The sequence below is a fragment of the Ipomoea triloba genome, chromosome 3 (assembly GCF_003576645.1).
Source record: "Ipomoea triloba cultivar NCNSP0323 chromosome 3, ASM357664v1".
NCBI classification, from domain to species: Eukaryota; Viridiplantae; Streptophyta; class Magnoliopsida; order Solanales; family Convolvulaceae; genus Ipomoea; species Ipomoea triloba.
The window spans coordinates 9,765,819-9,835,271 of NC_044918.1; the positions used below are offsets into that span (position 1 = coordinate 9,765,819).

Here is a 69,453-nt window from a genome sequence, read left to right on the forward strand (position 1 = left end):
TTTTACCTACAAAACAATTAGCCAAGCGTGGAACGGGGTCTAATGACAATAACAAGCATTCTAAAGCAAATTAGGACTAAAACATTCATAAGGGCCATGAATTATGCACTTAATGATCCACAAATAACCTTATAAAAGTGGTATCTTTTGCACTTATCAAACTTTCCACACTTTAAACCTTGCTTGTCCTCAAGCAAGCTATCCTTAAACAAGCAAAACATAAGTGCAAAGGATGCCACAAACTTTGCTATGCAAGAAAGCTTAAGACAAAAGAACGATGCACATATTTGAAATCAATACACTCTTTATGCTATCATGAAAATGTGCCTTCAAACGAACACTTAGATTCTCAACAACGAATATCCCACGAAACAAAGCCCTTAGGCTAAAACAATTCATTTCAATTAACTCTTTTTCATACGGTTTCAAGCATGCAATCCAAAAAGTAGGTTCACCAATCATTTAGAGCGGGCCACTAGCCGAGCTAACTAGTGGGAACGATGTGCACAAGCCAACCCTATACGACCACCCTTGTAACCTCAAGCCCCCTAAATACTAGTGTGAAAAAGGCTAACACGGGTCACTACTACCCCTCAGGACCAACCATCGGGCCACCCGATCTCACATGGAGCTCCATGCTTTTTCGAGAACAGTGCAATGGGCGCTCGGTCCTAACGGGATAGATCTCTCCTTTTCCCATTCCCCAAGATAACCTCATCGGGCTACCCGACTTCACATGGATCTCCATGCTTTTTCGGAGACGGTGCAATGGGTGCCCGAATCTTGGCGGAAAGGCTCTCTTAAATTTTCTCATCTCCCAAGACCTCGTATCAGGATAACCGACTTCACGTGGATATCCACGCTTTTTCGAAGACGGTGCAATGGTTGCCCCAAATGTCCTAGCAAGACTGTTCATCTTTTTCATTTTCTAAGGTGGCCACATTGGACTCTTTTGGGGTTTTGGCCTCATTGGGCTCTTTTAAACAAAATAAAGCAAAGCATCACCTTCACAACCCCACACTTCACCTTCGGGAGAGCAAAAACAAAGAAAATTAGGTTCATTTCCGGGCTTAGTAAACATTATATTACTAGGGTTGATAGGTGCACACTCCCACTTCGTTACCTCCTTGACCATGGTCCGAACTAGATGAAGGGTGAACATAACACAAGCATACAAAAATCAACAATTTTAAAAGTGTACAAGGGTTTTATTTCAAGGGATATTCTAAATTGAGAATCAAACATTCCTTCAAAGCACGCATTTTCTAAGATAGATTAAACAATGTATTCATTTCAAACATATACAAAATTCTACGCTAAGCATCACTTTTGTAAATCAAAGTTTTTAAGCACAAAGGTGCTTCCCTTTCCACACTTTAAAACGAACATCGTCCTCGATGTTCACATTATGCACAAGGTGGGAAAGTCATAAGGTCATATGCAAAGCCACGCCCTTTTCCACACTTTAAAAGTGTGCTATGGGCTTCAAGGATCATACAAAAATGCTTTTATGAATGATTCAAAACATGCAATGCAATGTCATCATCTCCTGGTTTCCACACTTTAAAAGGAAAACATATAGGTAATGAAAATAGGTAAGGGAGATAAAGAGACTCCCCTTAGCTCACTTTGAGTGCATTGCCTTTAATCATGGTGGGAAAGACATAACCTCTTAGCTTTGAGCCATTTATCACTTTCCCTACACCATCAACAAACACATTGCAATACTACAAACCATATTAGAGAATTTATCTTCCATTAATGCAAAACTTTATTGAAAGCAAAAGTAAACAACAAAAACAAAATGCATAAAAATGTAAGATAACCTCGGGTTGCCTCCCAAGAAGCGCTCCGTTTAACGTCCGTAGCCCGACGCCACTTTCGAGCCCTCATTCCAACATACTTGGACGGGGACAAGTCCTTTTGCCCCATCCACTCTTTCTTCAAGATATGCCCTCAAATGCCGGGCATTGACAAACTCCTTTAATTCAGTACATAGCATACTCTCTTCGAAAGATTGGCAACTATCTATGTCCATGAGTATGCTATTCTCTTCCAACTTACCTCTTTTTTCATTTTTCTTCTTTTCACCAAACTCCTTTTCATCATTTCTCACTTTCTCCTCAACTTCCTCCCTAACACTCTCATTTCTTGTCTTTTTCTTGACCTCAACATCTTCTTTTACATTCTCTTTTTCAACCCTTTCTACCATTATTTCTTGTTTCTCATTCTCCCTCTCTTCTTTCTCAATCTTCTCCTTTCCTTCAACACTCTCTATCTCCATAAGCATACTCTCCTTCTCTTCTTCTTTTTCACTACTCAACAAAACATCCCGTTCACATCCATCCATTCCCTCCTCAACTTCTCCAAGAAATTCATGAACATACATAGCATCATCAATACAATCATCAAAGAAATTCACGAACTCAACATCATTCAATTCACACACATTCGCATCATCATGCACATCATCATCACCACATACCATCTCATGCAATTTATCATCATTCTCATTAATCAAAGCATTATCATCAAATGTGAAAGATTCAAGGTCATCATTATCTTTTAAAGAAACGAAAGAATTGTTTTCACAAGGATTGGAAGAATTGCTATCATAAAAATTAGAGAAATTATCCACACACGACTCTATTGAATTATTCTCCATGGAATTGAAAGAATTATTTTCACAAGTATCAAAACAATTTTCATCATCATCATCGGAGAAGTCAAATGAATCATTATCATTAAAATCACAAGGGGTGAGAAAAATGACCTCATTAGTAATCCAAAACTCATTTCCACAAATAAATGCCCTATCATGAAGATCATAAGTAGCATTCTTACAAGCATTGGATGAATTATCACAAATATCATCATCACGTCTAGCATTAATATTACCCACATTCTCCAAAGGATTGGCATGCACATTATCAACAACACAATCCACATTACCAACAACATTTTCAATATGAGCATCCCCACAATTATGATCAAAAGAATCATCATATGGCTCATCACAAAAATTATCATGCTCTTTAACACCAATTTCATCACTAGGCATCTCAACACAAGCATTATCAACATCTTCAATTATGCAATTATTTTCACTAGTCATATCTACCACTTTTTCAACTACATCATCAACACAATCAATATTAGCATTATAAAAATGAATAGGCACACCAATATCACCACAATCATTATTCTCATCACACATGTCGGCCCAAGATTTAGAAATTTTATCACCAAGAGTAGTGCTAACACTAATAGGGTCAAGTGTCTTACCATGAGTATCTTCTTCTTCATTTCCACATTTGGCCACTTAAGCCAGTTGATCTTCCAAGTTTCGAATTGATGCTTGCGTCTCTTGCCCTAGGGAGGAGATTCTTTGTCTACGTTCTTGCCTCCACTCTTCCCTCATATTGGCCATGTCTTGTTTAAATTCTTCCATTATTGCCAATATCTTGTTCTTCGTGTCTTCCGTGATTTCCTCCTCATATGGTTGCATCATGTACTCCTCATTCTCATAGTGGTTGGAGTAGTATGGATAGTCTTGATGATCTTGAGAATATGAGTGGTATTGGGGATTTTGAGTGTATGAAGGGCAGTGTTCATCTCGAGTGTATGGGACATATTTCTCATTTTGAGGGGATTATGAGTAGTGAATTTGTTCGGAGTAAGAGTTATGAGGGTAGACATTTTGTGAATAGAGATTTTGTGGTGGAGCATGATGATATCCTTCTTGGGATATGTATTCCTCATAGTCTCCTTCATGTTGATTTTGATAGTGGTCTTGAGGTTCATCATAATGGCTTTGGTTTCTTTTCGGACGGTAATAATCATCATATGCCATCCGTTGATCATCATAGCGAGCCCAAGGTGGTGGTGGACTTCTTGGTTGATATTGTGCTCTAAAGTCCTCATTATCTTCATAACCATAGGGGTTAGAAAATTGATCATTATAGCCTCCCCTTGGTTGCCTATATCCTCCTTGGTCTTCATAGTAATCCTCTTGTTGATATCTTGCTTGAGAATACATCATAGAGGATCAACCTATCAACACAAAGATAAGAGAGTGTTTTGCAACTAAAAGTAGTTGCAAGTGAGAGTAGTAGCAAATGAAATGACAAAAAGAATAAAATGTACACAAAGTAAATTTAAAAAAATAGAAAGTAAATGGGGGGTTAGACTCTCTAACTTAAACACTTGCTCATGTCAATCCAAAGGCACTTACTACTCAAAAACCGATGCCATCCCCGGCAACGGCGCCATTTGAAGAGTGTAGTTATCAAATACTTTAAAGTGTGAGGGTGTTTGGCAAAGGTGAGACATTCATCCTTCAAAAGGCCCCAACTTGGAACCTAAAACATTAGATGGCATATTTGCTAGATATGTTGAAAATAGTGCTACATACAGATTTATGTAGTTATACACATAACTCATACTTTATAGCGTTTGTAGTGAACACATTCAGTCGCTATACACATAACCTTATAGAGAGGGAAAAGGGGGGAATCGCACGTGCAAAGCTGCTGCCTGCTCGCCCAGCTCGTTGTGGAAAATTTTTATTTGTCACTTATTTATTTTCTCCCCTATTTTTTTTGGAACTGTCTGAATTGGTTTCTTCCCTATCCGCCAGTCTTGAGACGTGGCATTATTCAAGATCCACTCCCTCTAAAATTTCTCTAGTTGTGTGGTTTGAATGGGAAGTTTGTTAAAGCTTCACACTATAAATTTATTCTCCCAGATCGAGCATAAACACACAGTGATTCAGAGCTTCTTTCTTCTTCACCCTCTACATTTTTCCAGTATGAGCATAATATAAATCTGTGTAGCCTGTCGTAAGTGTTGGGCACCATTACCAGAAATTTTACGCTTTTAAAATAGTGTTCAACGTAACATGGCATAGAATTTGTTTACTATTTTTTAATTTGTTCGCATCTCTGTTCACATTCCAGCCTCAACTTCTAGCTTCGCGCAGACATTTTGGCACGCCATATATTCTCAACAAGCATCCGAGCCCGTCCGAGATAATCTGCCACCGACTTATCACCATGTTGGAGAGCCTAGAGCAGCCCGAGTAGTCGGAGAGAGCGAGCCCACATCGATGAACCTAGAGTCTGCTCAATGGACTGCCACACCTGCCTAGACGTAGACCGTCCAATAGCGAGATACATGACCTCCTTAGAAAGAGAAGATATCAACATGAAGAGGAAATCTTGATCTTGTTGTATCCACGCCGTAATAGAAATAACCGAGACAGTGGTAGGATTACCAATGTAACTAGATACATTTAGAGTATAAGACACAGACAAATTTCTAGTAGTGGTAGGGCATTGAAGAGAACCATCCACGTAGCCTAGTAAGTTTTATCCTCGCATGAAAGGAACCATCTAAGTTTGTCAGTCAAAAGGGATAGTTGAGAGCAGTGAGTTTAATCGAGACAAAATGGTGAGCGGTGGATAAGGAATTAGGTACCACTGTAGGAACCTGACCGACAACGTCGGAAACAATTAGCTAGCTCAGAGGAGACTAGCAGAACTATATTGCAAATCCGTAGACACCATGGGAAGGAAAAACCTGAGCTAAACTGATACCGGAGGATGATAATAGAATTCTAGAATATTATTCACAAAAGGACTATATACGATATAAATACCAACACTTTAAAGAATCCTATTATATTACTAGTATACAATAGAGTCCTAACTCCTAATACATATGACTTTGATAGTTTAGGATCAATAATCAATTTACAATGTACGTACATTGTTGTAATTCAAGAAAAACCATCATACAAACTTTTTGCAGTTGAATTGAGATCAACGCAAAAACAAGAAGATTACAATACGAAATTACTTTACACAATTAGATCTATCTACCATCATGCATAAAATAACCCTTCACCATCTTCATCAAATGCACCTCTCAATCACATGACTTTGGACAAGAAAGAAAAAGAAGGTGGTGAGAAAGATAACAAAACGTCAAAATATGAATAAATCCTACAATGAAATTATGATATCTATGTTAAGTGTTTTTTTATGTATTAAATTATGCCTACATATTGACGCTGAATATGTTATCCGATTTTCTGTTATGTATTTTACCTTTAATGTACAAAAACCTTATTAGCAAATTTCAACTTACTATTATGTATTTAACAATAAATTCATGAATGGGCGGTGCAATAACTTTTGGGACAAAATTTTTCTTTATAATTTACTGATTATATAACATTGAGCAATATACTACTCACATAGTGTGTATTATAGCTAGTTTATATTGTTATAAAATTGCTATAATTGAAATGTAATATTGAGTTTGTTATGATATTTCAACGTAAAATACTTATTATATTATTATTATTATAAAATAGAATAAAAAAATTCCTTTAATGAGTGTATTCGAACTAAGTTCAAATAGCTCAAAGCCTCAAACTTGAGTAGAGTCGAGCTCAAATAGCTTGAACTTGAGTAGTCAAGCTCGAGCTTTGACATTATATTTTGAATCGAGTCGAGCTTCATGTTTGGACTATTCAGACTTAGCTTGGCACGTTTACATCCATAAGCTCAGCCACTTGTCTAAAATGTTGTATTTTGGATATTTCGTATTTCATCGTAGGATTTTTTGACTATTGCATTTTTTTACTTGATCATCAAAACCAATCAGATTTTATCTTTCGACTATTAAAAATATGTTACTGTTGGTTCTCATGTTATTGAAAATGTGTTAGTTTTAATTTTGTTTATGAGGATTAAATGTAACATGCTTTGATTATCAAATCTGGTCAATTTGAACTCATGGATTAAAAGCAAAAAACATAATAATAATCATGAGACTAAAATTTGAATTAACTCTTTCACCAAATTCTATATATAGTTCTTTCATATGAAAGTATTTCGAATGACATAGACTTAATATAAAATAATTTTGAAAATAAAGGATTAAATATGTCCAAACCATAAGTCATAAACTAGATATGAAATTATCATTATATATAATCAAGAAAAATAATTATCTTCTAATACATTGATTTCTTTTGAATTGAAGCCTAATATCGAATTTTATCTAAGGGGTTCTTTCGACACGTCTGATCAATTCGAACTTAATATTTTATTTAAAATAGGGAAAATGGCATATTTAGTCCCTCAGTTATAGGGGTAGTGTAGACTCAGTTCCTGAGTTATGGCCGTATCCAAGTTTAGTCCCTGAGTTATTCGCAAAGTGGCGAGTTTAGTCCCTGACCATTAAATTTGACGAAAAAATTAAAAAATATTCAAAATTTGAGGGGTAAAATAGGAAATTCACATTTTATTCTTCTTCTTATATCAAAACCACTTTTACAATATTATTTTTCACTTCTTAGCCTAATTATTTTCAAGATTCTTCAATTTTAAAATCATTTTAATAACTTTCAAATGACTTGTTAGGAACCTGGCTCTCGTATAACATACTTAAGACTTAATTACCACAAACAAAGAAACACATGATCATTGTATTTAGGTGTATGAAACACACTATCCTAAAAAGTTTTTATTTTCAAAAAAAAAAAGTTTTTATTTTTTTACTAAGCAACAAATGTAATAAAATTAAAACTTTTGAGATTTTTTACAAACTATCCTATCTCAAAAGTTTAAATTTTATTACATTTGTTGCTTAGTAAAAAAATAAAAACTTGTTAGGATAGTGTGTTTCATACACCTAAATACAATGATCATGCATTTCTTTCTTTGTGCTAAGTCTTAAGTGTGTTATACGAGAGCCAGGTTCCTAACAAGTCATTTGAAAGTTATTAAAATGATTTTAAAATTGAAGAATCTTGAAAATAATTAGGCTAAGAAGTGAAAAATAATATTTTAAAAGTGATTTTGATACAAGAAGAAGAATAAAATGTGAATTTCCTATTTTTACCCCTCAAATTTTGAATATTTTTTAATTTTTTCGTCAAATTTAATGGCCAGGGACTAAACTCGCCGCTTTGCGAATAACTCAGGGACTAAACTCGGATACGGCCATAACTCAGGGACTAAGTTTACACTACCCCTATAACTCAGGGACTAAATATGCCATTTTCCCTTTAAAATATTCTAAAATTAGTTATGAATATATATATATATATATATATATATATATATATATATATATATATATATATATGATTTAAGAGATGACAATATACATAAAAACAAGTCAATATATAATAACACCAAGTCTAAAACTAGGTTTACGGTTAGAATTACATAATAAGGATGAGAGAGAGGGAGAGAGAGAGAAACTAAACCAAAATTTCACAAGAATTATCATAAAGAAGACGACGCTAAGGAGGAAGGTTGTAAAGCCCATTCATGAGCCCCGATAGGTAGTGTGGGATACATTTCATGGGTGTAGTAAAGCACACATGGACTTTCATGGTTGTGCACTCCTTCATACGTTGCAATTACGTAACTTGAATCTTCTCTGTCCCTTTCCACCCTCTTCTTAACGCCGCATCCTCCACTAGAACATTTGTAATAGTTCCTATTGAAAATGTATGTCGCAATATAATTTCTATCAATATGGGTTGAATTTTGAAATTTTGTTTCAGTGAATAAAGAAATAACTTAAAATTACTAATTTTTACTATCTATATATAGTTTTATATAAAGGAGAATCACACTTTTGGTTCTTTAATTATCCTCAAGTTACAAATGTAATCACAATCATTAAATTGTGGTAATCTAATCCTACAATTGTTCGCATAATTACAAATTTAGTCATTCATTTAAAGTACTATACAAATGTAATCACTCTTCTTAGATTTTTTTTTTTTTTTTTTTTTTTTAGATTAGATTATGTTGGAGAATTTACATAAAGTTCCCTAAAGATCTCGGCAATAGGGTATCAGAAGATATTCCAGGAAGGTCTTAAGAATGAGATATCATAATATCTTAATTGGAAGTCATATATAGACTTTGACCATTGGCCAATACTCCAATAGACCAGGAGGTCCTTTGTTAAAGGTCTACTATGAACTAATTAAGGTCTCATGATGCATATTATATTTATTAATATATAATAAATTCTTGATCAAAGTTTTTACAATATTTAGTCTATGAATAATTTAAATATTAAATTTAAATTATTACCTATTTTTAGAGCTGGTATCTATAGTATTAACTCCCAAAAATTTTGAGATATTTTCATAACTGTTCTTTCCATTGATTGTTGAATTATTTCGTTGCAACTCAAGTAATTTGTCAACTTCTTGTATCTCACAATAAGTTTTACTTGAGACTCAGGTTGTTTATATAGTGTGATTAGAAACTTGTAGGAAATTAAGTATATATGTAAGATTAGTAGTTTGATTCTTTATTGTTTTTCCTGTGTTTTTCCTAACAGATTATATTAGATATAAAATACCAAGGTATTTGGCAAAAGATTAATATTTTTAATTTTTGATGTGGTAATCTTAAAAAAGAAAATATCTCTATTTTTGTTGACACTCTTTTTTAGTACTACACTGTAATAGTGTGGATAATACTCAAAAAATACTTTAATAACACGTATAGCGTTACTCTTAGTTTTAATTAGAAAATTGTGGAAGCACTATCCATAAACTATATATAGTATTTTAAAGAGTTTATTATTGAAACGGTCCCTCGACTACTACGAAATTACTAATTTGGTCCTTGATAATTTTTCGTGCACAATTAAGTCCATCGACTTTGAAAATTTTAACTAATTTGATCCTCCATTTATTTTGCCGTTAAACATCCGTTAAATCGGGACCAAATTGGTAATTTTGCTATAGTCAAGGAACCATTTCAATAAAAATTTAATTACCGATTTGGTACCTTGACTATAGAAAAATTATCAATTTGGTCCCGATTTAACGGATATTTAATGGTAAAATAAATGGAAGACTAAATTGGTTAAATTTTTCAAAGTCAAGGGACTTAATTGGACACAAAAAATTGTCGAGAATCAAATTGATAATTTTGCAATAGTTGAGAGACCATTTCAGTAATAAATTCTATTTTAAACGCACATATATGAAATACTTTAGCATGCATGACAAGATAGGGCATCAATCATTAGTTTGATCGAATAAATCGTGAAAAACGTTTGTCAGTGGAATGCTAATGAAAATTATATTGAAAAGCTCATGAGAGCCTTGGGGTTGGGGTAATACTACACGCATCCACTAAGCTGTCTAAGCTAGCTATTTGATGTTCACCTAATTTTGATATTTAATTTCTTTCTATATCTTTCTTAGAAGGGTACAGTTAGAGACATATCTTTATTCTGGCCCTCAACTTTCTCCCACACTCCCAATTCTTATTGTAGCCTGTAGGCTCCACCAAGGATGAAAAAAAATCTCTAATCCCCATCTTGGTAAAGCGAGAATTCCCTAACCATACAAAATGTTTATATTTTAAATATTTTTTTACTTATTTAAAAAAAATAATCATGTATTTGCGATAACCTATTTTCTTTACCTTCAAACACCAACTACATGAAGTTAATGTTCTTACATGTACCACTTACATACACATTTGAAAATTTTGCTATAACACTCAATGTGAGATGATCAAAATTAAAAGTATTGTTTCTACAATACAATAGGTTTTAATATATATATATAGGGGCGCGCTCTAATGAGAACGGGTGTCCAGGAGAGAAATAAGAACGATCCACAACCGTCCACGTGTCCAGATCAACGAATCATATATAATTTTAAAAAATGACGCGGTGACATTTTCGTAAATAACTCGAACTTTGGTGCAAGTAAATGTGTTATAAGTGCAAGTGATTGGTGCATATTTGCAAGTAAAAAGTGCAAGTAAAATCACTTGTTAACATTCGTGCACCTAGGTGCAACTAATTATACCATTAGGTGCAACTAGTTATAACGTTAGGTGCACTTAGTATTGATGCTCAATGTAAATTTTACTTGCACATGTAATACATGCATTTTACATGCACTTGTGCACCTATCACTCACAAGTCCAAATAATTTACCTTGTTAACATTCATGCACCTTAGTTCTCTCCTGGGCGCACCGTTCTCATTTGAACACAATCTTATATATATCCAAACCCCTTCCATGTCCTAATTCCCTAAAATCTATCCTCATTCCCGTATTTATAGAGGGAGAAAATCAGGTCCCTGACCTCAAGATAATTGGATACAATTGATATTTTTACTCTTTAAAAAAAAATCCAAAGATAATTGCAATGTACAAAGATTATTTGCCTGTGGCCATCATCAACTTAATATATTGGTAGGGCCACCACCTGATTGCAACCTAGCTTGGGAGTCACAATCCATATATACACACAACTTTATATATTAACTAATATATGCTAGGGTGAATATATGAATAAGAATATATTTCAATATCTATCTCTCCACCGAAGCGTATATATATTATATTATGAATTCCCACTCATATAATTATATACAAACATTATCTTTGTTAATACACATTATTTATAATATTATCATATCCTTCAAAATGTATAATAATACTTTAAGATGATTATTATAATAACAAAACAATTTAGTATAAACACGATAAATAATATTTCTCAAAAGAAAAAAATTAACGTAATAAAGTGAGATGGGGCTCCATATATGATATAATAATATAGGTGGTATCCCACGGCTAAGAATGTGTAGGTACTAGTTAGTGTATGTAGGGCAAAGCCAAAGGCTGCTAAGACCTAAGAGGTATTAGAACACTGAACGATCTCCGATCCATCATTTATCACCTCCATTATTAGAGNTGATTTAAGAGATGACAATATACATAAAAACAAGTCAATATATAATAACACCAAGTCTAAAACTAGGTTTACGGTTAGAATTACATAATAAGGATGAGAGAGAGGGAGAGAGAGAGAAACTAAACCAAAATTTCACAAGAATTATCATAAAGAAGACGACGCTAAGGAGGAAGGTTGTAAAGCCCATTCATGAGCCCCGATAGGTAGTGTGGGATACATTTCATGGGTGTAGTAAAGCACACATGGACTTTCATGGTTGTGCACTCCTTCATACGTTGCAATTACGTAACTTGAATCTTCTCTGTCCCTTTCCACCCTCTTCTTAACGCCGCATCCTCCACTAGAACATTTGTAATAGTTCCTATTGAAAATGTATGTCGCAATATAATTTCTATCAATATGGGTTGAATTTTGAAATTTTGTTTCAGTGAATAAAGAAATAACTTAAAATTACTAATTTTTACTATCTATATATAGTTTTATATAAAGGAGAATCACACTTTTGGTTCTTTAATTATCCTCAAGTTACAAATGTAATCACAATCATTAAATTGTGGTAATCTAATCCTACAATTGTTCGCATAATTACAAATTTAGTCATTCATTTAAAGTACTATACAAATGTAATCACTCTTCTTAGATTTTTTTTTTTTTTTTTTTTTTTATAGATTAGATTATGTTGGAGAATTTACATAAAGTTCCCTAAAGATCTCGGCAATAGGGTATCAGAAGATATTCCAGGAAGGTCTTAAGAATGAGATATCATAATATCTTAATTGGAAGTCATATATAGACTTTGACCATTGGCCAATACTCCAATAGACCAGGAGGTCCTTTGTTAAAGGTCTACTATGAACTAATTAAGGTCTCATGATGCATATTATATTTATTAATATATAATAAATTCTTGATCAAAGTTTTTACAATATTTAGTCTATGAATAATTTAAATATTAAATTTAAATTATTACCTATTTTTAGAGCTGGTATCTATAGTATTAACTCCCAAAAATTTTGAGATATTTTCATAACTGTTCTTTCCATTGATTGTTGAATTATTTCGTTGCAACTCAAGTAATTTGTCAACTTCTTGTATCTCACAATAAGTTTTACTTGAGACTCAGGTTGTTTATATAGTGTGATTAGAAACTTGTAGGAAATTAAGTATATATGTAAGATTAGTAGTTTGATTCTTTATTGTTTTTCCTGTGTTTTTCCTAACAGATTATATTAGATATAAAATACCAAGGTATTTGGCAAAAGATTAATATTTTTAATTTTTGATGTGGTAATCTTAAAAAAGAAAATATCTCTATTTTTGTTGACACTCTTTTTTAGTACTACACTGTAATAGTGTGGATAATACTCAAAAAATACTTTAATAACACGTATAGCGTTACTCTTAGTTTTAATTAGAAAATTGTGGAAGCACTATCCATAAACTATATATAGTATTTTAAAGAGTTTATTATTGAAACGGTCCCTCGACTACTACGAAATTACTAATTTGGTCCTTGATAATTTTTCGTGCACAATTAAGTCCATCGACTTTGAAAATTTTAACTAATTTGATCCTCCATTTATTTTGCCGTTAAACATCCGTTAAATCGGGACCAAATTGGTAATTTTGCTATAGTCAAGGAACCATTTCAATAAAAATTTAATTACCGATTTGGTACCTTGACTATAGAAAAATTATCAATTTGGTCCCGATTTAACGGATATTTAATGGTAAAATAAATGGAAGACTAAATTGGTTAAATTTTTCAAAGTCAAGGGACTTAATTGGACACAAAAAATTGTCGAGAATCAAATTGATAATTTTGCAATAGTTGAGAGACCATTTCAGTAATAAATTCTATTTTAAACGCACATATATGAAATACTTTAGCATGCATGACAAGATAGGGCATCAATCATTAGTTTGATCGAATAAATCGTGAAAAACGTTTGTCAGTGGAATGCTAATGAAAATTATATTGAAAAGCTCATGAGAGCCTTGGGGTTGGGGTAATACTACACGCATCCACTAAGCTGTCTAAGCTAGCTATTTGATGTTCACCTAATTTTGATATTTAATTTCTTTCTATATCTTTCTTAGAAGGGTACAGTTAGAGACATATCTTTATTCTGGCCCTCAACTTTCTCCCACACTCCCAATTCTTATTGTAGCCTGTAGGCTCCACCAAGGATGAAAAAAAATCTCTAATCCCCATCTTGGTAAAGCGAGAATTCCCTAACCATACAAAATGTTTATATTTTAAATATTTTTTTACTTATTTAAAAAAAATAATCATGTATTTGCGATAACCTATTTTCTTTACCTTCAAACACCAACTACATGAAGTTAATGTTCTTACATGTACCACTTACATACACATTTGAAAATTTTGCTATAACACTCAATGTGAGATGATCAAAATTAAAAGTATTGTTTCTACAATACAATAGGTTTTAATATATATATATAGGGGCGCGCTCTAATGAGAACGGGTGTCCAGGAGAGAAATAAGAACGATCCACAACCGTCCACGTGTCCAGATCAACGAATCATATATAATTTTAAAAAATGACGCGGTGACATTTTCGTAAATAACTCGAACTTTGGTGCAAGTAAATGTGTTATAAGTGCAAGTGATTGGTGCATATTTGCAAGTAAAAAGTGCAAGTAAAATCACTTGTTAACATTCGTGCACCTAGGTGCAACTAATTATACCATTAGGTGCAACTAGTTATAACGTTAGGTGCACTTAGTATTGATGCTCAATGTAAATTTTACTTGCACATGTAATACATGCATTTTACATGCACTTGTGCACCTATCACTCACAAGTCCAAATAATTTACCTTGTTAACATTCATGCACCTTAGTTCTCTCCTGGGCGCACCGTTCTCATTTGAACACAATCTTATATATATCCAAACCCCTTCCATGTCCTAATTCCCTAAAATCTATCCTCATTCCCGTATTTATAGAGGGAGAAAATCAGGTCCCTGACCTCAAGATAATTGGATACAATTGATATTTTTACTCTTTAAAAAAAAATCCAAAGATAATTGCAATGTACAAAGATTATTTGCCTGTGGCCATCATCAACTTAATATATTGGTAGGGCCACCACCTGATTGCAACCTAGCTTGGGAGTCACAATCCATATATACACACAACTTTATATATTAACTAATATATGCTAGGGTGAATATATGAATAAGAATATATTTCAATATCTATCTCTCCACCGAAGCGTATATATATTATATTATGAATTCCCACTCATATAATTATATACAAACATTATCTTTGTTAATACACATTATTTATAATATTATCATATCCTTCAAAATGTATAATAATACTTTAAGATGATTATTATAATAACAAAACAATTTAGTATAAACACGATAAATAATATTTCTCAAAAGAAAAAAATTAACGTAATAAAGTGAGATGGGGCTCCATATATGATATAATAATATAGGTGGTATCCCACGGCTAAGAATGTGTAGGTACTAGTTAGTGTATGTAGGGCAAAGCCAAAGGCTGCTAAGACCTAAGAGGTATTAGAACACTGAACGATCTCCGATCCATCATTTATCACCTCCATTATTAGAGTTCGTATTTTCTCCTCCCAAGAGGTTAAATTCTCAATCCTAAAGATCCTCACAGTCTCACACCCTGACATGATGTGGGAGGAGATAAAATCATGATAATTCAATAGTTCATGCACAAAAGGGATCTGTCTACATTGAGTATAATCCTTACACTGCTACTGTCAAATTTTGAACTTTAGTCTCTTCTTTCAAATATTGTCAATGAATCACTGAGCTAAATCTGTTAAATTTTCCTGTTATTAGATGGTCAATGAGGCCGACCAGGCATCTATATATAATTACACGCTTTTAAATTTCTTTGTTTTGTTTTGTTTTGTTTTTTTTTTTTTTTTTTGCATTATAACTTTCAATAATAGTCATTAATTATTTTTGAATTTTGATTAATTTATGTATAATTAAATCATTAACCAACTATAATCGTTTAGAAGAAATTTGTAGCATTTGTAGCATTATCTATTAGCTTAGTCCGGCCATTTATAAGACTCAAACTCGAAAGCTTATTTTGGAAGAGTATGCATTTCTTCCCGTAAGCAACAATATAATCTACTCTAGGGCAAACATATTATATAAGAAATTCTATAAGTAGCAGTTCTGAATTTTCTCATAAATCAAATAATATAAAGAATATAAATGAAAAGTATATATATATATATATATATATATATATATATATATATATATATATATATATATATATATATATATATATATATATATATCTATATATATATATATATATATATATATATATCAGTGTTGCAAAAATCCCGCATAGGCGCCGATTAATCCACGCCTAGGCGCTAGGCGCTGGTCGACCGCCTAGCGTATCACATTAAATGGTGGTCTAGGCGGCTGGCCGGCTAGGCGACCGCCTAGGCCATCAAAGCACCGCCTAGGCCGCTTAGGCGTTGACCGCCTAGGCATCGACTAGACCGACTAGGCACCGACTAGGCCTTCTAGTCAGTCGATTAACTATTGTTCTTTTTTTTTTAATGGGTTATTTCACTCAAAACAACATCGTTTTGAGCGAAATAATCCTAAATTGTACAAACTTTAGATTTTTTTAGGTTAATATTTAATATTTTAGTATTAACTAATAAAGTATTATATAATTTATAATTATTAGTCTTTAAAAAATTAAAAATACTTAAACAAATTTTTAAAAAATAAAAAATAAAATGAAAAAATACACGGACGCCTAAGCGCCCATTAATCCCCGGCTAGGCGTCCTAGGCGCTAGGCGCTCGGGGAGCGCCTAGCGATATTTTCAACCATGATATATATATATATATATATATATATATATATATATATATATATATATATATATTATTTGTGTGGTATATATTCGTGAGATGTCTAATATACTCTTTTTTTGGAATATTAGATTGGTGCATATATGTGTGTGTGTGTGAAAAAAAAAAGTAGAAATTAAAGGTGATTAAATGATACTCCCTCCGTCCGGAATTGGATGTCTCATTTGTTTTTCGCACGCTTTTTAAGAAATTAAAGTAAATGTGATGTGTTTTCCAATTATGCCCCCAACTTTTTCACTTTTAGAAATAAAAGCAATAAAGAAAGCAAAAGTCATAAGGGTAGATTGGGAAAAATAGAATGATGGTGATACTCAATTTTGGAAAGAGGACAACATTTTGGGACAAACTAAAAAGGAAAGTAAGACAGGTAAAATGAGACAGAGGGAGTATATTATACCTGGGATTCGGACTGGTCTTAACCATCTTCTTGCCGTACTTTCTCCATTTGAATCCATCATCCAGAGTTTCTAGTTCAGTTTTAATTCTAAATGCAATCCTAGACTTTGTCCGCTCCATTTTCTTCTTCGTCCTATTTTTGTATTCTCTGCATACATTCAAATATCTTTATTTTTTTTAAACCACTACCATTTTAAATAATTATATACTACCCAAAAAAAATTACTCCCTCTGTCACATTTTACCTGTCCTATCTACTATTCATTGGTCAAACTAACTCTTTCTTCTTTACTTATTTTTTTTAGTAATCTTTTATTATTTTTAAATTTAATTTTTTGTGTTTAATAGTACTCTTAATGTAGTTTCTAAATATATAAATTTTATACATTAATGCTAAACTTAATATTATGAAAAATTGGATTAAAAATTACTTCAATCAAATCTCGTTAAACGAACCAGACAACGGACGGAGGTAGTAATTAATATGACAAAAAATAAATAAATAGCACTTGCATGTTACTGGAGGTTGGAATCGGGTTGGAAGATCCACTGCCGACAGATTCCGTCGGCACCATAGTTTGTTGCTCCGCCGGCGGCGGGATATTTTCCGGTAGGAGATAATCGGACAGATAGTATTCCGGCGCATCGACGAATAATACTCCGGCGTCGTAAATACTTGTTCCGCCGTTATCAGGGTTTTGAAATTGAGAATTCTCCATTATATTTCTAGAGCGAGCACACCAGAATAGTGCGTCGATATGATTATACTTATCTCCCGGGACTGTACGTACGGGTATGGGTCTCTATTTATCGTTAATTGTTACGCCTTTAATTTTCTGCTGTTTTTGTCGTCTTTTTAATTGCTATTCTTTTTTTTTTTTTTTTTTTTTTTAATTACAGGCTTCGTAGATGCTTTCCTGGAGCACACGACGAAGTTGCTTTCGTCCTTGGAGCTACGTGGCATATCCTTGTCCGACGTCACCAGTGAGGTCATACCTATGACGTTAGCTTCCCATTCCTGCGAATATATATAGGGACCACGGCGTCGTTCATGTATGTATGGTATGTGATGTATGGGGAGAAATCATTCAATGCCCAAGGCATTATTAATTCGTCTAATATATAAAAATTTACTTCTAATAGAAACTAGTATTTTCACACGTGCAATACATAGAACTAATTTGTTATAATATTTTAAAAATATTTAGATCAATATAAAATTATATAAATTATAACATCAAATATTATATAGTGCACTTGAAAAGATGATTTGGATTGATTAGATTTTGTGATGTTATCATCGTTTGAATTCGACCAAATAATTGTTGAATTAATTGTTAATGTGGAGATGTAAGCATCCGGTGTTGAAACTTTGGAGATTTTATATATCGATTTGTATAACTTTGGCAAATGTGCTCTTTGAAAAAAAAATAATAAAAATAAAAAGAGCATAATATCACTAGTTCAAATTATACATTATTGAAAATCTCTTTGTAACAGAATCTTGTCCATGCTCATCTAGAGCTAACACCTTCAGGCCATCAGGATAGATGACTCGCGAAAAAGTCACGTATAATTGATTGTGATTAAACATAAGTTTTTTCAGCAATAATCCAACACAGACAAAGAAAAAGAGAAACACAATCTAATGGTGAGGAAATAGGAAATTAATTTTTTGGTTCGATCTTAGGCTTTTTCATACCCTTTGAAGATGATGAACAATCTACATTTGTTCTCTTAAAAGATTGTTGTATGTTCGGAAGGGGTCTAATCAACCAAGATGACTTCTGGGGGTGACGAAGATGTAGCTTCCAGTGGTGGTATACGCTAGATGAAACTAATTATTAAAAACAGTAAGGTGGAAAAAAATATTATTGAAGGAGGAAGAAACATGTTTAATGAGGACTTATTTGTTCTAAATTGTCATTGAACTCAGTTTCATCAGCAAGTTTCCTAATCACTGTTTCTTCATCACCTTTAATTTATTGAGTAGTTTGGCTTGATGTGTCTGCACAATATATAGCTTCGTCTTTTTTTTTTTTTTCACTCTAAGCACGGTAAAAGCAACGTTTCCACTATATTTAAATTGGCCCTTCCGTGTGACAATCCTAAACATCATTGTCTTTTCAATCAAGCTCTCAATTTCATTGGGCATGCAACCATCCTAGGTAGTCAACCAAAATAGATAAAAAAAAATATTATACAGGGATAATATTAATACATTCAAAACCGAATAGTTGATTGCTAAGATATATGGATTCACGTACTTCAGAATACTTTTCCTTCAACTCGCTAATAGTAACTTCTAATAGCGTCGAGCAAACATTATCCCAAAGTAGAAGATGGCCATCCTGGTCGTCATCCAGGACAATAATCACCACTTTGTACTTAATTATTCCGCCTAGCTAGTGTTTATTATCGCATGTCTTACAGCACATTTTGTGTGCATAGTCTTGAAGCTTCTTTCCACACCCTTACTGTTATAGGCACTAAAGTACCATTCGCCTTTTATGTCTAGAATTTCTCCAAAGTACCCAAAATTCACCCACCTAAACATTAATTACACAATACGTGAGAAGTATAATTAATGGTGGCTTTTCAAATGATTTCATTAGAAACTCTAAACCTGTGATTTTTACCCTCTTGTTATAAATATCCTTCAAAGAAGTGATTGTGACATTTTCACATGATAAAGCTTCCAATGATCCAGATCCAATAATTCTTGAACTTGAACTTATACTCCATATTGGAGTCAAGAACTTAGGCATACTGATCTAAACGACGAATTACCCGTAATCTTCAAACGTGTTTGAAATAAAATATAATACAGAGTGACAAAAAGTGAAATGTCAGGATACCTCTCCTTGAAATTGGGGAAATCAGGGCATTCATAGTTTAACAGAATCTTTGTTGCAAGTAGGAAACTAGATATCCTAACCTCACTATCTAATATGATAAACAATTTTAAATAGTTATAATCGAATCAAATAAATTTATGTCTGCCACTAGGTAGGTAATTACTTACCATCATTCATCCTGGTTGTACACAACTGTAGTATAATGATCAGTGGATCTGCCAAATCAGCATTATAGTAAGGCAACACAGAATCCACGTGTTCGTCCCACAAGGTAATTGTGAGCCGAGTCCCCTTGAGTGAAAATAACAATGAACGTGATGAGGCCTCAGTTTATACTTAAACAAATCAAAAGAACATCTAAACAAATACATACCGAGAATCTTCAATGACAAAATCAATCAACCTTTGGCGGGATTTGAATTAACTTAGATAACTTTTGGCTCAGTAATAGAAACTACAAGACCAATCAAATCTGCTAAAACCAAACAACAGATTTAAAATTATCAGTCATGAATATACTATTAGAAATATAGTATAAAAATGAAATGAAAACACATCTAGTAAAGAACAAAATTTTAAGAAGAATTTACCAATTAGCTTATTGCTATACACTCCTCCGATAGTCTTCAACAATCCAAAATCCTTGAGTTTGAACATGTGTTTGGAAAGATTAGATTCATCTTCACCCATAACGATAATCAAAGTGTTGTGGATCGCTTTCATAATGTACTTATGGTCACACAACTTAAACGTCATGCGACACGTTTGCACAATAAAATTGTGAATATTGTAGATTTTCCCTTCCTTCAAGAGTTTGTTGAATTTTCTAACATAAACTCTTGGGGATTTGTAAATGGATGCAAGTTCCACGAGGAAGATAATGTCATTGTAGAATAGTGCATGTAAATAGAAATTAGTGACCATGAAATTTAAAAATCAAGCCAGCAAACATAATGCATTTTAAAATGAACAATAACTGTATGACAAAAAGGAAAAAAAGTTCATAAAGATTGTGTTTTTAGTACACCACTAATTGAAAAATTCACTGATGTGTGCTGATGATATCCAGAATTATAAAATATTAAAAACAATTTAGAGTTTACTTTCTTTTTATAGATGCACCTACCACATATCTATAAGAAGTCAGTGACTAAGTACATGTTATCATATCTATAAGTATACAAATAACAATAGACCACTAGAAAAGAAATCAACCTTCTTATCTAAACAGAACTACATGTTGTACAAAATGAAATTTTCTTATGAAATTTAAAACCCAAGCCAACAAACATATTGCATTTTAAAATGAGCTGTAACTATATATTGGCAAGAACCTGTTACTGCCAATATACCACAACAACCTTAGAATCTATTCTTGAAATGTGGATGTATTATTTATTGTTATTTACTGTTAAATGTTTCATTTAATTTTTTTCCATGTATTGTATTTTCCTCTAAGATATAGTAATTCTTATGCACGACATATTCGGTAAGATTTTAATGACCACTTTCTTGGTTAATGTTCCTTTTTATAAAAATAATAAAAGGCAAAATCTCAAATATTAATACCAAATATTATGATGAAAGTGTTTTTTATGCATTACTTCACTTACTATATATTGGTCAAAATAACCTTTTTTAACATCAACTAAATTCCATTCCTATGCACAAGTTTGTCTTTTATAATCATACTAGTTTTTTCTACGCGCTTTGTGCGAAGACTTGTGCCCAATATTTAAACCTAATTAGTAAATCATTTTGAAATAGATATAATGTTTTTTTTTAGTTGTCGAAGTTTCATAGATATTCGAGTAAAATTTTTGTTGTGTATGTATTTGAAATTAATACAAGAAATTCAAATTCATTGTGATGAATATATTCCACTGTAATTTTAATGGTTCTCAACGTTGTATTACAATATTTTTGTCTTTGAAAGTGAATAAAATTTGTTTAAATATAGTCTTCTTTTCTTTTCTTTTTTTTTTTTTTGAGAAAAAATATAGTCTTCTTCTAATTAGAGATATATCCTTTATAAATTCATATTCATATATGGATATACATAATACTTGATTTCAACTATCTCAATTCAACAACTTTCATAGATTGATATCCAAAAATCTTGTCTCAATTCAACTGCAAATGCATTATGTTGCTGCTCATTTATAATATTAATACTTTTAAATTAAATAATAGTGTGTGTGTATATATATATATATATATATATATATATGTAAAGATAGAGAATTATAGAAATGATAAATTATTAAATATAACTATGGTAATATTTAATTAAAATATAAATGAATTCAAACTTACCATTGAAGAATGTAAGAAAAAATATTGTGTATGCATGTGCATGGTAATTATAATGTGAAAAGATAACAAAAGTTATAACGGTAGGGATATTTCTGTCCAAAAAATTATGTAGTACAACTTTTATAGCATAAGGTACAACAAAAATTAACGGAAAAAACGGACATAAACCAGGGGTATAACCTGGATTGAGACTTATTATGTTTTTAGATATGATGGATGTTGTTAGAATTATGTTAAATTCCTCTACTATTATCATTTATAGTTGGATGATTTGATATGCTTGTTTTAAATTTGTAATAGTTTTTTGTTTTTATTGTACCCCTACCTATAATAAAAAAAAAAAAAAAAAAAAAAAGCAAAAACTGTACGATCATTCAAAGTTTTGTCTATTTTTTTTGTTTATTCATTGAAAATTTTTAATTAATTAATATATCAAGATATGCGTATACACTTGGCATTCACACAAGAACATGTTGAAAAATTTAAGTGTATGCTCAATAAGGGTTCTTTATATGCGATTAAAAACTTCATTGTCTCCAACAATTCTATGTCATTCAAAACCACCCAACACAAATACATGTTCAGTTCCATGCGGGTATAAAAGTGATTGATCACGCAAATAATAGTTTCCCAAACAACATCTATAAATTCAAAGATTTTGCCCAACTTAAATTAGAAGAGATCATTTCTTCGGAGTTATTTGGTAATATTTTTTTAAGTATATATGTTAATTTCATCTTTTATCGTATGTTGTCACATTTACTCATTCACAATTATGTATTTATTAAAATAGATTTGATTGACTTTATTGTGTCTATGCAATCACCCTGCACTGCATTAGTTAATGGCCGAGAGAAAAGATTCATGGAGATTGTTATTCAAGATCATGAGTAAATCATGTTTAAATTCTATTTTTCATATTATATAGTTGTATTAATTTTCTATCTTATTACTTCTTAAAACAACTATGCTTTATTGTACTCTATACAGGGATAAATCTTTAAGGTGTACTTTTTGGGACTAATATGTTGATTTATTGCTCTCACTTGTGAACCACTCATACCCTGAAACTGTTGTTTTGATAATACAAATATGTCGTGCAAAGATATATAATGATAAGTATCAAAATTTATCTTGACTTGTTATGCTTTCTAAATATATTACGGAGTACATGATTTTTTATTTAAGACTTAAAACAACATCCTATGTCATTAACCTTTGTTATCTTAATGATTAGGTGATGTTTCAATTACTAATACATTTGGTGCTACTAAGCTTGTGATGGATAATAGCTATCAACAAATTCATGATTTCAAATTATTGTACGTATTTTTTTTTTCAAACATTAACTATTACTAAATTTGAATATTTAACAATATTTATAGTTTTGTAAATAATTTCTAAAATCTTAAATTTCATTATAAGTTTGGAAGTGAATCCTACACCAAAGGTTTCACTTAGTACATCAACAATAGCAGATGAGATAAACAATGAGACACTGAATATCCGCATCATTAGTCAATTGTACGATACTCTTGAGGTGTGTACTTTTATCTTGGTGTCATTAGTCAATTGTATGATGTTGTGGTAATTTCCCTTCTCATATATTATTGTACGTTGTCTAATAAACTATTTTTATATTTTATTCTTTTAACTTGGTAAATATTAGACAAAAAAATTATACACACTTATTGTTTTTTCTAAAGTAATTATCTTCTGGTGGTGAGGTCATCACACAAGTAAATAAACAACCCAAAAATTATGTTAAAATTGATATTATTGAATCTAGATTTTCCAACCACAACGTTAAACATACCTTGGATGATTCATTTTTATCAAATGTGGGGAAGAATGTCAAATTTATTGCAAAGTTCGAGAAACCTTGAAATTGCATAAGGTTTTGAGTTATTTGGTGGACTACTTTTGGAACTTTGATGAAATAGTTTTTAAGTTGTATTAAAAGAAGTTTGAATTTATTTTTGACGACTATTGTTTTTTGGTCAAGTATTTGTGGATTTTTGTTGAAGAAGTTTTTGAATAACGTTGAATGATGTTTGTATTCTTTTACATCCTACACCCTGCAAACTATTTCTTCTTTTTTTTTTTACACTGTTCACACACTATTTTCTGCACTATGGTGATTATGTGGTTCCTACAATGATTGTTTGTATAGCGAGCGATCATGATTGGTGTAATCTTTTTTTGCAAGTTTATAGGTTGTAACCAAAAACTTATACCAACAGATGATTTGCATAGATGTAATGAATGTAATATAGAGTTGGCAGGAGGATGTTTGTAGGTATAGGATGAAATTAAGGGGGGGAGGGGTTTTAATGTGAAATGTAATGCACCATTCCTAATTTTGGACAGGAATGTACTGAATTGTTGGGTTTGACAACATCACAAGTAAAATGTTAGACAATTAGTACTTTATTTGTTGTTAAATGTTTAAATAATATTCTTGCAGACATACTGATAAACGAATATATGATTTCTACTTAGGTGCTTTACGGATTTTTATTTCAGTTGTGTATGAATTCATAGGTAATAGGACAACAAGTATTTTGGGAAAGGTTGACAACTATAGACACTACAAAACATGATAGCTGTAATTGTATAGAGCACAATTGTTAAGGTTTTTTGTATGTTTTTATGTAGATTTTGTATATAGGAATGAATTAAATGTATTTTTTTAAAAAAAAAGTGTTAATAAATAAATTAGTTTATCCAATTATTCCAAGCTAAACAGTTTTCATCCGATTACTATATTATTTGCAAAATCATTATCTTATTCTAAGAACTCTAACTATAACACGTTAAAAAAATTACCTCAGTGGAGGCAATTGTTGACTCTTTGTGCTTTAGTAGGTTGAGAAAGAAGCTATGAACAGATACTACATTGTAATCGAGTCAGTAGTACTAAAAAAAAAGGTAGAATTATAACTCTTAACACATTATATAGCCCAACTGTTAGGCAAAAATAGTAAAATACACAACAAATAAAACATGTCCACAAATCAAACATTCATGAAATAAGGTTAATCTATACACTTAAAAGAAAGCAGAGCTAATATATACATACCTGCTTTAGAAATATCTTATAATCATAAAGTACTAAGGTCTTAGATATTTTACTCCAGTAAGTCTGAAATAGAGCACTAAAAATCTATAATTTTGGATAATTTACTTCATTAGTGATGTAAAATACGAATAAAAATTTACAATAACAATATATAATATACTACCAATGTTGTCTATAAAAAGATTTTCAATAATGTGTAATTCAAAACAGTTATATTATGTTTTCTTTTTATACAAAGATGACAAAATTGTTATATATCTACATAGAAAATATATCATTCGTACAAATAATTTCTATAACTGAGTTGCTAGACAACGAGATAATTAATTAGCCCAATTAATACAAATCATAAACATTGATATATAAAATGTCTAAAGTTTCAGCATCGGATTCATATATATACACGTTGGCTATTAATTGGGCAATTATTTGCTCAAATTCAAGCAATGATAGCATCAGAAAACATAATTGATCAAACTCAATTATTCAATTGCACTATATAATATCCGATGTTATAATTTACATAATTGTATATCGATCTAAATATTCTTAACATATTATAGCAAATCCGTTCCGTGCAAAGCACAAGCGTAAATACTAGCGCGCATATGTGTGTGTGTGTGGGGGGCACTTTTAATTCTATATTGATAAGTATACTTTGTGTATATACTTTAGAAAAATATTCATTAATTATTAAAAAGAGAATATAATTTAAAAAGTAAATTATTAATTAGATTGCCTATTATAATGTCTTACTAATTGATTCTTATGCTACTATAATTTGTACATTTGAAGACTTTTTATTATCAAGTTAAATATCTATTAATTTTATTAGTAATAATTAAAATATTTCTTAGTCACATCCGTAGTACTAAAAATATTATTTTAGATTTTTTTTTATAAATAAGATACAATATTATTAAATCCAAATAATTAAAAATAATGTGCCCACAGAATAAAAGATTTTATAATTGACTTAAAAATTAACTATTAATTTTATTGCTTAATACAAATTGACCATTATTAAACATTACTAGTTTTCACGCGCATTGCGCGAATGAGATAATGCCAATGTTTATTATAAGTATTTCAAAGTATATCAATGCAAAATTATATAGGAGATGTTCATGCATATGTAATTAAATGTTGAATTTGTTTATTTAAATCGGTAATTCAAAGTTTATGAATGCAAGATAATATATGAAAAAATGATTATAATTTCCACTAAAATAAATATTTACAATTTTGTAAAAACGCTAATCTAAATACTTAGTCTAAAAATGATAGTATAAATAAATACTAGTTTTTCATTTGAATTTCTCTAAACTTTTTTAATTCTCTTTCGAGTAGCATTCTTATTGCCTTTATCTTCAGTACTTGTTTCTTCTTTTTTTTTTTAATTTATTTATTGGTATTTGGTAATGTGTCATATGCAATTGAGTTATTGTGGTAGTATGAAGGGCAACGTCATGCAATGAGATTATGATGCAAGAAGTTGTGGATTTGTCTCGTTGTGTTTGTATATATTACTGAGATCTTAGTTGTAGTATAATCTCTTAGTCTTGCAAGCGCCTATTGATATTTAAGTGGTAGTTTTTCCCCATACATGTTTCATGTGCTGTGAGATGTGTGCCGTACATTCTCATATGAAAGTATTGAACAAAATATTAATATTTATTATATTTGTAGAAGGTTAATAAGTAGTTCATTTTGTTCTAGTTTCATAACTTGTTTACTTGATAGTAACAACAATAGCTTTGCAGGTAGTCCAAATACTGATGCTGCAATATGTCTAGTTTCATCAACAGTTTCTACATCCATTTTGCACATGTTTATTTTGAAGTTCATATTTTTGAAATTAGTATGAATGAGTATAGTACTTGATTTTTTGTGTGTGTGTATGTGTGTGTGTGTGTTTTTTTTTTTAATTCTTTTTAATTTGATAATAATCTTGGAGTATTCACTGTTGCCTTTTCATCACAATGTATACAGTTAAATAGTTTGCCACTTCGTACATAAACATTTTTAAACATTGGCTATATACCAATTATTTTTGTTATCAAGATTGATTCCAACAATGTTGTAGTCTTAGCATCTTTTCAATGCATCAAGTGTGTCACAATGTTCTATTGCCCTACATTGACATTTTTAATAATGAGTTTTAAATCAATTTATTGGGTTATTAGAATGTCTTCTTTGTCAACAAATCCTCCATATAAGTGTTTAATATGATTGGCTTCAAACTGTTTTTTTTTTTTTTTAAATTTCATGTTATTAACATATATAATACTTGGTAATAAATATATAACATTATTTTTTAGTATAACTTTGATATTTAATTACAAGATAGTGTAAAAAAAACAATGAACAATGTAGTAAGTATATTTAATTAATAAATTTGAAGGTACGGAATCATTGTATTGTAGAAAATATAGACAATATAACTAATGAAATTATATCTCTTTTTAGATTTTTTGATAATGAATATTTTTTTTTTGAATAAAGACATTGTAGACATCAAATTATAAATTAAAGAAATGCATATGTATTTTTTTTTTGTTATAACTACTAATTTATTTAATTTAATAAAAGTAATAGAGTGAATTACTTACTTTTGAATAATATACTCTAACATATTATGCCAACTTTGATTGGGATGAGGTTTGAACCTGAGACCTTACTTATAGAAATTAATGGGTAAGTTAAAAGTTAACGGAATAATATTAAGTTATTAACAGAAAATGTAATATTTAACGGAAAACTTAACGGATAATACTCCATAATAATTAAGGATAAATTAAGAGATCTACCCATTATAGGCTTAACTTACTTTGGCTCTTATTAGTATAGTAGATTTATGGTAATTATTGTGTCCCGTGTAATACTAAAATTATTAGATATGATTTTTATAATTAAGGTATAATTTAATTAAATCAAAATTATTAAAAATAATGTGTCCACAGTACAAAATAAATTATACTTTCCTTAGTAATTAATTATTAATAATTACCTAATTTAAATTTACAATTATTAATAATTATTTATGTGAATTATTAGGCATTAAGAAAGAGATAAAAAAGAATAAGAAGTTGAAAGCATACAAAAGATATGCCATTCAATATCTTAGGTAAAGGCAAATTAATATAAAATTTAATAATTACTTCGAAATCAAATATAGAATATATTATAGGAAACATTGATTTCATCCATATGAACCCCGATCTTCTTAAATTTGTGCTCATTTGCCTTCTTTTGCTTCATCCACACGAATCCCGTTTTTCAGTTTCGCCCCCACTTCCACGTACTCGACATGTGGATTTCCTCCTACAACTACATGGATTTCTCCTTGCACACCGCCAGATCGGTGAAGACCTTGGCGTTCTCGCGGTGGTTTACGGCAGCTTCCTACTATGGTAATTAATTATTACCATAAAGTGATATTGTAATATGATTTAGACAATTATATTATTATTAAAATAAATATAGAAAAATAAAGGAGAAATAATTTAAAAAGTAAATATAGTGTCAACTATTATATAATAATGCATATTACATGTCAATTTATAAAGTTGTAATATGATTTCTTACTGGGCAATGAAAGAAGTGAATGAGAGAGTCACCAACATGGGAAGAGGGGGGAGAGTGCAAAATGAAGAATGTATTTATAGGTAGAGAAGGTGAGAATTATAAATTTGTATAATTTTTCAAAAGAAAAGTGTAACTAATTTTTTTAAGTCTTTAAATAATTTTCAGTCAATTAGTAATATCATTTTCCTTTTCCAATCTACATATTTTCCGTTTCTTTTTCCACTAGGATCTTTTTATATTTTCAATCAATTAGTAATATCTGTTTTTTTTTTCATTTATCTTTACTATTTTTTGGGCAAAAACTTCTCAAAAGATGATTTTATTTTTATTAATAGTAGTATAGATATAGAAGTATAGATAAGTATTTGAAATATTATTATTGGTGTAAATAATAATTAATAAATTATTATTTCTTATAAAATTACGCAGAAATTTCAAGGAATTTTCTTATTTATTACGCAGAATTTGTTTCCATTATTCTCACAATTATAATGGTTTAATTATTCTCAGGATTTTGGTAAATAAAATTTTGTTACCAGTTAAGATTTATTAATTTTTTTTATTAATAGTATTGATACTTGAATATAATATAGAAATAATATTTAGGGCTGTTAGCGAACAGAGCTTTCGACAAACTACTCGTGTTCGAGCTCGGTAAGCGTTCGTTTATGTTCGTTTATTAAGGTAAACGAACATTAACAAACAAAATATAGAGCTCGGTTAATAAACGAATAGAGTCTGAACAGTGGTAAGCTCGTTTGCTAAGTGTTCGCGAACAAGCTCGTTTGTGTTTGTTTAGTAGTGTTCGTGTACAAGCTCGTTTGTGTTCGTTTAGTAGTGTTCGCGAACAAGCTCGTTTAGTGTTCGTTTAATAATGTTCGCGAACATGTTTATATATATATATATAAAATTGTTCGTGAAGATGTGAATGCAGATTATTTATTGTTCGCGAACAAATGTGTTCATGAACATGTGCAAGTGTTTGGTTATTAAGTGTTCACGAACGTGTTCATGAATGTAAATGAACATGTTTGTGAACGTGTTTGTTAACGTTTGCGAACATGTTCACGAACGTGTTCGTTAACGTTAACGAACACGTTTGTGAACATGTTCACGAACGTTAACGAACACTAACGAACGCTTAACAAACGAACACGAACAGGATTTTCAAAACCCTTAACAAACGAACACGAACACGAACACGAACACCCCAAAATCCTTAACAAACGAACACGAACAGCCTACGTTCGTTTATGTTCGGTTCGTTAACCGCCCTAATAATATTACCAATTAATAGATATTAGTTAATTTGATTTTACATTTTCTTACCAAATAAGCTTTATTAATTATTTGACCAATAAAATATTTAATTAATTGACTACAAAAGTTTGAGCGAGAAAACGAAATAGGAGGATTTTATTTTTATATATAGTATAGATAGATTTGGTGCACCGCGCTTACCCGACAAGTTGGCACCAGAGAAGCTCTAAAAATTATTATAGAATTATATTAATATAAATAAATAAAAAATCTCTTTTACGGTGATTCTAGCCATTTTGTAATAAAATTGATAACATAAATAATAATGTTTTTTTTATTTCAATAATAATAATAATAATAATAATAATAATAGTAATTAAGGAAAATGGTCAAATAAGCCCCTGAACATTACTCAAAAAATCAGTTAGGCCTTTAAACTTTTAAAAGTTGCAATTAAACCCTTAAACATATTATTTTAGTGCAATTAGGTCCAAAAATCAGTTGGTGACCTATAATAGGTCACTAAGATTTTGGCGAACCTCTGACGAAATTCTGACAATATCCTGGCAATAAACATCGGCAAAACAGTCGCTAATGTCAGAAGGCGACCAAACTGGTCGTCTCTCCTTCGCCAGAGAAGGCAATGCGCGCGACTGGTTAGCCAAAATATTTTCAGAATTTCGCCAAATCTTAGTGATTTATAATCACAGGTCATCAACCGGTTTTTGTGCCTAATCACTCTAAAATAATATGTTTAAAGACTTAATTATAACTTTTAAAAATTTAAAGGCCTAATTGATCGACCTTTTAAGTATGCTTAGGGCCCTATTTAACCATTTATTTTCTAATAATAAAATAAGATAACAGTTAACATTTCTCTTATGGTATTCGCCCCATTCAATTCACGTGCGTCGATTTTGAATAATATAACATTAGACTTTGTATATATACCACACGACCACGGCTGCTGCGAATTCAATAACGACTTTTGCATAATAACGAAAGGTGAAGACCCTATAACGTCTCTACTCTCTACTCTCTACTTGATGAAAAAGTCATAAATTTTCAGTAGTAATTTATTTTTTTGAGTACTATTGACTCTGTTACAATTGTACCAATCTCTCCGATTGATGTTCTTTCTTATACATTGTACTAGTTATCTCACGCGCGTTGCGCGATTAAATCAATGTCCAATGCATATTTTTAAATTAGTGCTCCTTAATTGGTTAAAGTAGTCATATAATAATGAGAGAGAAAAAATGCTAACTTAAGCAAAAATCGATGTCCTTTATTAGTTTAAAAAAATAAATAAATTACATACGGCGTCGTTTATTTCGTATAACCGACGTCGTATATAAATTTTTTTTTAAAAAATAAAACGACTTCGGTTTTTGCCTAAAAACCGACGTTGTTTATTTATTTATTTTTTAATATATGATATGACGTCGATTTTCCCAAAAAACTGACGTCATATCCTTTTTTTTTTTTTTTATAATAAACGACGTCGGTTTTCCTTGATAACCAATGTCGTTTATTTGATTAGAGTAGAAATCAGTTCATTCAACAACAGATTACACAAAGTGAGAGTCCTATTTAAGTAGGATACTAACATCTCCTATTCTACAAGACTATTAACGTAGACTAAGTTACAACCACAAATACATGACTATAGAGTAAATAATAATAATAATAATAATAATAACAATACTAACACACCCCCTCAAGCTCTAAGTGGTAGCGCAGCAACATGGAGCTAGCCTCGTAAAGCCTAAAACCTCGGACCCGGTAATGGTTTGGTGAAGATATCCGCAAGCTGATCCTTCGTAGACACAAAGCTGACAACGAAGTCACCAGACGCAACTTTGTCTCGAACAAAGTGATAGTCGATTTCTACGTGTTTGGTGCGAGCATGGAACACCGGGTTGGCTGCTAGATAGGTTGCCCCTAGATTGTCACACCATAAAGTCGCAGGTTTCCCGGAGTGGAAACCGAGCTCACGGAGTAGCGACACAACCCAGGTCACCTCAGCCGAGACATCAGCTAGGCCTTTGTATTCGGCCTCTATAGAAGATCGTGCAACAGTACGCTGTTTCCGTGAGAGCCAGGAAACAAGGTTGTCACCAAAGAATACCGCGTAGCCACTGGTGGATTTTCTATCAACTGGACAACCGGCCCAATCAGAGTCAGAGTAAGCATGTATCTCGGAAGACGCCGAGGCAGAAATACGCAGAGCGTAATCCTGAGTGCCTTTAACATAACGAAGAACCCGTTTCAACAGACCCAGTGATCAACCGTGGGAGAGTGCATGAACTGACAAAGACGGTTAATTGCATATGAGAGATCAGGACGTGTAATAGTTAAATACTGAAGGGCCCCAACCAGACGTCGATACTGAGTCGGATTATCAAACAAGTCAGAAGACGGCGTAGTAGACTGTGTGATAGCTGCCGGAGTAGATAGTGGCTTGTAGTCAGCCATTCCCGCACGTATGAGGATATCCTTCATGTAGCGTCGCTGAGACAACATAAAACCCTCAGCTACCGAAATAGTCTCAATACCGAGAAAGAAACTCGGAGTGCCCAGGTCTCTAATCTTGAACGTAGTTGACAGTCGGTGTAACAATGTGGAAATAATCTGCCGGCGTTGCATTGCCTTGCCTCAACGTTTGGAACTGCCCGAGGAGACTCAGGCACCGTGCTCGGGTGGATGAAGCGAGAGCCGACATGATGGAGTCCCACACCTCCTTGGCGGTGGTCCAGCCAACGGCGAGGTGCATAACCTCGTCGGAGAGTGACGAGATGAGCATCGAAAGCAGCGACTGATCCTGCTGAACCCATGTGTGATACGCTGGATTTGCCGCCGGAGGGATAGCCGGGGTAGCGGAGGAGCCATCAGCCGCCGGAGCTGGGATCGTCGGGGAAGGACAGGGGATGCCGCCGTCGATGTAGCCGAGCAGATTTTGCCCCCGGAGAAACGGAATTAATTGAGTCCGCCAGAATAGATAATTGTGATTTGTGAGTTTTAGGGAGACAAAGTGATGAGCTTGTGCGAGAGGGTTGGGATTGTTTGCAGGTGCAGCGACTGGAGGGGCTGGGTTGACGGCGGTGATTGAAGGATCGGGATTTGTTGCGGCCATCGGAAAATCGGGAAGAGGAACGGTAAAGTGATCGAAAAACAATTAAGGTCCCTAACCTATCGCTAGCTGATACCAGATTAGAGTAGGAATCAGTTCATTCAACAACAGATTACACAAAGTGAGAGTCCTATTTGAGTAGGATACTAACCTCTCCTATTCTACAGGACTATTAACGTAGACTAAGTTACAACCACAAATACATGACTATAGAGCAAATAATAATAATAATAATAATAACAATACTAACATATTTATTTCTAAAAATAAAAAATACATACGACGTCGGTTGTTTTACAACCGACGTCGTATCATTTATATACAACGTTTGTCAAATCGACGTCGATTTTTAACCGACGTTAAAAGTGCTAAAAAACTGACGTTAAAGGTGTTTTCTGTAGTAGTGTCTTCAATCTGTCTACCTAACAACTCCTAATCTTGTGAAATAGTAGAAACGTTTACTTGAAAGTAAGATTTTCCTTTGTTTCTGTAGATGTATCATTAATCATGCTTGAACAACTACATTGAAGGGAATAATTTTTAGGGCGTGTTTGGTTCACACATGAGAATCGGAATCGGTATGGGTATCAAATACTTGATAATGGTAATGGATTTTGGTGAAAGTGTTTTGCATGTTTGGTGGTAGGGGGGAATGAGAATGATTATTAATAGTTGGAGAAGAAATGAGGAAGGGAAATGAAACCCTTTTTTTATTAAGGTATGAGTTTTTCAATTAATGGGGTATTCCAAACCTAGTATTCTAAAACCTATCAACCAAACAATAACAATCACTTTAATACCCATACCTTATGCCCAAACCCACCAGCCAAACACACCCTTAGAGGAGGCTCAAGTACTTGAAAGAAAAACATATGAATAATTAGAATAAGGCTCAAATAAGCCATCAAACTATACACGGAAATGCAATTAGACGATTAAACTCAAAAGAAAAAATACAAATTGGATTCATAAACAATGTAAAATAATGCAATTAAACCAAAATGACTTGTTTACCTTCTAGTTTGCTGATGTAGGAGGTTATTATATTAAAAAAAATATTTTTTTATTCTACTTTCATAAATTTAAACAACAAAATTTGAAAAAATAATAATAAATAAATAAAAGAAGAAGATTACCGCTTCGGCTCCAGGCTGCCGAGACGAAGCGGTAATCTTTTTTTTTTTTTTTTTTTTTTGTAATTTTGTTATTTAAAATTATTAAAATAATTTTTTTAATATGATTAACCTCCACATCACCAAACTAACAGGTAAACTCGTCATTTTCTGTTTAATTGTATTGTTTATGGATTCAATTATATATTTTTTTTTAATTCAATGGCCTAATTATATTTTCATGTGTAGTTCAACGATTTATTTGATCTTTACTCTTGAATAATTAAATATTACGGAGTACTATATGCGATAGCAGTAGGAAGAAACAAAAGCTGCAATCCACATGATGAAATACTAGAGATCTGAATAGCTCTCCAAAACAAATACTTAGGTTGTTCCCATTAATGGGTTCTTTCACGTTTATTAAGAAAAGAAGGGTGATGTGGAAGGGAGGGAAGGGAGAGAGAGAAAAGTTGAGGAAAAGTTGAGGGTGTTGCAGGAGGTTGGGATTTTGGTCGGGTAATATGGGTTGAGCGCTGAAAACGAGCAGGCACGAGGAGGTGCGTGCGCGCACCACTGCGCGCCCAGAGGGCACGTTAATACAACATTTATATATATATTTTTTTCCTTTGTGCTTTTTCTGACTTTTCGTGTTTCTCTCTTTTTTTTTTTCTTTTCTTTTTTGCTTCACCTTCACTCCTACGTGGCACCTTAATATTTGTGCAAAAAACAAAACAATTGAGGAGGGCCTGTGACCTTCTAAACATATGCTTGGCACACCGTTATACACACACACTAGAGCAAAATGATTTTTTACCAATTAATTTGTGACAATAGCTTTTGATGCTCTTTCATTTCATTGATTCTGGAGGAAAAAAAAACTAACAGGAAAAACAATAGACAAACAATGCAAACGCAACAGAATAGACATTTTCAAAAACAGTGCAGCTCCAAAACTATGGCACTTTCAAGAAATTGAAAGAAAAACAGAAGTAAAAGGACTCAGCAAACCATATCCAAGCTGCAACAAGACCAATTTAAGAAATGAAAAATCAAACAAGAGAAAACACTATTTCAAAAAAAAAAAAAAAAAAAAAAGTAACATTGATTAAAAACATAGCCCAACAGTTACCTTCATTGCAGTTGGATGTGTAGCAATGCGCGGGCACCTGAAAGACTTGGGAAAACAGCAACATTAAACTGCTGACAAAATTTCCATGGTATCTGATCCCCGCATGGTTGGCATCCAGCACTTAAACTTTTTATAGAAGATTCAATTCCCGTGAAATATGACCCTCAAGGCAAACCTAGAAATCAAGGAATAAGCTATAGTATATTTCAGACCACTAGTTTTAAAACAGATTAACAGTAGAATGTACTTTAAACAGTTCAGACTTTAAAAGAACAAAAATAACTTGAAACAGTTGATATGATGAAGAGATTAACCATTAGAGTGAGGCTTATACAAGAACAAAATAGAAAGCAAGCATATCACCCTTTTGCATGATAAGTAAATATAAAGTTGTATTATGGTCAGCAGGGTGATGCCACTGGTAATCTCTAAAGAACAAATCCTGACCAACAAGATGGTCAAAACATCACACACAGCCTTCAAAAAAAAATGCATTATGCATTCGATTACATACCCATGTAAAACCCACAGAGATGGAACAAATCGTCAAGAATGTGTAGGAAGATCCTTGTCAAGATTTTGGTTTGGTCTTCCCCAGAGTGATGAAAACCATTGAACTCTTTGTGCCTCATTTTTTTCCCATGCATGTTAGCATATAGAGAAATATTCTTATGTAATCTATCCTATCATTTTAAATACACATTTGTATTTGAAATCATCTCGAATTTTAACCTAGTCTGAATTAATTCAGCCCATATTTGTCAGAAAGCTTCAATGCTGATTCTGTTAAGGAATGTCATCATCCAGACAACACAAACACTGGATTAATTACAGCAAATGAATATAATGACTAATAGAGTAATAGGATTTCTAAAATTTTGAAAGCAAAGGTAATATTCGCCCATTGAGAACTATAGTAAACTTCTTTAGCCATAAGAGTAGCTTTGGAGTTATTTGATCACAGAACAAAGAACAAACCTGGATAACACACAGAGTATCAGGGAGATTGTTTTTTGATTCATCAACAAGTCCTGTTAAAAATTTGTAGTGAGAAGCAACGACGAGAGCCATCTATCATTCGCTGCATAAAGTACCATTTCACATTAACCAAAGCCATGTTTGATTGTTAGAGGATCTGATTTAAGCTGAGAAGAATCCCATTTCCATTTGAGTGGAGTTCTGAGATCGATGATGCATAAGATTACCTGCAAAAATAACTCATGATACGAGAAGAAGAGTGTATTCCGATTTACATAGTACAAATCATTCACCAGGAGGTGGTAGCCTGATTAAATACAAGATTCCCATACTTAATTTGTGACATCCAAACAAAGCAAAGAATTAAGCCAGGATACAGGAGCTCTTTTTGTAGAGGAAATGACAAAAGAAAATTTGCTGACAGAAGATACATAACATACAAAACAGCGCTCCTTGTGAAATTAAATCCAGCAACTGAACCATCAAAAAATTGAAAACTTGAATTGAGGAGGCGCTGCGCGAACGCAAACCCCCACTACCACAAATTATGACGTAGGCTCCACCAATTAGGTAGACCTTAGCCTAATGCCCCTCCAATGTGCAATGAAGGTCACTAGCCTAAGCCATGAGCCTTGTTGATCGCTCATTGACTCCGTCCAGGTAAGTATGTTCTTCGTTGCTCCTGGGCCCCTTTTTATTAGGCGCTGCTCAGCTCCTGCTTCCATTTTGTTTCGATGTGGGATATGGGGAACAAGAATATATAGTTTCTTCTTTGCTGTTTTCTCCTCAGATCATTTCTAGTACCTTGTTAACCAACATGGTTGGCGTGGTGGTTCAGCACCTTGTCCCTTAAACATGAGGTTGGGGTTCGATCCCCACCCATGTGAATGGAGCAAACCATTTGGCCAGTCTCCTACCACTTAGTGTGCTGACAGTTGGGACGAGGGCTACCTTGAGCAAACTCAAAAAAAAAAAAATTTCTAGTACCTTGTTCTATATATAGTTCTTTTTTTTTTTTCACAATGGAAAAATCAATTAGCACATGGCTGATATACATATGAAAATCCCATAAACTTAGTTTAATAATCCTCTTTAAGTGCTTGTTGAGGTGTGGAAAAACTAGAACAAATTCCTGGGAATGTGAACTACATATCAGAACCTGATCTGAGCTATCGGCCTACTACACTGTGAATTGTGATAGCTAGCTTGTAACCTTCTCTGATATGTGAATCTATCATTATTTTATTTGCTTCAAGTGGTATCTACTGCTGGATCCATAAAGCATGAAGATGCTGTTGAGCAAGTGAAGAAACTTTTCACAAAACTATCTGACTATCCATGTCACCACATCTCGATCAGTTAGTTGGTTGCAAAAGAGCCAGCAATATAATATTCCAGATAGGGGTGTGATAATCGATGAAAGTTTAATTTGTAATGTACAAATTCTCTGTCATTATTTTTTATTTTTGCACCTTTATTTTGATACTTAGTGTTATATTTTACCAAAAAAAAAAAATGAGGTCAGAATCATCGGTGATAATTTGCCTCTTGCTCAATTTTTCTTAACTTCACTCGCGGCCGGCAAAAAGATTACAATGATTCTAACCAACTCGGTTGGGATCCTTTAGGAGCAATCATGGAATGCAGTATCTGTTCATAACTACTTTCTCAACCACAAGAGTTAGTATTGCCTCCACTGAGACTCGAATCCATCACCTCCCGTATAAAGAGAAGGATTTGATGTCACTGGACTACAAGGTCCTTGGCAGCATCATGGACATATATATATCTTGATTCCATTGCTTTGATGGTCATGCGACAAATGTTGGGATCATTGAACAAATACTAGGTTGGTCTTATTACTAAACTACACCTCCATGCATTTTGTTCGTTCTATGCTATTATCTATAAATAGAATATTACTAAAAGGATTTTTTTTTTGAATACAACTAACTCTATTACATTGTAGTATCTGTTTAAACATATATACTTTCTCAACTACAATGATTTTTTTTTTTTTACTAAAAGGATTTTAATATATTGTGTTTCTTGGATTTCATGTACGTGGTTTGACTATTATCTTGACAGCATTATATTGTTATATTTGTCTATGTGTTTTATAAACAGTTCAGAGATTGTATAGATTGAAAGTGGCAATTAATGAAATTGCTGAGATGTGGTGACTTTTAATACCAACTACAAAGACTTGGGGCTTTTTGGTGTGTAAGCGGTAGCCCAGGTAAGTCCAAAGTACACTATATATTTTGCCATTTAAAGAGCATTTGCTTATAACTCTTGTTATTTGTAGATTGTAATGAAATTTCCACATGATTTTTTTTTTTTTATTAAAAATTTTTGGGATAAGAGTCAAATAGACCCTCAACTATAGTGCATTGTGCAATTAAGCCCTCCAACTTTAAAAAGCTCCAATTAGACCCTCAAACTTGTTATTTTGAAACAAATAAACCCTTTAACTCATTTGTGACATGTAATTGCAGGTCAATCAAAATTCCGGCGAACCTCAAGCCAAATTCCGGTGCACAAATAGGAACTACAGCCACCGGTGCCGGTCACGTCCGGCCGGCGCCGGTCACCGTGGAGATGGCAACCAAGTTGGTCGCCAACTCACTGTAGATGGCGGCCAGTTGGCCGCCATTTCCATGGCCGGAGAAGGCGAGCCTTCTCTGGCCGGGTGCGACCGGCGCCGGTGACTGTAGTTCCTGTTTGTGTACCGGAATTTGGCATGAGGTTCGCTGGAATTTTGATTAACCTGCAATTACAGGTCACGAATGAGTTAAAGGGTTTATTTGTTTCAAAATAACAAGTTTGAGGGTCTAATTGGAGCTTTTTGAAGTTGGAGGGCATAATTGCACAATGCACTATCGTTTGAGGGTCTATTTGACTCTTATCCCAAAATTTTTTTATTAATACACTAAGCATCAAACAAAATTTAAACTTTTAGTTACATTTCAGTTGACACAACTCAAGTCGACCATATGGTCCTAGGAGACGAGTAGGCGGAGGCTAATTGTAACACCCCTAATTCTAGACTGAGATAAAGGCAATAAATATAGAAAAATAGCTAGAATTATCTCATTCACTAAGAAAAGATTGCGGAAGCGAAACTAACATAAATGGGGTGTTATGCCACATATAAGCCCAACTCGACCTAGATGCTCAGGCAATCCATAATATTCATACATCCTTAAAATAAACAAACTAAGTATTCCATTATTACAGCTAGGAAATCACAATATAAGGCACACAGGTCATCAGTCTAAAGCAACATAAACATAGCTAATCATAAAAGGGAGCATGACTAAATGCACTAGCGCGCTCACGAGCTGGTCCTACTCCATACCTAGAAAACATTTAGATTAATTAGCAAAGAACGCTAAGTAAAACCCCATTCTCACTGGATAAAGGTACAATAGTATACTTTGTAGTGAAAATAGGTTTTACGCCACGCATATAGAATATATGTCAACGAAACCATCGTTATTAAATACCAATAGACTCCACAACAATAAGGTGAACAAGATATAAAACAAAGACTCCACAATTGAACTCAATATCAAACGAACAACTCCAATTATCATAAGACGAGAACTCCACAACTAAGTAACCAAGATAAGGACACAATCTCCACAAAATAAAGAATAAACACAATAATCCAACAAGCGTAACTCAATGCCCATACTCAAGGGGATACATATATGTAGGGCTTTAGGCTTAGTTCCAAACTTTACACCATTCCAACCGAAACACCAGTCCAACCACAAAACCAAATGGAGCCGAAGCTCACAACCTCCTATCCATAGACCTCCAAACCAATAGACCACCATTCCACAATATAAAATTCATATATCATAATATTATATGGAGTCGAAGCTCAAATAGCCTCCAATCCATAAGAGCTGAAGCTCAATAACCTCCAATCCATAGGGTTTCACACAATAGTATGGAATTCAAGGAATCTTTCTCAAGAATCCAAAGATCATAATATATATACCAAGCTCATATCTAATACCAAAGGAAATACTCATACAGAGGTATATTTATACTCAGGAAATGAATAACAAAACCAATACTCTCAAAATATTATCCAAAAGCTCAGACTAATGATACTCAACAGATACTTCAATATAGAGGATCAAGAATGATAGGTTAATACTCAATAATCAAGGTACAATACTCAACATAACTCTCAGAAGACATCTCTTGAATTAAAGATGGAATAACAAAGCACTGGATAACAAAATACACACTAGAACAACAAAGGAACTGCAAATGATGGTACAAGCCAACGGTACATTACATACCGCCAAACCATACTGCTAGAACGGATGGGCTAGGCCAACGGGCCACTATGCACCGCTGACTCCTACCTCTGCACAACTAATGGACCTCTTTGACGGTATGGACTGCACCGCCAAAGTGCACCGCAAGAACAATAACAATGAGCATATTCTCAGACTTAGAACAGATCACGCGAATCATATGTACAGTAGCTCAACCACAACTCAGAATATGATCAGAATACACTTTTCAGGGGTCAATAAAATCACATGAAATCACTTAGAACACAATAGGCATACCAAGAATCAAGAATAACCAAATATAGTCCAAGAATACACAAAGATCTACTCAAGAACAAAGCATAGCACAAGATACTCTAAGAAATATACTTAGGGGTTCCAAATACACCAACTCACATATAATAGAGTGAAAATAGATTTGTAAGACATAGGGTTTTACCTTTCAAGCTAGTTATCCAACCAAAAATTCCAAGAGCTCAACGTAGCAAGCCACCATCTCCTTGATCATCTAAGAACCCAAGAATCCCCAAAGCAAGAATAAGACAATGCTATAAAGATTAAGGAATATGGGAAGGAAATGCATCCGAAGGATGAATCTTACCTCTCTTAAGCTTATAGAATCTTAAAAGGCAAGTCTTTACTTGATTTCCTTGGTAGATGAAGAAGATGAATTCCCAAGAGGATTTAAGGTGAAAGTGGCGTGAATGAGAAGGGGAAGAGGGAAGATATGCTAGGTCATCTTATCTAGTAGGAGAAATATATATGTAATAAGTGAAATCATATACATACATATATTATATTCTTTAGGTTAGGATGAATAAGGCATGTGCCCTTATAAATGAAGAATGGGTCATTTCCCTTTATAGGAAATTATTTCTAGAAATAAGGCTTAGATTAATACAAGTTTGGGCCAATTATTATATATACATAGCTATAAGGGACTAAAGGTCCTAAATCAAATATCCCTTATATATTTAATTAAGAAGATTGGGCTTTTGAATTAAATAGGCTAGCTTATGGGTTATTTATTAGGTCAAGGAAATGGGCTCAATTAATTAATAACTCCTCGAAAAAAAATTATTAAAATAATACAGGTTAATTTATTCCGAGGTATCACACTAATGCAATGACTTTGGGGATTATCTAACGTTCAGATTAAGAGGTTTCGTGGTATGCGTAGTTTACAAATGATATTTACATGAATACATTAACGAAAATGGTATTATATATATACATAAACATAACCATTAAGCCACAATATTACAAAATTAACCATGACAATGCATTAAGCATTTTGTATTACAATCTACTATACTAATAAGAGCCAAAGAAATGTAGGCCTATAATAGGTAGAAAAAATGACGGTCAAATTATTAAATCAAATGGATGGTTCAGATTGTTTAGATTTATATTTTCCTTGAGATTTCCTAATTTATCCTTAATTATATGATTATCCGTTAAATTATCCGTTAAATATTCTCTTCTCCGTTAATATTCCGTTAACTTTTAACTTACCCATTAATTTATATAAAAAAAGGTCTTAGGTTCGAACCTCATCCCAATCAAAGTTGGCATATTGATTTAAAACTCATTATAAAAAATGTCAATGTAGGGCAATAGAATATTGTGACACACTTGATGCATTGGAAAGATGTTGAGACTACAACATTGATGAAATCAATCCTTCAAATTCAAAAAATGAATAAATTTAAAAAATAGGTACTGTTGTAGCATTCATTAATCTTGTATGTAAAATACTTATTGTGCAATCTTTAAATATATTAGAACTAATATAAATTTACAATTCATTTCATTTTCTACCATCAACCTGCTTGTATGCATTAGTATTTAGACTACTTGCAAAGTTATTCTTGTTACTATCAAGTAAACAAGTTATGAAACTAGAATAAAATGTACTACTCATTAACCTTCTACAAATATAATAAATATTAATATTTTGTAAATAAACAAATTCAGCATTCAATTACATATGCATGAATATCTCATATATAATCTTGCATTGATATACTTTGAAATACTTATTTAAAAATAAAAATTGGGCATTATCTCATGAAAATCTAGTATTTGAATAAGTTAAGCTTTGATAGAGTACGTGTAGATATGCATTTTGAGTTAATTGACAAAAATATAAAAATAGACTAAATTTGCAATAACAAAAATAAAAATATTTGATATGAATTGCAACTAACAAATAAGTAAAAAGAAAATGAAATTCTAACTTAAATTGCAAATGGTTTTTTCTTCTTTGGTTAGCCCGCTACACACTTTTAATGTATAATTAAACTAGTGTTTTACCTGTGCGATGCACGACAACAATTATGATATGATGAATTAAATGAGAAATTTACAAAATGAAAAATCATTGTAGAATTGTATGAATGAAACTATGATGAAATATTATAATAACATTTTACAAATTTTGAAAAACCTCTTTGAATACAATGTTTGTTGTGAAATTACTTTGGGTGTTCTCCTTATCACAAATCAAAATCTTCAACCCATTTGGGTTAGTGACTCTTGAAGCAGCAACATATAATTGTCCATGACTAAATACTGGTCTTTTGAAAAAGAGACCTACGTGAGAAAGTGATTGACCTTGACTTTTGTTAATCGTCATTGCATAAGAGACGATTAGAGGGAATTGTCTTCTTCGAAATTTAAAAGGCAGTCTCAAATCTGAAGGAGTTAATGACATTCTTGGAATCAAGATTTTATGACCTGCACTACTTCCAGATAATACCTTTGCTTCTAAACCATGATTTCCAAGTTTAGTAATAACCATCCTTGTCCCATTACACAAACCAACTGAGTGGTCAATATTTCTCAAGAGCATAACTAGAGTACCTACTTTCAGCCTGAGTTCATGATTAGGCACACCAGAACACTTGATCCCATTCAAAAATTCAGGCATGTGCACATCAGCTAATAGATCAACATTTGAATCTAATTTGCAAACACTGTCAAACCTGAAATATGTATTTCCTTCATATGTGTTTAAAGAAGTCATATATTCATTGATAGAGTCAACCACATCAAGTGTTGGAGTCAATATTGCCCTCTTTTCCAAATATGTTGGATCATCAAAAATATTGGAGTATAATGGATATGTACTTTCCACAATAGTTGCAATGAGATCTCTAAAACATTTCAACAAATTTTCTTCTGGAATAGTAATGTTTTCACATCCAATTGTTTGCCCATGAATTTCTCCATCTCCTATGTTTGCAATCCATTATGAGAATTGATTTAGCTTTCCATAATCACTATTTGAGGATGAGCTTTGAAGTTGCATATTTTTTGTCAGACGTAACACTTTACAGTACGGCCACAAGTAAGATGCATTTATTGTTGCATTAACAATATCATGTCTACTTCCTTTTGGGATAACTGACAAAATTTGTCGAAAATCTCTGCCAAATACAATAGTTTTCCCTCCGAAAAGCATCTCTAAACTTTTTGGATTGCAAAAACGCAATACATCACACATTTCTATCAAGTGCTTCAAAGCAATGCTTATGCATTATTGGTGCTTTATCCTAAATTATAAGTTTGCACTTAATAATGAGTTCTGCAAGATGGCTACCTTATTTGATAGAGTTTATTACCGAAATGGTCCCTCGACTATTGCAAAATTACCAATTTGGTCCTCGACAATTTTTCTTACCCAATTAAGTCCCTCGACTTTGAAAATTTTAACCAATTTGGTCCTTGGGTTATTTTGCCGTTAAACGTCCGTTAAATCGGGATCAAATTGGTAATTTTGCTATAGTCAAGGAACCAATTTGGTAATTTTGCTATAGTTAAGGGACTAAATTGGTAATTAAATTTTCACTGAAATGGTCCCTTGATTATAACAAAATTACCAATTTGATCCCTTGACTTTAGCAAAATTACCAATTTGGTCCCAATTTTAACAGATGTTTAACGGAAAAATAAACGGAGGACCAAATTGGTTAAAAAATTTTAAGTCGAGGGACTTAATTGGGCACAAAAAATTGTCGAGGACCAAATTGGTAATTTCGTAATAGTCAAGGGACCATTTCGGTAATAAACTCTATTTGATATTACATGTTGAGTCCTCATTTGGGTTTAGAGGAATTGCAAACCTTGAATGTGCAGTCCTTCCGCCGGGTAATAATAGAGAAGCTATACCACTTGAAGCAACATTAAGAACTATTTCTCCCTTTGATCTCAATGCTACCGAAAGAGTTCTCCAAACAAATGTCTTTCCAGTTCCTCCATAACCGTAGACAAAAAAAAAATCCTCCTTGATTTGAATTTACATCATTCATTATTGTGTTGTAGACATCATGTTGCTCATGTGTTAGATTTGATACCAACTTTTTGTGCTCTTCTTTAAGTTCTGCTTTGTCATAACACATCTCATCATATACCAACCTATTCACCAAACTGGCCAAACAGTCAAGATCTGGAATTGGCATTTGTTGGTAATCATGTAGGCTCTTCCCGCATCTTTTCAACAATTTCTCAATCTCAACTAATGCTTGATTTTTTATTTCATCAACACTCAGGACTAAATCTAAAAAATATTAAACAATATATGTTAGAAAAGTATCACCATCTTGGAACTAATAATATTAGACATGAAATAAAATATTAAAGCAAATGGATAAATACATACATTGGAAGTTCAATATGTTACGTTTTTGTACAGAGTATCATCGGACATATATGTCCAACATTTGTCCCAAACCACTTCCGGACGGCTTAAACAATTTGAGGATAACAATGTTGTGAATAAATTTCTTAACTCTCCTGCAGTTGCCCACTGGCTTGCTTCAACAATTCCATCAATATATTCTTTGTCGTCTTCCAATAGCCCAAGTACATAACATGCATCACACTAATTGTCGTACAACACCCCATTGATTGTTCTTAAGTCTTCATAACACGTAGACCCTTGGATTACATTCAAAAGACATCTCAAATAGTACATTTCACCACTTCCAGGAAGAACATAAAAAACTCGACCAATTGAAAATCCTCGTTGTTTTTGGTTTGCCCGCACGCATTTTAGTCTTCCAGTCTCAACCATTGTGTAAGCATCAACTATAAATTGCTGGAAAATTCTCTTTGCAAATAATATAGTTGACATCTCATTGCCTCATTCATGCATCCTATATGCAAAGAATTCACGTTCACTAATTACAAATATCCTATAGAGTACGCGTGGATATGCATTTTGAGTTAATTGACAAAAATATAAAATAAAAAAAGGACTGAATTTGCAGTAACAAAAATAAAAATATTTGATATGAATTGCAACTAACAAATAAGTAAAAAGAAAATGATATTCTAACTTAAATTGCAAATGGTTTTTTCTTCTTTGGTTAGCCCGCTACACACTTTTAGGCTCTGTTTGGCAGAGCTTATTTAGGAGCTTATAACTTATTTTAAGCTACTAATAAGTTATAAGCTATGTTTGGTAATGTTCCTAAAATAAACTAGTAGCTTAAAATAAGAGCTTATTTTTTAACGCTACTTAAGATAGCGTTTCAAAATAAGCTAGTAGCTTCCTAACTTTTTTTCCATCTTTAACCTTATTATTTTAAATAAATGACATCATTTACCCTTTCCAATTAAAACCTTTTTGTCTAAACCTCTTTGACTTTTTCTCTTCAATATATTTGGTTGTAATTTCAATTTGACATTTGTGTTTGAACATTAATTTTTGTATGAACTAATCTTATGAATTATAAACATTTTGTTTTACTTTATATGTTTTCAAATATATGTTCTTATTTTATATTTTATAAAAATATATTGATTTCATTATTTTATATTTTAATATATAAACAAACCTATTTAAATTTTAAACTATTTAAATTGTATGAAGATGTCCTTTTTAGTTTTTTTTTTTTTTTTTTTTTTTTTTTTTTTTTTCCTCCTTTTTTTTTTTTTTTTTTTTTTTTTTTTTACATTTATCAGCTTATCAAAAAGCTAATTTACCAAACACTTTTAAGCATAACAACTTTTCAGATTTCAGCTTCGAGCTTTTCAGCTAGGTTTGCCAAACATAGCCTTAATGTATAATTAAGGGTGTGTTTGGAAAGCAGGAAAATGACTTCTGGAAAATGTTTTCTGGAAAATGAGTCATTTTCCAGAAAACGTTTTCCTTTCCGGTGTTTGGTTGTATTCTGGAAAACTGTCTTGGTGTGTTTGGATCATTTTCTGAAAAATCGAGTAGAATTGTGTAATTAAATATTTTAATTATTTTATTTAGAATATAAATTATATTAAATATAAATATTAAATATAAAGTTATTTATTAAAAATTATATTAAAAGAAAACATTGCCTTCATCCCAGATTACTGGTCATTTCCCTAAATCATACACAGTCTCCGGCGGCGGTCCATTTGGATTTCCACAACCTCGCATTCAATTACTTATGCCTCCTCTTTGATTCCAACTCCAATTGCCTTCCTAAATGCTTGCATTGCAGAAATCGACTTCGGCTTGCGAAGTTAAAATTGAGGGTGAGGGTGAGGTTAAAATCGACGACTTCGGTGAGCATTGTGAAGGGTCCGACGAGCATTGCGAAGGGTCCGACTAGCATTTCGAAGGGTCCAACGAGCATTGCGAAGGGGTTGGTTCAACGACCATTCATTCTGGACTGAAACCCCTGTTCTCATCTTCTAGAAATTTCTGATGACGGCAGAGAACAAAAAAATTATGAACAAGAAGCATTTTTTGATGCGGAAGAAGAAGCATTTTCCGGCAAGAAAATGATGGTGATGGCAGAGAGCAAAAGAGGAAGAAGGCCTGATGAGCGTGTGTTGAGGGAGATTAGCTGTAGTTGGATTCCGGAAAATGACTTCCCCTCAAAAAAAGGGGAAGTCATTTTCCATAAAAAAGGCTTCATTTTCCATTGACCAAAAGTTTATTTTCCTTTGACTATGATTTTCCATCTTCTACCAAACACCATAAACCGGTGGAAATCATTTTCCGGGTTTCCAAACACATCCTAAATTACAAATACCACTTTAACACTTTTATTAGGATACCAAATATCAAATTTCGGAGGTAGTGTCGGATGGTTAAAAATAAATTCGCCCACCGTGGGGCTCGAACCCACGACCACAAGGTTAAGAGCCTTGCGCTCTACCAACTGAGCTAGACGGGCTTTGTTGTTGTCTTCAAACACAGTTTATATAACTAGCAAACGAGAAACGAGGTTATGGCTCTACAATTCCAGCGGGCTTAACCGACATGTTCTTGGTTATTCCAGATGTCACTATAAATAAATACTCCGTATGAAATATCCAGCCGCTTATCCCCTCCGGCGGGCACTTTTCCGGCGTCATGAGTCTCGACATAGCACCTCTTTTCATTTGCAGAGCCGGTTTACTGAGGAAAAGCTGGTTCGTACGATCAGCGAATCCGCATCCGCTCGGCCGGGAACCCGCGCGGCTCACTGTTCCTTCGATTCTCACCAGGAGATTAACGTGTGGTCGAAGAACGGTAACAATTGCTGCTCTGAACGTGAAGGAGGATTCCGTGACGCAGAAAATTGCGACTCCGGTGAGAATAGTAGCTCTTGTTGGCGAAGGTAGCGTCAGCCCTCTCAAGTCCGCTCCTTGGCATGACGTCTTGCTCCACACCGTGAGTATACCGTCATTTCCTTCCTATTTCGTACACTAACATTACTGCGGTGGAATATCTGTGTTTCATTTTCTGTAAGTTATCAACTTCTAATCGTATACTTTGATTGACTTGTCGTCTAAGAATACTAACACTGCAGAAATTCCGCTAGCATAAAATTTAATTTAGCCAGAACAGAAGATTCACAATTTTGCAGGATTCTTATTGAGTTATGGATTAGTTAAGTGTGATATGTCTGTTCTACTCAGCTTATTCACCCCTTTTTGATCTTTTCATTTTGAGCTAACTAATTGCCCCATGTCCCTTCAGCATTTCATGGTACAGGCCACTAGGGATGGACATGATACTGCAAAATTTCTGACTTTCCTACTCCTTTGCCTACTGTTGCTTCTCTCTCTCTCTCTTGTTTGCTCTGCTGCATATGCACACTACAATAAATTAAAGGAAAGAGTAAATACCATTTGGTCCTGCCACATTTACTCCTAAACTTTTAAATTGATCATCCGTGGTCTTTGACTTTCAAATTGTTATCATTCATGGTCTTTCAACTTTCAAATTAACCACTTATGGTCTTTCAATTATCAAATTTAAACCAGTCCTGGGAACACGGATGGTTAAATTTTGAAAGTTGACCATGACTAGTTAAAATTTGATAGTTGAATGACTATGTGTGGTTAACTTGAAAGTTGAAGGACCATGGGTGGTTAACTTGAAAGTTTAGGACTAAATGTGACAAAACCACTATAATCGGAGGACCTCATATGGCATTAACTCATAAAGAAAATGAATTTGGAATTGAGAGTATGTTTTGTTTAATGTCTAAAATATTTTGTAATTTGGTGCTCTTATAAGGACTATTTTTCCATGCAGGCACAGAGGTTGAAGTGGGTTGATGAACAGTATGAAATGCTTGTATTCAGTGACAACTTTTATCAATCTAATAATGAACATGCGAAACATGTCGCAGAGGAAGTTAGCCGAGCAAATATTTTGGTGGTTGTTGCAGTTAGAAATGAAGAATCAGTCAAATGGATTCAAGCAAATGGCCAATTTGTCCCAAATATTATATGCTTTGAGTCATCTGCAGCATTAACAAATAAGCTGGGAGGACTCATTATTGAAACTGAGAACAAGGGGAATATATTTAGAAAATTAGCTCCAATTTCACAATTGAAGAAACTAGATGAATCTCGGGAAGTAGTCCAAACTGTGTCTGCAGCTTGGGACAGGTATAATTCTGATGACATACGGTTTTGTCTGTTAATTATAATCAATGCTTATATAACCCCAGTTCCAATACTGAAGAACCTAAGAGCAAAAGGCTTCTCTACCTTGAACTGCATGTTGAAAAATTGTGGGCCTCAAATATTGAATTGTCTTTTGGATCCTAACTGTAGAAAAGCACTTCAGTGTTTGAACAAGTGCAGCCCTGTAGATCAGGTTTGCAATTACCGATGTATTGCTTCATATGAGAGTCCATACCTGGAAGAGTTCTCTCTTTGTGTGCTGCAGAAGAATAACTGTCTAGAGCTGGATGCAAAAATCCCTGAAAAACCTTATGTGCCTCCAATGGTAGAATTTCGAGGGGAGGAATTGTGTCATGAAACTGCCGAGGATCTTTTTGTGGGCTGGTTGGGGATATCAGAATGGAGTTGGCGCGTTGTGGCAGGGCAAAATCCAGCCTATGATCAATTTCCATGCCAGTACCAGTTGTTTTACAGAGGAAAAGCCAGAGGGTCATTTTGGTATGAGCCAGTCTTTCAGGTAAGGACACTCGAGGGTAGTCTGGTCTGGAGAAGGCGAAAGTACCGAGTGAAAAGAGGAAAAGTACCAGGGACATTTTACTTCAGTGTCTTGGATAATGGAGTGGTTTCGAACGAGTTCTGGACAATCGTAGATGTTTCTGATGATTTCAGCTGGGGCTTGTTTCACTATAGTGGTGCTGCTCGAGTGGCAGGGCAATCGTACTCCGGAGCAGTGCTAGTCAGCCCAGATGGTTCATATCCAGATGAGAAGGAACACCAGAGATTAGTCTCGGCATTGGATAGGTGTTGTATCAAAGAGTGGGAGCTATTCACGGTTGATAATTGTTCATGTCAAGATCCACCTCTATGGCTTCCTGAGGGATCTAAATTACATTACAAGGTTGAAGTTCAGAGTAGTAAACAATCATCTCTTTAGGGATCCACATACCATTTAACATGGTGATGTCTTGGCCCTGAGATGGTTCTTTAGTTAGGAACTTATTGCTGCTTGGCAATTTGGCATTCACCAAAGCGATATCAACCAAATGGTCTATTACTCCAATGGGCGTTCTTTACCTCACACAAAATGTTGTCCCAGGTATTACTGTAAGTCATTCATTATTTATTTAAGCAAGCCCAATATGGCAATATGAATTTGACAGTGTTCTAGATACCTTCTCATTTGTTAGAGTTTGATCATAAAGTAAAATAGTATTATTTCGCATTGTTGAGTACAGTTCTTAAAGGAAGATTGTATAGGATGGTTTATTGTAATTTTTTATTTTTATTTTTTAAAGTGATCTTATAGGCAGAGTTTCTTCCCATAAATTGATTAAAAAGTCATTGTTTAAGTGTTTAACTCTCATTTGTCTTATTTTAGCATTTATTTATAGGTAATTACATTGAATAATGAGTTGTTACATGTTAACTGAGGAACTAAATCTAAACTATTGCTATAATTAGAGACTAAACATGCCATTTTCCCAAAGTAAGAAAGAAATGAGTTGGTTAATAGTACTTTTGCTCCAAATTTTATACTCCGTACTATTTAAAAATGAGTTGTACTATATGGACTCTTAAATCTTACTCCTTAAATTTTACTCCCTGATGTAGCGGTAAGTTACTTTCCTCATGTAGGTTTTAGTACAAGTGTTTACATCAAAATTTTGTGTAGAAAAAAATTGAGAATAAAAAATGGAATTACATATAATATTTTTGTTTAAAAACTAGTATTTTCACCCGTGCGATGCACGGAATGGATTTGTTATAATATATTAAGAATATTTGGATCGATATATAATTATATAAATTATAACATCAAATATTATATAGTACAATTGAAGATATGTTTTGGATCGATTATGTTTTCTGATGCTATCCTTGTTTGAATTTTAGCAAATAATTGCTTAATTAATAGCTAATGTGTAGATGTACGCATGCGGTGCTGGAATTTTAGAGATTTTATATATCATTGTTTAGGATTTTTATAAATTGGGCAAATATGCTCGTTCTCTAGTAACTCAGTTCTAGAAATCAATTGCTATTCTAACTCATATGTATGGAAGATATATTTTTGTGTAGATAATTTGCATTGCATTATATATCATTATTTTAATTACTTGTCGGTTAGTTATTGCAAGATCTTGAGGTACATTTATATTTTGATATTCAGTAAGTATAACTATATTAGAGAAAAATTTACATGAGAGTAATAGGATAATTAGTTAGTGATTGTTGGTTGACCGTAGATCGTTGATATTCTCTGGACAAATAACTGTTAAAAAAAAGAGCATAAAATGACATTTTAGTGACTATATTGTGGTACAAATATATGTGGGGTCTACTTTCGATTTGGGTCAGGTCAAAGTAGATTTCGATTCTTCGTAGTTAGACGAAAAGATTGATATACTGTACGCTCAAAACGTATAACGGGTGAATGAGAAATTAGTTCTCAAAGTTGACCCATTTGAGTTAGAAAAAGCTCTCAAGTAGCTTTTGTCTCACATTGGCTTGTGAAGTAGGTTTGCACAACTACTTATACAAGAGTCTTTATAAGGCTTATTGAATTGGATAGCATAAAGGCCCTCTCTCGCGCGCAGGGGGTGTAAATCAAATCCTAAAATGAACTTGAAAATACTTGACTCGTGTGCGCTAACACCTACATGAAAATTGGGGAGCCTTGCGGGTTGAATTATGCGAAATTTTCGTAACGGGAAGTCCTTAATAGTATAGGAGTATTTTGGGAAGGGAGTTAAAGTTGAGGATATTGTTTTTATTAATAGTATAGATTGCATTACAGGGAAATATATGTACTGTATTATGATGATTAGTAATTTTAATCAAGAATTGTATTACTAATAAGAACATAAAGAAGAATATATTTTATTAGAAATTGTATTACCATATTTTAATGTACAATTTTATTACGAATAGAAATTGTATTACCATATTTTACAATATTACGCAATCCTTAATAGTATAGGAGTGTTTTTGGCGGGAAGTTAAAGTTGAGGATATTGTTTTTATTAATAGTATAGATTTGTAGCCTGTAACAGGTCACCAATGATCTAAAGGTAGAATACTACCCTGACTTGGGTTTGATTCCTAAGCTGCTGAACTGATATTAATGACTTGTTAGATTAGACCATCTTGCCCTTGATAGAAAAATTCACTTCAAATTAAACATTCTAATAATGTTGAATATTTTTCCCGTGAAAACATAAAATATCCTCAATATATGTAATGGGTCTTGTGGCAAGCTATTGAACTTGCAGTTGGGTTCACTTCACAGGCACAATCTTTGAGTATCCTTAGTTCGTTATAGTCTTTGCGCTAATGAGATTTCTCTACAGGCGAGTAGGCAAAGTCAATGTTTTAATTGGACTATTTTCAAAAGCTGGTCGATTAATTGATTTAAATGAGAAGAATCTCTACTTGTTTAAAGGCCTCCGCCTTGAGTACTGTGCAATGGTCTCTTTATTGACCACAAAGGAACTTGTGACAATTGATCAACTGAATGATTATCTCACCGCCATCAGTTCATATACATTGACAACATCCTCTATTGGCTCTCCCACAGTCACCTGCAACTCTCGTCACTTAACATGGATCACCTGCCGCTTCGCTATCGGAACAACCCACTAAATGGCCCCATGGTTGTGGTCGTGGTCGTGGTAATAGAGAAGGTCGAGGTCGTAGCTATGTTCCGAAGTGCTAAATTTGCAACAATCTTTGTCATATTGCTTTACAGTGCTATATCAAGAGCACCTAATCCTCAAGCAAACATGGCTTATTATAATGATCTAGATGCTACCATGTTCACTCATAATTGGTTCCGCAGACTCGTGCCACTCATCATGCCACTCCAAATCCCTCCCCGCAGCAATGAGTAGAAGAGTATACAAGCAACAACACTCTTTGAGTTGGTAATAGTTTGAATATTTATAGTATTGAGCATACTTCCATGTCCCATTCTTCATGTGTCCTACAATTACAAAATATGTTACATGTTCCTACACTCACCAACTATCTAATATCTGTCAAACGTTTCACCACTGATAATAATATTTTCTTTGAGTTTCACCAATCAAATTCTACTTAAGGCTAGGGAGAAAGCTCAAGGGGATACAAAATTCAATTGCATTCACTACATCCAAAGCATCTTTAGAAGTTTGACACAATTGTCTTGACCACTATCACTCAAGAGCCTTACACAATATCCTACGTTATTTTCTGGTGTCTAAGTCCTTAAATAACGTTAACTCTCTTTGATATGCTTGTCAACTAGGGAAATCCTCACTGTTTGCACTAGAAAGAGTAAGAAAGTCTAGTTCTGCTATTTTAGATTTAGTTTACATAAACATTTGGGGGCTATCCCTAATTTTATCTAATAAATGTCATTGTTATTTTGTTTTTTTTATTGATGATTACTCTTGATATACCTGCAGGTTATTTCCGATGAAACTAAAGACATACATCTATGTCATTTTCCATAAGTTTCAAGCATTGGTTGAGCGAACTTTCTCTTGTAAAATTAAAGCCGTTCAATCTGATATAGGAGAGGAATACAAAAAATTGAAGTTCTTTGTTGGCCTTGGAATAAATCATCACCAATCATGTACTTACATACATGAACAAAATAGGCGTATAGAAAGACGCCATAAGCACATTGTCTAAATCAGTTTCACCTTGCTTTTTCAATATTTTGTTCCTCCTAGGTATTGGACATATGTCTATAAAACTGTTGTTTTCCTTATTTAACTGGATGCCTTTTGTAACTCTAAACAATCTGAGCCCCTATGCCCTCATAAAAAAAATTCTGATTATTCTTTCTTTCGTTTAGTTGCTTGTGTTTTCCTTATTTTCATCCTTATAACAAACACAAAATAGAATTTTGATTTGCCCCGTTTATCTTTCTTGATTACCTAGAGTCGTTTCAAAGATGTTGTTTGAACATAAGCGATGGGTCCGATTTGATGAGAATGTTTTTCCTTTTGTAGCAAATACATCTCCACATGATCTTGTTTGTGCCCGGGATGCAGTACCATGGGTTGTTGTCAATGTCCCAAGTCGACCGCACTACCACTAAGAGGACACAACCGTGTTGCCAGTCTAACAACGGACACGACTCCGGGACACGACCGTGTTACCTAGCCAGAGGGAGACACGACCATGTTGACACATAGCCTACCTCCTGGTGGATTTGACACTTAAGAATCCTCTAGTTGTTCCTTCTAAGCCCGAATGGCGCTAGTCAATAACTCTGACTCAATGGACATATCATATGGTACTTTGCCACATGACTTGTAGCTCTACAGACTACATATAACAAAGCTTTGGTTGCATGTATAGAAGATTTTGAGCCCACCCACCACTTTGAAGTTGTGAAAGCCCTAAATGGCGAACACTAATACACCAAGAGCTCAATGATCTAATGTATAACAACATTTAGAAGTTGGTTACACTTGGACATGATATGAATGTGATAGGATGCAAGTTGGTGTTCCGAGTCAAGAGATGATCAATTAAACGCTATTACAAATCTAGTTTTTCATGCTTGAACTAAACATGTAAAAATAAACTACCACTTTGATGATGACAAAGTAACATCAAAGGAGCTACAAGTGTGAACTACATCTTTGTAAAGGACCAACTTGAAAACATATTCACCAAACCACTCACCACAGCTAGATTTAACCTTCTAATGGACAAGTTCAATTTTTTCTCTAGAGAACCTTAAGCTTGAGGGAATGTATTATGAATTTGTATTTTATCAATTTCAGAATTCCTTCTTTTCTATGTATTATTATAACTCTGTCTTTACCAATCATGCCCTAGCTAGGACTAATTCTTGTATCTCTATAAATACGTTCATTCCTATACTTTGAAATACGATTAATCAATAATAAAAGTCTTTGTAATTTCTCATTAATAATAGCTTAATTGCGTAAAAAAAAGTTTTCAAAAATATAGCCTCAATGGTAACACACTACCTACTGAAGCATAAAGAGTTAACAATCGCCTCTACTGAAGCTCAAACTCACTCCCTTTCATGTGAGAGTGTAAACCGAGTACCACTAGACCACAATGTCTTTGGCAAATTTTTCACTTTTAATCTCTCCCTAATATGGCACATTTTTTTTTATTGAATAGTCAGTATAGTCAATCAATTCATGACATCCAATTATTACAAATCATGTCAAGATGGATTAGGAAGGAAACATTTTGTAGCGGAACAAAAAATTTTCCTATATCATCAGTGTGATCATTTATTAATTTATATTTTTTACAAGTTTATTTTTTAAATGATGGTAAAGTTATTTAAACGAGTGAAAACTAGAATCAAATATTTTTTTCAAAAAATAACAGGATAAAATGCAATAAGCATGCAACAAACAGTCTGCAATATATGCAAATTGGACGAAGTTTGCTTGGCAGTATTCTACACAAGCATAGCCCTCTAAAGTAAAACTGCAAACTGTATGTACACAAATCACACATAATATAATGAACCCAATGGTACCTTGTGAAGGATAAAGGGATTCATTGTATTGTCTACTGAAAATTATACAGATATCTCCCATTTATACAGGAATAGACTATTAAACTAATGGACCCATTCCTAAAAGGACTTATGGTTTCAACACTCTCACTCAAGTTGGAGAGTATAAATCATATGCTCCAAGCTTGTTACGGATATACTCAACTCCTAGAAGCTCTAAGAGATTTTGTTAGGACATCAGCTAACTGATCAACAGAATTGACAAAGCTAGTTTTAATGCACCCTGACACAATCTTCTTCCTGATGAAGTGACAATCAACCTCGATGTGTTTAGTCCTCATGATAAATAGGATTTGAGACAATGTGTAGAGCTGTTTGGTTGTCACATATTAGTGTCATTTGAGCAGCATTGCCACATTGCAATTCTTGCAGTAAATGTTTCAGCCACATGAGCTCACACGTGGCAAGGGCCATGGCCCGGTATTCAGCTTCAGCACTGGACCTGGCAACAACATCTTGCTTCTTACTTTTTCAAGATATGAGATTATCACCAATGAGTACACAATAACCCGAAGTAGAATGTCTGTCAAAGGGACAATCAGCCCAATCTGCATCAGAATATCCAACAACCTGAGCATGTCCTCTATCTTCATATAACAAACCTTGCCCTAGTGATCTCTTGATATACCGTAGAACCCGAACAGCAGCATCCTAATGGGTATCACAAGGGTTCTCAAGAAACTGACTCAAAACACTCACTGCAAAAGAGATATCTGGTCGTGTGATTGTAAGATAATTCAATTTTCCAATTAACCTTCTGTATCGTTCTCGGTCAGGCAATGGCTCCCCCTGTCCTGGTAGAAGTTTCACATTTGGATCCATTGGATTATCCACATGTCTACAATCCAACATACCAGTTTCTTCTAAAATTTCCAATGCATACTTTCTTTGAGAAATGACTATGCCACTACAAGATTGGGCCACTTCAATTCCGAGAAAATATTTTAGCTTGCCCAAATTCTTGGTCTGGAACCAACTGAAGAGATACTCTTTCAATTGAGATATGCCCTCTTGATCACTCCCTGTAATAACAATGTCATCCACATACACTACGAGGTATATGCATTTCCCATTAGAATGACGATAGAAAACAGAATGATCAGCTGCACTTCTAGTCATACCAAACGCACACACCACAGAGCTAAATCTCCCAAACAAAGCTCGTGGAGATTAGTTTAAGCCATATAAGGAGTGACGAAGTTTACATACCATACCAGACTCCTCCTGAGCAACAAACCCAAGTGGTTGCTCCATATAAACCTTCTCTTGAAGATCGCCATGTAGAAAAGCATTCTTGATATCCAATTGATGTAAGTCCCAGTGATTTATGGCTGCCAAAGATAGAAGTAACCGAACTGATGCAATTTTAGCTACAGGAGAAAAAGTATCAGTGTAATCCAAACCAAAAATTTGAGTGTAGCCTTTTGCCACCAGTCATGCCTTAAGTCGATCAATCTTGCCATCAGTGCCCACCTTCACAGTATAAATCCACCTACAACCAACAACAGTTTTACCAGTAGGGAGGGGAACCAACTCCCATGTGCCAATAGATTGTAGGGCCTCCATTTCTGCTAACATGGCTTGGCGCCAATCCAGATCCGAGAGGGCCTCATGAGTGGATTTAGGTATAGACACAGAAGAAAGGTGAGAAAGAAAGGCAAAGTAAGGGGAAGATACACAATGATAACTCAAAAAGGTATATATAGGATGGGGGTTACAAGTAGAACGTGTACCTTTCCAGATAGTGGTGTCTCAGTGGGATTAGTGTTAGATTACTGTTGAAGTGGTGGAACCGCAGCCAGAGGATCAAGTGGCACGGTGAGTCAACAGGAACCTCAATAGGCACATGGCGAGGACGACGTTGGTAGACTTGAAGATGGCAGTCAGAAACGGTTGGAGGATCAAGATCCTGGGCAAGATAAAGTGGACCAAGATAAGGAAGAGGGAGAACCTCTAAAATAGAGACCAGGTCACCTGATGAGGGCTGGAAAAAGTGGTAGTTTCAATAAAGGTGACATCTGCAGACACAAAATGACGATTAAGCTCTGGAGAAAAACACCAATAACCCTTTTGGAGCCGAGAATAACCCAAGAAAACACACTTGACAGCTTTAGTTAGGGGCCAATTTCGAATGCCCAAGAGTCATGTCATGAACAAAACAAACATACCCAAACACTCAAGGTGGAAAAGGGAAAAGATCAACCGAAGGATACACAATGGAATATGGGGTATCATTGTTTAGTACTGAGGATGACATGCGATTGATCAAGTAACACGCAGCAAGTATAGCCCAAAAATTGTGACGAACATGAATGTGTACTAACATAGTTTGAGTGATTTCAACCAAATGTCAATTTTTACATTCAGCCACCCCATTTTGTTGAGGTGTGTAAACACACGACCGTTGGTGTATCATACCCCGAGAGGTCATATAGGACTGGAATGGATTAGAGAGGTATTCCTTAGCATTGTCACTACGCAAAATACGAATGAGTTTACCGAATTGAGTTTGTATTTCAGCAAAAAAATTTTGAAAAATCTGGAATAACTCAGAACGATCTTTCATAAGGAAAATCCAAGTACACCTAGAATGATTATTAGTAAAAGTGACAAAATAACGAAACCCCAAAGTAGAATTGACACGACATGGACCCTAGACATTAATGTGAACTAAATCAAAGAGAGATGCAGCCTGATTATTGACTCTCCATGGAAAAGATTTACGTGATTGCTATCCAAGGTGACATAACTCACAGTCTAATGATTCTAAAGACAAACTCGGAACCATCCGTCGAATTTTGGAGAGACTAGGATGGCCTAAACAACTATGGAGAAACACATGAGAGTCTGTGGAAGCATAGGCAGCAAGATCACCACCACGAAGGTAATAGAGGCCTTGTGACTCAATCCTTGTGCCAATAACTTTTCCCGTACTACGATCTTGCACAACTGAATCCACACAAAAGGTTATGGAGCAATTCAAGGTACAAGTAATTTTACTCACAGAAATAAAGTTGAAAGGACTATTAGGAACATATAAAACTGACTCTAAATTGAAAGATGGCATAGGAGAAGCCTGACCAACACCGGCAACTAGTGTTTGATGACCATTAGCTAAAGTAACCATGGGCAAAGTGCTAGGCTTTGTGACATTGGTCAAAAGAGATAGATTACCAAAAATGTGGTTTGAGGCCCTTGCGTCTAGAATCCAAGTACTAGTGGTACTAGCTTGAGAGAGACACAACAAAGAGTTAGTACCAATAGTGAGAGAGGAAGCCATAATATGTTCAAAAGAGCAACAAAATCTACCTCAAGGAAAGGTTGACCGACGGGTTGACCGTTGACCGGCAGAGATGAGGGAACATAGAACACATTCAAAAGCGTCTCGTCAAGGCGAAACCAATGGTGGCAACGGCATCTTGATCAGAGATCGGACGAGAGAGATCTAGCCGAAAAATTGAATAGCTTCCCGATGGCAGCGGTGGCGCGTGACGACGACCGGATTTCAGCTCCTGGCTTGCGACGAGGTTCCAATAAGGCCTGTGATGTTGGTTTGAAAGAAAAACCACAAGGCACACGCTAGAACAAAGAAAGCAGTCACAGCTTGCGGGCGATGATACTCCGGTGGCAGCAGCGCACGGAAAAAAATATGATTTTAAAGATTTTGGCTCTGATACCATGCAAAGAATAAAGGAATTCATTTTATTGTCCACTAAAAACTATACAGATATCTCCTATTTATACAGGAATAGCCTATTAAACTAATGGGCCCATTCCTAAAAGCGAATATGGTTTCAACACACACAACTTCAACATAATACTCACAAGATGCATGCGTAAGCGACTAACAGGTTAGGCGTGTATAATAGTATAAAAAATGCTACCCAAATTTTCATCATACAAAAAGATCCACTGAACCATTATCTCTGCCCTAATGTTAGAGAAAAAAATAAGCAGAAACTGGAAATCCACTCACTATTGAGAAAACGAAAAGGGATTGTTTAGAAAAGAATTATGTATTGTACATCTCTCACTAATCTATAAAATATTTCCTTACAGAAGTCCTGTTGGCCTCAATTTGAAAGAATTTTGGGAAAACAAAAATGAAAAATGATATGCCAAAATCATCAATTTTCACAGAGCTCCCACTAGCCAGACCTAACTATATATATAGGTATATTCTTCAAGATTCATACTGCTTCCTTCCACTAAGCTTGCTTATATATTTAGAGGCAAAAGATCAAAACCAAAATAATTTACAGCTGTACTCGGTGCCGCTAATAGCAGACTGGGACTTGTCAGTATGGTAGCAGCGGCAGCAAGGTGGTTTTTGAGCAACGGTCAAAACTCAAAAGCATATATATATATATAATAGAAGTAGTTTTGTATCCGATTTTCACATGAGAGGGAGGTATCCCCCTCCATGCCCTTTCCTCAGGACAAGAGGCCCAGCATTTTCAGGGACCTTATCCAATGCTCTATTGCACCCATCAATCACATCAACAAACCCAGTAGCAATGCTGGCCAGCTGTAGCTGCAATCTCAGATCCCTCGTTCTTTTCAACAAACATCTAAATGATTTCCCTAGGTATTTTGCCCATTCGGCTGGAAGTCCTCCCCCGGTCATCAACCATACGGAGAACTGGGATTGATCCCCTCTGGCAGCCACCTCAGCTCTATAAAATCTTGCAAGTTCAAGGAGCATTGAGGGTTGGAGAGGGAGGACAGCCACAAATTCAGCAATAAACTGTTCAATAAGCTCTGGTCTAAGCATTTGATTCCAAATTACCAGAGCCCATTCGCCTGGCTGGTTAAGATTATAAGCTTCGGCAACAATTAGAGCCTCCAGGAAACGGGATTGCTCAACCAGAACTCGCCGTGCATTAGTTTCAGATAGACTAAGCCAATGCAAATCTGGCATTCGAATTTGAAGGGACAATAGTGATGCCTGAGCACAGGCTCCACATGTTTTATTGCCAGCATCAATGGAAGAGTAAACTTCAGCAGCTTCAATGTAATATCGCATGGATGCTAGGAGATCATCAGTCTGATCCTTGTCATAACGGAAAAACCATTGCTGAGATGAATGTTCTGCCCGAGACATCAAAAGGGATGCAGTTTCATGCTTCATATCAAAGTGATTATAAACCTGGATGGAAATCAAGAAAAAAAGCTCATTTTTAACTATATATGACATGCAAGTCGACGTTGAGGCATGCATCAACAGAAATGAAGAGATGGAAATAATTGAATAGCAAGAGTCACACCATGGCAAATGCATCAAGATCATTGGGATTAAATTGCTTGAGTGATGTCAGAACTGCCATTCTAAATCCTCTAACAGCCTCTGCAAAACCAGCATTTGCATCCACAGCAGCTGAAAACTTTTGGAGAAGAAGATCCAGCTGGCCATTTTCAATAAGAATTCCGAGAATAAAATTAAGTGAATAAAAATTCCCCACTCCAGTTATCAATCGAGCCAAACACGGAAAATCGCCTTCAGAAACATAAGCTTCCACCCTGGTTGCTGCAAGAGCTACAAGAACATCGACTCCATCAAGGCATGCAGATGACTTGTAGAAATGGTGGGACAGAATAAGAAGCTCCACCTGAAACATTAATTTCCACAGTAAGGCTATCAACAATCAATGTGAAGTTACAGTGCTTTTCTTTTCGTTTTCCTCAAATCCTGCAAGATGTGGAGCCTTGCACATTGGGTCTGGCCAACATTAAGTGGAATGATGTGTCTGAGTGATGAAATGAATAAATGAAAAGGTACTGGTTTAACCTATTACCTCACAGGCATGCGGTATTTCTTGCCCAGTGATCACCAAGCGCATTAAAGCATGGCCTACTTCTGGTTCAGAAGGGCAAAGCTCAGCCCACTTCAAGAAATCTGAAAATCTCCACAACAAAGGGGCAGGTCCTTCCTCCTTTTGAGAATCCATATATCCCCCACGATGTGCTGCTAGCAATCCCTATTAACAAAAAGACCAATAAACATACAAAAATGCAAGAGATCAGTATCATTATTGAAAATTTGAAATCATAAAGACTGCAGTTCCAATTACGTGTAATAAAACTGATATAAATCCAATCTGGATACAACTAAACAGATCATTATTACTGCTTCTGCACAACTTATCTGCATGTTATGGCACAAGCTAATTTTATACTCCAAAAAGTTTTGGTTGTATGTATCTAGAATTGCATGTCCCTTGAACTAAAATATGCTTAATCTTAAGAAATACTAGGTTGAAAGGCAAGGCAGGCAGAGCCTAGTATATATAGGCTATGAGATACCCAAGGAGTCTTCTACATTATTAACACATGGTTTCTTTTTTCAATGCTTCAAAAAGGAGAAAGACAAATGTACCTTCAGAAAAGATTCAGCAAGAATTTGAGCAATGCTAGCTGCTGGCATAGGATGAGTTTGCACCAAGACATCTGCTTCTTCAAATGAATCTTGTGCTTTGAGAGCAAGCAATTGTAAAATTTCAATTGGTTGCTTATCAAATGCCTCTGAAAACGAAAGGCCCAACACATTGGCCGACTTCACGACTGCTATCACTCTCCTGCAGAGTCCTCGTCCCCTGCCTTCTGCAGGGACAACTGCTAAACTCTCCAATACCTGGAAGCAAGCTAGAAATTACTATAATTGAAAAAGAATCATGAATATGCATTGCAAAGTTAATAGGACTAGACATTTGAAGAAAAAGTAGAACAGGCAGACAAGTATTTGGCTCCAGCTGCATTCAAGACAGTGATATTATTCATTATAAACAAAAGGTAAAACATGGTATGACTAACACTCCAATTGCACTATTCTTCCATCATACAGTATTGGTTTTCACCACAGAACAATTCAAGTCTTCATGACAAGAGCCCATAAGCAATTTGAATGACAGTGCTGATAAAAGAAATCAAAATTTAAGGCACACGCAAAATGGCACTGCTAGGTGCTCACTAATGCCACCAGAATAAGGATACAATCATAGAGAAAATGGGATGCATCTATCAAGTTGACTCTTCATGTAGCCTGGTTCAGCTATCAGGGCATGCCTCTAAGGGCATATAAAAATAGGTGGAAAAACACAAATCATCACTACCTGCAGGGGGTCAATAATGTGCTGATCATGAAGAAGATTGTATGAATGCATAATGAATCGCACTCCATCATCTAACACTGATGTTAACACATTTTGGTTTGGAGTAGAGAAAGCAGCAAGCTTAAGAGCAGTATCCACAATTGTGAATTCAGATGGCATGTTGTCTGGAGACAATTTCTGTTGGAGCTGTCTAGCAGCTGTTATTTGTCCAAATTCCAGTAGTGAAAGTATGGCCCTTTCTAGCTCCAGAGGTTCCACTCTTTCCTGCCATCTGGAGAAAGATTCTACTTTAAAGTTCTCATCTACTAGCTGCGTATCATCTTTCAGATTGAATTGAAATAAGCCTTCAGATTCACTGCCTTTCTCCAATGCATCAGCAAAAGGCTTCCTTGATGGAACAAAGCTTTTGGTTCTGCGTTTAGCTTTAGCACCTGAAGTAGAATCCAGAACTTGAGGAGTCCGCAGTTGTGTCTGGTTAATATCTCTTGCATCAGTCCTCTCCACAATTTTGCTCCTCAAATGGTTTATGTGATTATCCATTTTTGTTATAATAGTTGCAGTGTGCTCAACAATATTAGAGCTCTTGCTAGTTGTAATTTCCCGGTTGCAACTTTTTGAGGTGATCTCTCCTTCACTTTTCACTTGACTTTCTGATTCAACAGCCAGAAGCCATGCTCTTGTTTCAATCTCTCTTAGGAGGTTCAATGGATAAACTCTGAAAAAATTGTTAAAAGTTAAAATTGTGAAATTACAAGTAGAACTTTTAAGCAGGAGGGTTTTATTGGACAGTTACGGGTTAGATTGAGTTATCATTCCACTCAGCCATTGCAAAGAAAGCAATAACAGTTCATGAAGCTCTCTGGTTGGGAGATCTTTCTCTGCTTCCTCAGCATGCTTAAGAAAGAATAATCCTGCCTATAATGCAAAACAGCAAAAGATAATAAGAAATTAACTAATAGTTGGCACCATCAAGCAAAGAACTCAGTTAGCCCAAAATCATATCATTCAACCCCACCCTGTCCTGCAAAACCATAAAAGAAAGCACAAGTAACTGAATAACCTGTAAAGGTGGAAAAGAATTTCTAATAAATAGTGTCTGGCAGTGACCCCATAAAGCAACTCTTTCTTCTTGGACGTCCCAAAGAAACTCTTTCCACTCTGCAACCATGGACTCAGCCTAGACACGTACAGAGAGAGAGAGAGAGAGAGATCAAAGCAATGTAGAACAGATAAATTAAGACAATCACAGATACAAAATTTACTAAAAGTGAAGGACATTGTCAAAACTCGAACATATCTCCTATATTTTATGTTCTGCAGTTTAAAATGACAAGATTATTCAAGAACTCCGGCACATTACACAAATAAGTGATGAAGTAATAATGTGAATTTGCATGTAAAAGAATCACATCATTGTCTAAATTCAAAATTTTGAAGAATTCATGAATGCTGTGAGAAGTATATTGGTATTACCTCATAGCATGCTAACATTTTAGACTGACCCAGAAAAGGAAAGTATCACAAAAATTGGAATAGAAGTGGTTAAGAGCATAATTGTAAAAAAGGTTAAATGGATAGTTATCTAGTGTTTCTTCTGTACAACATATAGGAATTTCTTTGGAACAGGAAATGAACTCCTTGGCCATACAGCAGAACAAACAAAAAATTAAATAACATTTACCAGATAATACTGTCCCATAACTTTTTAAGAAATTGATATAGGCTTAAATTAGCAAGAGTCTTGGCAATATAGTTAGAAAGTTGACTTATAGGCAGTCATTATTAAATCATGCAGCATTTAATTATTTGTATAAGGTAGTGCATGAGATGTGCTACCTGCATTTCAGTCACATGATGCACCGCAGATTTCCAAGATCCAACACTAGTCTCTAACTGTCTTGCCCAACTCCGTGCATGTTCCCAATAACCATGCTTTTCCAATGCAATTAATAGCGAAGCATCATCCAAAGACTCGTTTGCTAGGTGTAGGCTGTCATCTTTTTGTAATGAAGGTTCTGCCAAATTTATTTTCCAAAAAAGCCGCCGATATGAAGCTGCAGCAGACCCCCCATCACCAAATTCAGTTGCAGCAAGGAGCTGCAGTAAACATCTTTTTTCATAAGGTGAAGCACATTTTAAGAGCATTGCATCAGCAGCTTTGACAGCTGTAGAGCATATCCAAGAACTCCCAGCTTGCCCTTCTTTCCACATATTTGCTTGTACATGAGGTTCTTCCTTAATTCTGGCAGAAAAGGATCCCAGGTGTGCTGAAGCTTCAGACAGGCGCATTTGCGAGAAGGCCTGAAAATAACACAAGAATCCTAATTAAATCTAGAAATATTGATGCCGCTACTCTTATATAAACGCCATCAACTTATTAATTAAGAATATACAAAATTGGGAAAGGAAATGCTGTCAACAAATCAATTAAGAATGACAAAATTGGGAAAGTGCATTCTTTATCACCATATGATGGACAATCATTTATGGAATGGTCAGTTACTTCAGAAAACATGTCAACGATATACTAACGATTTGTAGCATAATTCAAAGAGAAGAGATTACCTTACACTCCATAATACTTCTTACTAACACGTAGTTAACATGATGATACTCATCATTCAGCTACTATGCTTAGACACAGCTAAAAGAAATATGTATACAACCTAATAGAAAGAGGCTTGAAATAATCTCATAGACAATTAATGCATAAGTAATGTTCCTTTTACAGAACTGAAAAATCTAAATAATTTCATAACTGGTCCATTAGTTTTAGAATAGTGTGGTATCATGTTAACATGCTCCATACAAAGTAAAATCTCCAATGCATACATCTGGAATATAAATGCAGACACAAATTTGAGTTGATTAGGAGAACACCAAACTAAAGAGTGCTTAAGAGCTAGCAATATGTTCTCAAGAGGATAATGTGATATAATGACAGCCAAAATTTTCAGCTAGAAGGTGACAATAATGGGAAGAATATGTGGATAAATATGAGCATTCTTCCAAAACTTTTCAATCAACATGCATAATTCAGTTCAGCATTATGAAATGGATTACATGGTAGCATTCTTTTGGTACCAAGGAACTACAGATAATTCACAGGAGTAGCATATGCTTAAGGACAAAAGGTTAGAGAACAAACCTGAAGAGCACGGATAAAGGGTAAGAGAGAACATGAAGGAAGAAACATTTCAAAAGCCCTTAGGAGAGGGAGGAACAAATTTTTTTCACAAAGAACTGCTACCATTCTTGATAAAGAAGCAAATACTTCAGTAGAATCAATTGAAACTTTCTCATCTTGAGCTACTTGCTTGTCCATTGCATCTTCAGTTATAATACCTCTAGCACTCACACCGCTAGAGGGTGAAGATACTTCAGGTGCTCTAAAAGTCAAAGAATCTATAGACATGGGATCCATGAGCCGCCTACGTTTTGAATTTCTTCGGTTATAATGAACTGTAGGGGCTCTAGCACTTGCTGGAAGGGAATTAGTTGCTTCCACTGCTGCACCAACATTATTTGCAATCTGGGAAGCAATATTATTAACCTTGATGGCTGAAGTTTCCCTGGAAAGAAAATAAAAAATAGGATCAGAATAATAAATATATGAAAAGTATTTATAAACAAGAAAGCATAATGAAACCATGGTGTATAAATATGATTATCCATTAAAAAAAAAAGAAGAAGAAAAAGAAATAAGTGATCATGGGTGACCTTGCTGCAGTAATTTCCAGCCAAACCGTAAGACAAGACAAAGGAGAAACATCAGGAAAACAAGATGCAATTATGGCCAACAGTGACCAACACAAATTCTTTGCTTTTTGGAGAAGAACCTGTCCTGGACTTTTCTGATTCTCACAATCTGCTATAATTCCAAATAGTTCAGTTGGTGCATATAGGTTTTCTTTTGAGAAAGAAGTTTTGCCCTCTTTTTCGGCTGTATCTAAGCTTGACGTGGAGCTAACTTTTTTTCTTGCCTGCATACTTCTTAGAACTGTCAATATATGTGTTTTAAGACGTGGATTACTGAACTCTTCAGATGCCTGAAACATAGCAAATAAAATTTGAGAAGAGTGTAAAGATGAAATATCAGGTTTCTTTCATTCCTGTAATCCTGTTAGATGAAAATAAAAATGCATCAAGTGGTGAAGCTTCACAAAGGAGAAATAATTTGTCAAAAGGCTTAAGGAGCTTACAACATGGATTACAGTCTCGGAAGGATAACCCCCAATCTGAGATTCTGATAGAAATCCAACCTAGCAGAAAAAAATGCTACTTAGATCTTTATTTCTGGAAGAAGAAAATAAAAAACCCTACTCCGTAATATTTATGCTTGAAATAAGGGCCAATATGAAGGATTTACCCAATCATTGTCCTTTGCTAATACTGCAAGGTATTTAGTGCTCAGAGGGATGTGATGCGCATGACAAAAAGCAATTACTAAATTCCAATGCTGGCTTACAGCTTTTTGCTGGGACCTCAATTCGACCCCATCACCATTACCAGTCATTAACCAGGAACCACAGGTCACTCCTTCTGTAACTAAAGGAAGACTAGCTTTTTCCAAGTGTTGCAGAACAAGCATGAGAGCTTGAGATTGGTGTCTGCTAGTGATGCTACTCTGGTTGTCTTTTTGACTACCACATCCAAGACAATCATGGTGACGATAATAATCCGCCAGAGCCCGGGCAAGAGATTCACTTACGTCACCATCAATAGTAGAATGAAATGAAGAACTCCGAGTATTAAGTTGTCTGTAGTGATCGGCATAATCTCCAGATTTGTGAAAGGAAGCTATCCTTCTCAAAGCTGCAACATCAATTTGGATGGTAGCAGCAGGGAGACCACATAACTCTAATAGAAATGCACAAGAAGCCACCAACACAGAATCCTTAAAATGCAGAATAGCAAGGGGAATGACCTAAAAGCCAAATAAGATGCAAATTGGTCAAAATAGGAAACCAACACAGAATCCTCAAAATGCAGCCTTCCTTTCTCTGCAGGATTTTGTGGTTGAAAGAGAACTTAGATACTCCTCAATGGAAGCAATATACACAAAGTATAGCTTCAAATGTATTCTCAAGATTGATTACATCAATAATTATGAAAGACTCGTAAACATTGTGAGACTCTGTCTTCATAGAGAAGTATAACTAATGTGAATGTTCCCAACTAACAAACTTTCTACAATGCCAAGGACCTTTCAAACCCAAATCAGAAAACAAAGGTGAACATTGTAGTCAAGAATAAAAAACAAATTCCGAAATTGAGCATACATTTATTCACTTTGTGAGAACATAGCTTATTTGACTCGCAAGATAGTAAAGCACTTAACTTGGCTGATCCTCACTGAAAATCTGATTCAAAATCTACCCAACTACTCAAATATATCTGAAGTCAATTATATCTCATTCCAACATGAAGGTCAGGAAACAAATGCTTTAAGTTAAAGTCATTTCCCTCAACCTTTCAAACTTTCTGCAGATAAAATACTTGAATGCAGGAAAGGAGATTTACAGGGATGAGAGACATCATAAGATTGAAATGAAATAGGTGTACTAAAAAAAGATGCATACTACTCTTGATGGTAACAAAACACAATGTTGTATGCTGAAAAACTCAATAACAAAAGCATAATAGAGTGGCCTATATGACATGGCATAGAAAGCATCAATTTGTTCAGGTAAAGAATATAAAAAGAATGATTCATACAGATGAGAGAAGAAGCTGTTCTGTCTCAGTTATGGGTCCAAGAAGTGTCTGCATATCTGACTGGATGATGGTTTGACTCTGGGCATGCGATGAAGTTCCAGGCCGCCCTCTCTGTGCACTTTCAGATTTCAACTTCTGAGCTCTCACAGCAAGCAGATTATTAAGAGCAGCCAATGCCCGTCCACGATGCAAATGGTGTTCAATCCCACGTCCAGATTCCTTCTTTTTTTTTTTGTTACAAAAAAAAAAAAAAAAAAAAAAAAAAAAAAAAAAAAAAAAAAAAAAAAAAAAAAAAAAAAAAAA

At 34.1% G+C, this 69,453-nt stretch overlaps 3 protein-coding genes, 2 non-coding genes and 1 pseudogene across 7 annotated transcripts in view; 1 reads left to right on the plus strand and 5 right to left on the minus strand.

Annotated features, from left to right (window-relative positions):
* Positions 1-11,791: 11,791 nt before the first annotated feature.
* On the minus strand, positions 11,792-17,847 carry LOC116012604 (probable WRKY transcription factor 50). The gene is made up of 3 exons (XM_031252180.1): positions 17,608-17,847; positions 17,096-17,242; positions 11,792-12,132 (listed from the first exon to the last, which is right to left on the minus strand). The coding sequence occupies exons 1-3, from the start codon at positions 17,811-17,813 to the stop codon at positions 11,916-11,918; spliced, it is 570 nt and encodes a 189-aa protein (XP_031108040.1). The 5' UTR covers positions 17,814-17,847; the 3' UTR covers positions 11,792-11,915.
* A 17,563-nt stretch (positions 17,848-35,410) lies between these two features.
* LOC116012879 lies at positions 35,411-45,335 on the minus strand (annotated as a pseudogene).
* LOC116014545 lies at positions 37,061-37,221 on the minus strand. Its single transcript, XR_004097415.1, has one exon. It is a non-coding gene; the product is annotated as a U1 spliceosomal RNA (small nuclear RNA).
* A 2,630-nt stretch (positions 45,336-47,965) lies between the features above and the next one.
* TRNAK-CUU lies at positions 47,966-48,038 on the minus strand. Its single transcript has one exon. It is a non-coding gene; the product is annotated as a tRNA-Lys (tRNA).
* Positions 48,039-48,115: 77 nt separating this feature from the next.
* LOC116014456 (violaxanthin de-epoxidase, chloroplastic) lies at positions 48,116-51,121 on the plus strand. Of its 2 annotated transcripts, none has more exons than XM_031254517.1 (2): positions 48,116-48,517; positions 49,388-51,121. In XM_031254517.1, the coding sequence occupies exons 1-2, from the start codon at positions 48,218-48,220 to the stop codon at positions 50,696-50,698; spliced, it is 1,611 nt and encodes a 536-aa protein (XP_031110377.1). In that variant the 5' UTR covers positions 48,116-48,217; the 3' UTR covers positions 50,699-51,121. The 2 variants fall into 2 exon arrangements, with proteins under 2 accessions (XP_031110377.1, XP_031110378.1); XM_031254518.1 differs by having other exon boundaries at positions 49,394-51,121.
* A 9,152-nt stretch (positions 51,122-60,273) lies between these two features.
* LOC116012576 overlaps positions 60,274-69,453 on the minus strand; it is a 31,943-nt gene continuing 22,763 nt past the window's right edge. The window contains exons 14-26 of one of the 2 annotated variants that reach the window (XM_031252149.1): positions 69,151-69,369; positions 67,802-68,359; positions 67,635-67,694; positions 67,153-67,481; positions 66,581-67,004; positions 65,269-65,733; positions 64,493-64,609; positions 64,226-64,347; positions 63,433-64,147; positions 62,700-62,954; positions 62,119-62,301; positions 61,591-61,932; positions 60,274-61,472 (exon numbers count right to left, since the gene is read on the minus strand). In XM_031252149.1, the coding sequence (XP_031108009.1) occupies positions 60,720-61,472; positions 61,591-61,932; positions 62,119-62,301; positions 62,700-62,954; positions 63,433-64,147; positions 64,226-64,347; positions 64,493-64,609; positions 65,269-65,733; positions 66,581-67,004; positions 67,153-67,481; positions 67,635-67,694; positions 67,802-68,359; positions 69,151-69,369 (4,542 nt within the window). In that variant the 3' untranslated portion in view covers positions 60,274-60,719. Of the gene's footprint in view, positions 61,473-61,590; positions 61,933-62,118; positions 62,302-62,699; positions 62,955-63,432; positions 64,148-64,225; positions 64,348-64,492; positions 64,610-65,268; positions 65,734-66,580; positions 67,005-67,152; positions 67,482-67,634; positions 67,695-67,801; positions 68,360-69,150; positions 69,373-69,453 lie in introns of both variants that reach the window. The other variant, XM_031252148.1, reaches the window with a different exon arrangement.

Bases quoted from the DNA above. Each gene is read 5' to 3' on its own strand.
- LOC116012604 (XM_031252180.1), bottom strand. From the start codon at position 17,813: ATGGAGAATTCTCAATTTCAAAACCCTGATAACGGCGGAACAAGTATT. The intron at 17,243-17,607 runs GCAAGTGCTATT...GAATGTATGCAG, and splicing joins ATTCCAACCTCCAGTAACAT to AGAATACAAAAATAGGACGA. The intron at 12,133-17,095 runs GTATAATATACT...CATTTTCAATAG, and splicing joins AAGACCAGTCCGAATCCCAG to GAACTATTACAAATGTTCTA.
- LOC116014456 (XM_031254517.1), top strand. From the start codon at position 48,218: ATGAGTCTCGACATAGCACCTCTTTTCATTTGCAGAGCCGGTTTACTG. The intron at 48,518-49,387 runs GTGAGTATACCG...TTTTCCATGCAG, and splicing joins ATGACGTCTTGCTCCACACC to GCACAGAGGTTGAAGTGGGT.